The following is a 72,089-nucleotide window of genomic DNA, read 5'->3' on the forward strand; positions in this document are numbered from 1 at the left end:
CATAATTGCTATGATGAGAATATTTAGTGAGACAGAGGAAATTAAAAACTGTAGTTGCAAAGAACCAATCTTTAGACACTGTAATAACAAACATCTGTAATACAATTGCAGGGCCTTGTCTGAAATGAAGTACAGATGTAACCCAAGAAGGATTAGTACATGCACTGAGTTCTGGGACACTCTGGTTTGTGTCTCTGGCATTTTGTAGGTCACATGCTCCCTTTGGAGGTAGTTGTAATAATCATTTTATTTTACAATTACATGTACTTTGGAGCTAGATACTGTGGAACACACGCAGCTGCTGCTGAAAGCAGCAGCGTTGCATCATCTCCGTACCTTTCTGTCCCGGTAATACTACAAAACATGTAATGTGAAGTTTCACCACTTTCATAAAAGACTACAGGTGAAGTTGAATGGAGTGGAACTAGGAACAGAAAAGGGTTATAGCTCAATGGGAAAGCACCTGCTTAGTATGCAGACAGTCTCAGGTTTAGTCCTTAGTATCTCTAGGTAAAAGAAGCCCCCTGGCGTAGAGTGGAAAGCTGCAGTACAGTGGTCTAGGCTGTGCTCATGACCTGAGTTTGATCCAGTTTGGTGTAGTGGTTAAGTGCACAGACTCTTATCTGGGAGAACTGGATTTGATTCCCCACTCCTCCACTTGCAGCTGCTGGAATGGCCTTGGGTCAACCATAGTTATTGCAGGAGTTGTCCTTGAAAGGGCAGCTGCTGTGAGAGACCTCTCATCCCCACTCACCTCACAGGGTGTCTGTTGGAGGGGGAGAAGATATAGGAGATTGTAAGCTGCTCTGAGTCTCTGATTCAGAGAGAAGGGCAGGATATAAATCTACAGTCTTCTTCTTCTTCCCAGCAGAAGCTGGGTTCAGGTAGCTGGCTCAAGGTTGACTCAACCTTCCATCCTTCCAAGGTTGGTAAAATGAGTACCTAGCTTGCTGGGGATGACTGAGGGAGGCAATGGCAAACCACCCCGTTAAAAAGTCTGCCAAGAAAATGTGTTGTGACGTCACCCCATGGATCGGTAACGACTCGGTGCTTGTACAGGGGACTACCTTTGCCTATCTCCAGATAATAAAGGACCTCAAGTAGACTCTGTTGGGAAAGACCTTTCTGTGCCTGAGCATCTGGACTGCCATTGCCAGTGTAAGTGGATCAATGGTGTGGTCTCAGTACAAGGCAGCTTCCTATAACATTGCTTGATGTTTGCATAAATATTGCAGAAAAGGCATGGGGCTACTGTTTTCAGTGGTATACTTGCAACATCCTGACCTGGATGCAGGAATGGCTCACAAGAGTATACTATGCACCCTCAATCCATACTTCACTGTGCAGCAGCAATGAAAGAGAATTCAGAGTCTTTGAGTCTGCACAGGAGATATTTCGTTGTGAACTGGTTCACCCCTCCCTTGTTGCCTGGTCTACAGCTAATACACTGTTACTTCATATAAATGCACAGATGCCTTCCTGGACTGTGTCACTTTAGACTTCTGGTAGGAAATCACACTTTTTGAATACTACATTAAAAAAAAAATCCCCACACAGATGGAAAAGAGAGCCAGGCTGTAACTTCTCTATTACATGTTAAGTTTCCTTTTTTTATCTTCTGCTTCAGGGCAGAAATTAGTGGGAGATATTCTGGCTGCATCTCTCATCTTATTGGTGGATTTCACAGCAAGGATCAAATTTTCAGGCTGTATCCTGGCTAGAGACGTAATACTTTTTTAAGGCACAGGGCAAAACCTGGGGGTTTTTTTTCAGAAAAAATGGAGATTTTGATAAAAAAACCCCCCTGAAATATATGAAATACGTACTTTCCCATTGAACCCAGACTTCCTTTACTGATTTAACAACATGAGCTGTATTATTTATAACTTTGTCAGCATATGAAATTGTGCAATTTGGCATATTTAAAGAATTTAAAAGTTTGAATGGCTTCATTTTCTATGAGAAAAATGGCAAATATAGCCAGTACTTGAGCAAGAGTCCCAAACTGTTGCACCCTATGCTACTTGAATACATTCATCTTTAATTTTTTGCATATGAGAGATGGTAAAAACAAAACAAAACACTGAGGTTAGAAAACAAAAAAAGGAAGTGTATTTTTGAACACAAACTCTCACATAGAGTCAGAAGAGGTAGGAGTGCTAGCTGGGGTGGAATTCTAGCAGGAGCTCCTTTGCATATTAGGCCACACACCCCTAATGTAGCCAATCCTCCAAGAGCTTACAAGGCTCTTTTTTGTAAGCTCTTGGAGGATTGGCTACATCAGGGGTGTGTGGCCTAATATGCAAAGGAGCTCCTGCTGGAATTCCACCCCTGAGTGCTAGCATCTTTGGATATTAAACTAAACTTTATATCATTGAAAACACTGGACTCCTTAATAATGAATAATTGTCATTAAACAAACATTCCAGCATCTTGTCAAAATTACTTTTAAACCGAAAATCTTGAAAATCTTGTATATATCAACACTGTAAGAGGTTTTTCCCCCCATTGCTCCCCCAAATATCTTAGCTTTGTCGTTGGAAACTGAGAAAGTCCTCAACCTTTTTCATTCTGCGCATCTGGAATAAATGAAATACTTTGTAACAGTTTTTCTAACTGAAAAAGAAAATATTTCACAGGAGGTTTTTTTCAGCGCTACCCCAAACCACCCAATTTTCTACTGGAAAATACTAAGAAAGTCAACAGGCCTTTTCATGCTACACATTTTGAATGTGGAAAAAGTAGCCTTAAGAACCATTTTATGCATTCTAAACCAGAAAATATTTCTTAGCAGTTTCTTTTCAGTGTTCCCCCAAATGGGGAAAATGACCTTGGGGGGAAAACTAATTCCCCCACATTTTTTCCCTTCTGAATTTTGTTTTCCCAGACCTGGAATTTTGTTTTCCCTTTTGTTTTCCTGGACCTGCAAACTTCTAATCCTGGCAACCCTGATTAATAATTTTGCGTCCCTTAAACGTGTGATTGTGAACCAGTTCGCATGTCACAAATGTTAGGGGACTTGTGGTTAATTGTGGCTTGCCGTTTTATGTATGTGCAATGAAAAAACAAATTCTACAGTTCTGATGGAGGGCAATCTATAGTTGGGGATGCATTCTGATTACTGCATGAAAGGCCTAATGTTTTTGGTAATGTGCAAAACAGTCTGTAAAAGTGTATAGTACACAGATGTGTCAATTGCCAAAATGGGGTGTACCTTTACAAGTTGTGTCGAGGGGAAATAGCTGTACCTTTAAGGAGAAGTTTGTTAAGGGAGGGGCTGTGGCTCAGTGAAGGAGCATGTGCTTGACATGCAGTAGGTCCCAGGTTCAATCCCTGGTATCTCCAGTCAAAAAATCTGGCAGTAGGCGATGAGAAAGACCTCAGCCTGAGATCCTGGAGAGCTACTGCCAGTCTGAGTAGACAGTACTGACCTTGATGGACTTAAGGTTTGATTCAGTAAAATGTAACTTCATGTATTCACGTTGGTCTAGAAGTCTGATTCTCACCTTAAGGTAGGGTTGCCAAGTCCTACCTCGCTGCCGGTGGGGGGATCCTGGACCTGGTTCAGGAGTCTTCTGCCACATGTGCTTTGTGTGTGAGGCACAGTGATATCCCTTGGAAGTGACATCATCACTTCCAAGTGATGCCATAGCATCAGAGATGTCATGCAATGATGTTCCTGTTTGCGGGTGGAGTTTCCCCTTTTGGCCAGCTGGGGGCTGGCTGATTGGAGCCCCAAAGACTGGGGGATTCCCTGGCCTGACCTGGGGTCTGGCACCCCTACTTTAGGGTGGGTCAGAGGTCTTGTTCAAATTCTTGTGAGGACCATGTATTACGTGGGGACAGTGGAACTGTGCTTTCTTGTAGTGACAGTAGTGGCTTTAATGGTGGCTTTAAAAGTGAGCCCCATGGCACAGAGTGGTAAGCTGCAGTACTGCAGTCCAAGCTCTACTCACAACCCAAGTTTGATCCCAGCGGTTCAGGTAACCGGCTCAAGGTTGACTCAGCCTTCCATCCTTCCGAGATTGGTAAAATGAGTACCCAGCTTGCTGGGAGTAAAGTGTAGATGACTGGGGAAGGCAATAGCAAACCACCCCATAAAAAGCCTGCCAAGAAAACATCGTGATGTGATGTCACCCCATGGTTCGGTAATGACTCGGTGCTTGCGCAGGGGACTACCTTTACCTTTTTTATTTAAAAGTTATGGATCAATTTCATGGGTGGCTTTTAAAATGGCATGCAAATGCATATTGGGGGGGGGGGAATCTATCCATGGCTCAATGGCTATTTGTTAGCCATAGTAGCTAAAAAGAACCTCCATGCACAGCAGCAGTGTAAATTTGGCTACAGCACAACAAACAACAGGGTGCCTTTCATCTCATGCACTCTTTGTGAGTACCTAGAGGCGTCTGCTTGGCCGCCATTGGCATCAATGTGCCAGATCTCATTGCCTCTTGCTCAGATACAGCAAAGCAATACTGATCCCCCCCGCACACCCCATACCAGCAGTGAGACTCTTTATTTGTTACACAACCATGTATCGTATTAAAATGTTTATCAGTATACCGGAGGCAGGCAAGGGACTAAGTTAGGGAATGTGTGAAGCCAAGAGTGAATTCTGTACTACTGAGGATGCACCAACTTATGCACTGACATTTATGCATATTTTATGTACCTGTTTACTCTGCCATTCACCGGGGAAAGTATGGTTGCCACACATTAGTAGCTGCCATGTCACATGGCATCGCTCTAACCTCCTTGCAAACATTTCAAGCAGAGTCTCATTCAAAAGTGAACCTATCACAAACCAGAGGCATCTTATTTGCATACATAAATATGTAAGTTTGGATCCTTCCCACCCCCAGCTCCTCATGTGTTCTTAGAAACAGAACTGCCTAAAGCTAAGTGTGAAGATAAATGTTTAAAAACAAAAGGTAGGCTTGATATTTCATGTTACTTCACAGGCAAGTTTCGGGTATCACGCCTCAAAGTAAACAGGAGATCAGGGGTAAAAAATTTTGCATAAGAAATCGTGTTCTTTTATCTCTCTCACTGCTTGGTCTGCCTAGAATGAGAGAACAGTCAGTGTTTATTGAGGAAGCACATGCGTGGTTCATATTTCCTATAGCAGGGATGGGAGATGCATAAATCCAATAATAAATAAGAACATAAGAGAAGTCATGTTGGATCAGTCCAATGGCCCATCCAGTCCAACACTCTGTGTCACACAGTGGCCAGAAAACCCAGGCACCATCAGGAGGTCCATCAGTGGGACAAGGCACTAGAAGCCCTCCCACTATGACCCCCAAGCACCAAGAATACAGAGCATCACTGCCCCAGACAGAGAGTTCCACAAATACACTGTGGGTAATAGCAAATAAATAAATAATTTTCATATAAATTTATATTATTATTTATTATTTATCATTAATTATAAATTTATAGTTATTTATAAATATATAATTATTTATAAATTTATATTTATATTATTTATTAGCTGTGGCTAATAAATAGATAAATAATATTTATTTCCCTCAGGGTAGCAAAAAAATATTGTTGTACCCATGCGATGTAGAGACCAGAGTAGGCTTAGGGCTTCCTATATCCCTTCCCAATTGCTTACTTATTTTTATTTATATCTCGTTTTTCATTCCAGTGGCTACTATGGTTGCCAGATACCCCTAGCCACTGGTGGGGGATGGGGGATAGTGTTGTTAGATACAGGTTTGAAAACTCCTGGAGATCTGGGGATGGAGCCTGGAGAGGACAAGGAACTCAGTGGGGCACAGTATCATAGGGTCTACCCTCCAAATCATCCATTTTCTCCAGGGGAATTGATCACTATAGTGTGGAGATGAGCTGTAATCCTGGGGGATCCCCAGGTCCCACCTGAAGGATGACATCCCTGCTGGGGACTTTATTACTTTCAATATTCATCTTAACCACATTAAGGCATTACATTTATTTGAAATATGCAGGGGAGCCTATGGTACCCAGAGTCTCAAAAGTTGGAAAAGACCATATGGGTTGCATTCAGACAGGCATTTTGGCCCAAAGCAACTACCTCCACCCTTGGATTTAAAAGGTGTGCTTACACTTGCACATCTGGGCCCTGAGCCACAAGCATATCCACCTTGTTATCCAGTGGTTCTACTCCACCTCAAAGAGCCACTGGGTACTTCCTGGTGGCAAACTGCTGAAGTGCTTCCCGGGTGCTTTTCCAGGCTATCTGAATGGCTGAGGCGAACCATGGAAGCACCTTGCATGCTCGTGAGTTGTGTGACCACTCCTCCAGGTTGTGCACAGCCTGTGCCTCCCTTTGGAAGAGGAGCATGCACCATCTGCTCATGGTGAGGCACCTCAAACTTAAGCTGAGAGCTCACCGCCACGAGCTGCCCATCTGAATCCAGCCATGATGTCCAACACAGGAGAAAAGAGGCGTATGCTTCGATGGAGAATGCCTTTTTGTTCAGTCATGTGGCAGAGAAAGGAAGGGAAGAAGTGGGACACTAGGACCAGAAAACCACTCAGGGGTCAGTAAATTAGGGCTGACATCATCCAAGCATGTCCAAACTGTTTGCAGCGCAGCTTTAGAAAGTTTCCAGCTCTGTTGTTTGGGCAACACTCCAGAGACAGGACCAAGAGCCAGAACTAGGGTTGCCATCCTCCAAGTGGGGCCTGGAGATCTCCTGGAATTACAACTGCTCTCCAGACTACAGAGATCTGTTCCTCTGGAGAAAATGGCTGCTTTGGAGGGTGGACTATACGGCATTATAACCCTGAGTTTCCTCACATCCCCAAACCCCAGGGCCGGATCTAGGAAGGGAAGAGGGGGGTGCTTGCTCCAGGCGCCAACGGAGGGGGAGGCGCTAAATTGGGTATGGAGTCCATTGTATTCTATAGGACCATAAAATATAATGGCCTATAAGGGAGCACCATTTTTTAATTTTGCGCCCCCCCCCCTCTCAAAAAACATGTAGATCCAATCCTGCCAAACCCCACTGTCTCTAGGCTCTACCCCAGAGTTGCCAAATCCAGGTGGTATATTATCCCTGGCAGGGCCGGATTTAGGGGGGGGCAGAGGGGGGTGTTTGCCCCAGACGCCAATGGAGGGGGGCACCAAATTGGGTATGGAGTCCATTGTATTCTATGGGACCATAAGATATAATGGCCCAAAAGGGAGCGCCATTTTTTAATTTTGCCCCCCCCCCCCCCAAAAAAAATGTAGATCCGGAGATCAATCCACCTGGAAAAAATGGCCCCTTTGGAAGGTGAATTCTACGGCATTATATCCCATTGAAACAACTCCCCTACCAAACCCTGCTCTCTTCAGGCTCCACCCTGAAAATATTCAGGTATTTCCCAACCCAGACCTGGCAACTGTACCAGTCAGCCTTAAGATAGTGTGTGTGTGTGTGTGTGTTTGCAATGATTCTGGAGGAAGAAATTAGTAATCACACAAAATGCGTATTGTTGGGAGAGAAGAGCAGGTTTCTCATCATGGTGGTCTCCAGAGAGAGCTGGTCTGCATTGTCTCTCTCAAGGAAAAGGAAATACCAGAGGGTTTTGAGTTGGGTTAATTGTTGGAGACATTCTAGAAACTATTTGCTTAGCAAAATGAATATTTCCTCTGCATTATTATTCTTTTGTGTGCGTGACTGTGTGTTTACACATTTCATCCTTGGTTTCTCAAAGTACGCTCGTCGGTTTTTTCCCCCTCTGCTGGGCACCAAAAAGCTTTGGATTAGTGAGTTTTCATTTTATGTTTTAAAGATGGATGTCTATCTCTTGGTACCAACCACCAGAACAAGTAAAAAGAGATGGAAGTGGGGTTGGATTCTGTGGATCAATTCTGAGTGGTGGCACTTTCCTCTGATGTAAGGAGACTCTCCTCACTGAACAAGGAGTCTTTGGCATCAGAGGAAGACAACTCCTTACAATGGAGGAAAGCACCACCATTACAAGAACTGATCCACAGAATCCAGCCCATGGTTGTGTGTGAATAGTGAGTATCAGGTCTTCAATTCAGCAGGAGCTCACAGGAGCACAGCTCCTGAACCTTTCTGACACCCTCCAGGGCTCAGGGTTCTCTTTTTCTTGCATTGGGTTGCTTTTGGCTGGTGGGGTGGTGGCGGCATATGTTAATTAGTTATGCTAATGAGCTCCACCACCTATTTTTCTACAAAACGACCCTTGGTGAGTATAGATAGAAAAAGAAGTGGAGGAGATTGGATTTATACGCTGCCCTTCACTACCTGAAGGAGTCTCAGAGTGGCTTTCAATCTCCTTTCCCTTCCACTCCTCACACAGACACTCTGTGAGGTGGGTGGGCCTGAGAGAGCTCTTGAGAGAACTGCTCTTGAGAGGAACAGCTCTGTGAGAACTTGTGACTGACTCAAGGTCACATCAGCAGTTGCATGTGGAGGAGAGGGGAATCAAACCCAGTTCTTTCAGATAAGAGTCCATGTACCTAACCACTACACCAAACGGGCCCTGGGTATAGTGGAAACCTGCCCAGCTATTGAAATTTTTGGCTTATCCCTGGTGCTTTCCAAGGGTAGCTGTGTTGGTCTTCCATAGGACAGCTAGATTAGAATCCAGAAACACCTTAGAGATCAAGAAGATTTTTGGAGGATGAGCTTTTGAAGGTTAAAGTTCCCTTCATCAGGGACAAGTTCATCATGGAGAAATCTGAGTCCTTATATCCCCGTCAGAAGGTGAGAGAGGTGTTAGAAAGAAGGATCTCAGGATGGTCTCTAAGGTGCTAATGAACTTGAATCTAACTGTACCTCTGGTGCTTTCATCTTTTGAAGTGACGTGGGTAGCTACCACATGCAATGATTCTGAATAGTGCCATTTCATTTGTGGAGTTCTGTTCCCATTTTCAGCTGACGCTTCTTTTGATGAGTTTTCAGTGCTTGATAAATAATATTTGTAATGCCTTGTTGTTTTTATTTGCCCAAAGTAAGCTGTCTCAATTGTCCTTATAATGGAAAAAATGTTTTTCTTTAAAATATGGAAGATGGGGTATTAATCTCTTGAATACAAAAGAAGTATGCATGCTCTGTCCTATCTGAGTTCAAATCGGAGAAAAGGATGTCCACAGTTCATTCCTAGTGTTCAGATCAGGGCTTTTTTTTGAGCAGGAATACACAGGAACACAGTTCCAGCTGGTTTGGCATTGGGGGTGTGTCCTAATACACAAATGAGTTCATACTGTGTGGGTGATGTCAGGGGTGTGGCCTAATATGCAAATGAGTCCCTGCTGGGCTTTTTCTACAAAAAAAGCTCTGGTTCAGATACACTGTAGATCTATTTCAGTGAAGATGGAAGGACAGAAGAAGAAGAGTTGAATGTATAGACCGCCCTTCACTCAGAGTCTCAGAGTGGCTTAATATTGCCCTGCCTTCCTCTCCCCACAACAGACACGCTGTAAGATAGGTGGGTCTGAGAGAGCTCTGAGAGAACTGTGACTGGCCCAAGGTCACCAAGCTGGCTGCATGTGGAGAGGTGGGGAATCAAACCTAGTTCTTCAGATTAGATTCTGCTGCTCTTAACCACTACAAAAACTGGCATAGTTTTTTTAATACGACCACTAGTTGGTGCCATTTGAGATAATCATTTACAAATCAATATTATCAATATACTTGGGGGCAATCGGTGTGGCTTTGTCTGAAGTTTATTTGAATAAGAAGAAAACTGTTTTAATAGCTCCAGCAGGGATTCATTTCACTGTTTCCTGGTCCCAGTATTCTGCTCGGGGGAACCGACCTGTGTAATTTTATCATGAAACTCAATATGTGGAAAGGAGTTTCTGGATATCGTCTGTACATGCCCTGGAGTATAGGACGTGTCCTCTCCATTTCCTCTACCAAATCCGCAGAGACATATTCTGCACCACCAGAATTCACTTTTGCCCTAGATTTTAGCAATATCCCTCCTTGTGTGTCAAACTTTCAAAATAATTTTCCTGAATCCTTGTAATTATTATTAAGGAATATGCAGGGGTCGTTTTGTAGAAAAATAAGTGGTGGAGCTCATCCAGGGATAAGTTATTGCAGCTGCAATACTATTCTATGGATAAGGAGGTGGAACTCTCAGAAAGGTTCAGGAGCTGTGCTCCTGTGAGCTCCCACTGAATCTGAGGCCTGGGAATGTGTAATTCATGTTTACATAAACACAAAATGGATTTCTAGCATATCATTAAGCATTGTCATAAAAGTAATTTTCAGAGAAGATGGGATCCAAAATGGCCCAATTTCTGTTTACTATTCACTGTGGTAATATTTTTTTTAATTCTTGTTAATATAACGCCATATTTGAGGATTGCCATTAAAATGATAGTCTAAAAGTGGGGAAGATTTTGAATTTCTCTTCCCTCCTGTTTTGAATTGAACATCTTTAAATTTTTTTGCTTCTTTGTAATGCAAATTGTATCCATGTTCTCTTTTTAAAGGCAGTCTATAGTATACAAAATATAGCATACAAAATAATACCCATTATGTGTAAAAATACAATGTAAGTGGAGTATACCAATCATGCAACACACATACACAATACAACTAATCTACAAAATTGCCATGAAAAGTAAAGAACAGCACCAATGGGGAAAAAATAAAAAGAAACAAAACAGGGAATCTTCACATGTGCCAAATAAAAAGTACCGAATTTCTGGTAAGAATGTGTGTCCTAATTGAACATTTCCATGTTTATTAGGCAATTGCCATAGATATTTCCAGAGGCATCCCATTCTTATTGTGTCTTCAAGGGAGGGCGGGGTATAAATATGATAAAATAAATTAAAATAAATAAAATAAATTTGCAGCCGCAGTGCCTCTCTGGAGAGGGGGGAGGTGCAGCAAGGTTAGGGAGCCTAACCACCCCTCTTTTGTCCCAATAAAACACAGACAGATAGCATCTGGTTTAAATGTGGAATAAAACTGGTCACAATTTTTATTTAGGGGGGTGGTGGGGGGTGGGCTCCCTCTGGGAATCCTACCCCCCCAGGGAAAGTGCATGCGCAATACATAGCCTCTCCTCTCCCGGTGTAGTGAACGCCGCGTGGTCACTGTCTGGCTATGCCTGGCAGATGGTCACTGCAATGGCCTCTCCTGCATTACTGCATCCGTAGCAACACCTTCTCGCTGGTCCCCCCCGTTTTCACTTGCTACGTCATGGTGCGACCGAATTGTCCGGCGGTATAACCGGATGGGCAGGCTGGGCCCACCAACTTCGTCAGCCTAAGAGAAGGAAAACTCTAACATCAAACCCGGGCAGATAGAGCTCGTTAATGTAACACCTACCACCTGGAGGACTCACTGCCGGCGTCCCGGCTTACTGGGCCATGGCAGATGACCCCCAGGTGAAAGGGTGGAGCCAGTACCGCGCACACTGCGCTTCACCTAAAAAATTCCTCTGCGCAGGCCTGAAGGGCATATCCACACACACAACCCACAACGCATCAAGTCCTGCAGCGATAGGCAAGGGGCGAAACGGCAGGTGGAAGGTGCCACTGGAAGCCGCAGTCCCGATCCTGCATGTAGGCGGTTCAGGATATTGGTCGCCTGATGCTAACCCGGAGACGAAAGCATCTTTCGGCAGCACCCTGAACGACCAAGCAGCCTTATCTAGGGACAGCACTGCTTGCTCCATACGGAGAGGGGCCTAGAAAAGGTGGCCTAAACAAAGCTCGTCTCCCCCACCCCAGTTGGCTAGCCGCAGTCAACGGGCATCCTTACTTGCGGTCGAAAAATAACAACAAAGAAAAGGCATGCACCTGCCTCACAAAGTGTGCAAAGACTAAAGCTTGCGTGTTGGAACATCAGAACCATGCTTGACACAGTAGGCAGTGGTCGCCCTGAACGACGCTCTGCTCTAGTTGCCCACGAACTTCTCAGGTTGAATATCGACATAGCAGCTCTCAGTGAGGTCCGTTTCCCTGAGGAAGGTAGTCTTCAAGAACACGGTGCTGGCTATACCCTCTACTGGTCGGGTAAGTCAAAGGCTGAGAGCCGCCTTTCTGGCGTTGGCTTCATGGTCAGGAACTCCATTGCCTCCAAACTCGAAAACCTTCCAACAGGTCACTCAGATCGCATCATGTCCATGCGCCTCCCACTTCAAAACAAGCAGCATGCAACACTCTTCAGTGTGTATGCCCCAACCCTTCAAGCAGATCCTGCAGAAAAGAACAAGTTCTATGCTGATCTACGCAACCTCGTACGGAAGACCCCTACAGAGGACAAGGTGATCATCCTTGGCGACTTCAATGCCAGAGTAGGTAAAGACTCGGAAGCCTGGAAAGGAGTACTTGGCAAACACGGCATTGGCAACTGCAATGACAACGGGCGCCTCCTGCTAGAATTCTGCATGGAGCACCAGCTCACCATCACCAACACTATCTTCCAGCAGAAGAACAGTCTGAAGACAACCTGGATGCACCCACGGTCCAAGCATTGGCACCTTATCGACTACATTCTGGTGCGCCAGAGAGACCTTCGAGATGTCTTACACACCCGAGTAATGCCCAGCGCAGAATGTCATACGGATCATCGTCTTGTACGCTGCAATCTCCGTCTTCACTTTAAACCCACACCCAGGAGAGGAGGTATCCCTCGGAGGAAGTTTCAGGTTGGCAGCCTCCAGTCAGCTGAAGTTAAAGCTGCCTTCCAGGCAAAACTCCAGTCAAGAATTGAGGACCTCAGTTGCCCCACAGACCCTTCTCCAGAAGCACTCTGGGAACACCTAAAAACTACCGTCCTGCAGATCTCTGAAGAAGTCCTTGGGTTCTCCACAAGGAAGAACAAGGACTGGTTTGATGAGAACAATCAAGAGATCCAAGAATTACTGGCAAAAAAGAGATCTGCCTACCAAGCACATCTTGCTCAGCCCTCCTGTCCTGGGAAAAAAGCAACCTTTCGCGCTGCATGTAGCAACCTCCAGTGCAAGCTTCGAGACATTCAGAACGAGTGGTGGACCAAGCTTGCAGAGAGAACCCAGCTGTGTGCAGACACTGGTGATTTAAGAGGGTTCTACGAAGCCCTGAAGGCAGTATATGGTCCATCATATCAGGCTCAGAGTCCCTTGCATAGTGCAGACGGCCAAGTGCTCCTCACAGACAAGGCATCCATACTGAACCGGTGGTCGGAGTATTTTCAGGTTCTCTTCAGTGCCAACCGCGTAGTTCAAGATTCAGCAATCTACCTCACCCCACTTCAACCGGTGAAAACAGAGTTGGATGAGATCCCCACCCTAGAAGAGACTGTTAAAGCCATCAAGCAACTGAAAAGTGGCAAGGCAGCGGGAGTTGATGGAATCCCACCAGAGATCTGGAAGCATGGGGGCACAGTACTACATAGCTCACTTCACAAAGTACTTGTCACCTGCTGGGAACAAGGCAAATTACCACAGGACTTTCGCGATGCAATCATCATCACCCTATACAAGAACAAAGGGGAAAAGTCAGACTGCTCCAACTACCGGGGGATAACCCTGCTCTCCATCGCAGGCAAAATCCTTGCCAGAATACTCCTGAACAGACTGGTGCCCACCATTGCAGAAGAACTCCTCCCAGAGAGCCAGTGCGGCTTCAGAGCTAACAGGAGCACCACCGACATGGTATTTGTTCTCAGGCAGCTCCAAGAGAAATGCAGGGAACAGAACAAGGGTCTGTATGTGACTTTTGTCGACCTTACCAAAGCTTTCGATACCGTTAGCAGGAAAGGCCTGTGGCAAATCTTGGAACGTTTAGGATGTCCCCCAAGGTTCCTCAGCATGATCATCCAGCTACACGAAGACCAGCGAGGCCAAGTCAGACACTGCAACGACCTCTCGGAGCCCTTCCCAATAGGCACAGGTGTAAAGCAAGGCTGCGTTCTCGCGCCAACTCTCTTTACGATCTTCTTTAGCATGATGCTTCAAAGAGCTGCAGTAGATCTAGATGAGGACGATGGTGTCTACATCCGCTATCGCACCGATGGCAGCCTGTTCAACCTGAGGCGACTAAAGGCACACTCCAAGACAATGGAAAAACTCATCCGAGAGCTACTGTTTGCTGATGATGCTGCACTCGTCTCCCACTCGGTATCAGCTCTGCAGCATATGACGTCCTGCTTTGCAGAGGCTGCCAAGCTATTCGGCCTAGAAGTTAGTCTGAAGAAGACAGAAGTTCTCCACCAGCCTGCACCCCAGGAAGATTATCACCCTCCCTGCATCACTGTGGGTGAATCAGTTCTGAAGACAGTCCAGCAGTTCAGCTACCTGGGGTGCATCATCTCCTCAGATGCCAAGATCGACAAGGAGATTGACAACAGGCTGGCAAAGGCAAACCGTGCATTTGGCCGACTGCACAAAAGAGTGTGGAGCAACAAGCATCTGAAAAAAGGCACAAAGATCAATGTTTACAAAGCGGTTGTGATGACAACCCTCATCTATGGCTCCGAATCGTGGGTTTTATACCGTCATCACCTGCGACTCCTGGAGCGCTTTCATCAGCGCTGCCTTCGCACCATTCTCAACATCCACTGGAGTGACTTTGTGACCAACACTGAAGTCCTCAAGCGGGCAGAGGTTACAAGCATCGAGGCACTGCTGCTGAAGACGCAGCTGCGCTGGGCAGGGCATATTTCTAGGATGGAAAACCACCGCCTTCCCAAGATTGCCCTGTATGGCGAACTCTCCACCGGCCATCGAAATAGAGGGGCACCAAAGAAGAGGTACAAGGACTCCTTGAAGAAATCCCTTAGCACCTGTCACATCAACCATCACCAGTGGTCTGACCTAGCCTCAGATCGCAAAGCATGGAGGCACACCATCCACCAGGCTGTCTCTTCCTTTGAGAACACACGCATAGCTGGTCTTGAGGACAAAAGGAGATTGAGGAAGAATTGCACTGCTACAGGACCAACCCTAAATCAGACTTTTCCCTGCAGCCGCTGTGGCCGGACCTGCCTGTCCCACATTGGTCTTGTCAGCCACCAGCGAGCCTGCAGCAAACGTGGACTATTGCACCCTTCTTAAATCTTCGTTCGCGAAGCCAAGCCGAGAGAGAGGAATTTTTATTGGTTGCAACAGTAAGTAGCATTGGCACAGTATGGCCTATGGATCCAGCATTAACCAACCCTTCTGCCAGTCAATGCGCTACTGTTGCTCCCCCCCCCCCCCGCACCCCGCAAGCCAGCTGGGTGAGTGGGTGGAAAACCATGGAATGGCAGGTATCTGGGATTCTACCAGAGTGGCCACCACTAGGTGGTTTCCCCTGCCACCACCTGAGCATGAGGGTGACCTGTGGGCAGCCCCCAAGCCAGCCAGTCCCCGAGCACCCTTACCCCATGATACCTTAAGGTGATCCCCATATCCCAGAAATGGCAAGCAGGCTTTCCCATAATGGATCTGACCCCATGCTGTTACCACCAAAAAGCTACAACAAAATACATACAGTTGCTAGATAACATTCACCTCACCCTATCCTAATGATGCAAGTGAAGTTCAAACTATCCCTACAGTACACTATAACTAGCCATAAAAAAGGGAGGGAGAGTGGGTCATCCTTGGTCCACATGGTCCACATGTGGGGCAGGAGTTCCTGGTCCTTAAAAAAAATCCCCCAGAGGTCCATCCCCCTATTGCTCCTGAGCCCCAATTTTGCTGGACGTTGGTCTATCAGGTAAGGGGTGGGCTAGAATTTCCAGCCAGTGCAACTGCCCTTCCCTCTTCAGCCTCTGCAGCACATCCTTATTTATTTATTTTATTTTATTTAAAGAGTGCCCTTCCCACAAAGGAGCTTTCTCCTTGCTAGGCTTTAGTGGCCGGCTGCAGTCTCCCCCGAGCAGTGTTGCAAATGGGGCTTTGTGTTAATTCACAACCCCACTTATAATTGGTATTAGGAAATACAGGGAGGGAAGGCAGCGTGGCGTAGCCCAGTTTTACCAGACATCAGTAGCTAAGCAGGGTTGATACTTGGATAGGAGTCCCAGGTGTGGAATTCTAGCAGGAGCTCCTTTGCATATTAGGCCACACCTCCCTGCTGCAGCCAATCCTCCAAGAGCTTACAAGGCTCTTTTTTGTAAGCTCTTAGAGGATTGGCTACATCAGGAGTGTGTGGCCTAATATGCAAAGGAGCTCCTGCTAGAATTCCACCCCTAAGAAGACCACTAAGGAAGACTATAAGGAAGGCTATGGCAAACTACCTATGCTTTTCACTTGCTTACAAAACTAATCTCTGGGGTTTCCATAAATTGGCTGTGACTTGATGACCCTTACTTGTGTGTACACACAGACATACACACATGCATACATTTCATATATAAATATGTATGTGTGTATCAGGAAATACAAGGAAGTCCATCTTAGTGGGCCATTAACTTTCTATCTCCTTTTAGAGCTGCTATTTGGCATACTAAATGGTACAACTTGTAATTTCCATAATCCAGTGAAAAGACTGACAGGTCCAGACTGTTCATCAGCCATTGATAGTGTGTGGTTATATGGAAGCAAATCTAGTAAATAAGCAAATCATGTGTCTCTGAGTCCTTCCCCTGTAATTTTGCCTAATGACACTATGAAGCAGAACCTCTCCAGTTTCACAAATATTTCCCAGGACTTTAAATAGTACAATCCTAAATAGAGTTACATCCTGAAGCCAGTAACTTCAGCGAAGGGGTGTGTGTGCAGTGCTGGATTAAACCCTGTGGAGACCCCTAGGCAGTCAAAATCTCAGGGCCCCCTCGCAAATTATCTCAGTCAGAGTACCCACCCTGCTACCCACGCCTCCTGCTGCAGGCACCTTCTTAAAAGCCCCTTTTACTAAACTGCGTAGGGGAGACAGAGAGAGAGGCAAACTTGGCGATGACACCAGCAGTAGCTGCACCAGGCAAGTTGGACAAAGAGTGGCTCAGTTGCTGGTTGTGCATGCAGGCTGGGAGGACTGCAAGCAGGGGCAAAACTGGAGGGGAAAGGCAGCCCGGGGCCCCTAAAGACAATCGGGCCCATAGGCCAGTGCCTGCTTGGCCTAATGGTTAATCTGGCCCGGGGGGGGGGTGCTACTCTCTTTAGGATTCCATAATAATTTTGATTGATATTAATCAATGAGAACCACAGCCCTTTATGTGATGTTTCGTATCCCCCATTTGCAGGCTGATAATGTGTGAATGTTCTTCTGGCCTGTTACACAACACACAGTTCTTATTTCACTATCTGCAGTTACATTCGGTTAAGTATGATGTGAACATCCTCTCAATTAACAGAGTACCTTTAGGGCTTTCCTTTGCCAATGCTTTGAGCCTGCTTGTCCATACAGTCATCAGCACCTAATCAACTAATGATGGCAGAAAATGAGGAAGGCCATTCCCAATAAATCCAACGGATAGTAATTTTTCTCTTTTAATGCCCTTCTCTCTTCCCCCCCTTCCTTCTTCCTACGGCACATTGCAGTAAATTAATGTCATTGCGGTTATTACAGTAGCGCTGCCGTGGCAAGTATTCAAGTGACGATCCTCGAATATTTTACCTCAGCATTTATTTGTCCATAAAAATAAAATGGGATTTATCACAGTCCTCTTTGGTTTTGAGGACTTACATGGACAGCAGTTGCCCCCCCAAGTCGGAATAAAGAGGCGGACACAATTAGATTGGTAAAACTATTGTCCACTTTATTAAATAACACAGCAATGGCAAGGGCAACCAAACTGCAGCCAGGTCAGGGCCAGGGGTCTCCTCAGACTGCTCCCCTGCCTTTTCCAGCGGGCAAGAGACCCGCTCCAAAATCCCCGCACTGCAACCGCTCCGCGCGAAACGGCCTCTAAAGGCCTAATCCCCCCCCGGTGCCACAAATACCTCCCCCTAATACACAAGATCTGCATTGCTGTCAGATGGCCATCTAACCTCTGTTTAAAAACCTCCAAGGAAGGAGAGCCCACCACCTCCCAAGGAAGCCTGTTCCACTAAGGAACTGCTCTAATGGTCAGGAAGTTCTTCCTAATGATGAGCCAGAAACTCTTTTGATTTAATTTCAACCCATTGGTTCTGGTCCTACCTTCTGGGGCCACAGAAAACAATTCCACACCATCCTCAATATGACATCCCTTCAAGTACTTGAAGATGGTGATCCTATCACCTCTCAGCCTCCTCCTCTCCAGGCTAAACATGCCCAGCTCTTTCAACCTTTCCTCATAGGACTTGGTCTTCAGGCCCCTCATCATCTTTGTTGCCCTCCTCTGGACTTATTCCAGCTTGTCTACATCCTTCTTAAAATGTGGTGCCCAAAACTGAACACAATACTCCAGGTGAGGTCTTACCAGAGCAGAGTAAAGCAATACCATCACTTCACGTGATCTGGACACTATACTTCTGTTAATACAGCCCAAAATTGCATTTGCCCTTTTAGCCACCACATCACACTATTGATATGTCCACTAAGACCTGCAGATCCATTTCACAGAAGTTGTTCCCTTCGGTTGTGTGCTTTTCTCTATCAGCTGTAAATATGTTTTCCTTATTTTTTCATTAACTTTTGATCTTTTAAATGATCACTTATTCTAGTTTTAGCTGCTTGGATTAGGCTGAGATGGGTAGCTGAGGTGGGTAGTTGGTCTGAAGTAACAGAACAAAGTTTGAGTCCAGTGGCACCTGTAAGACCGACAAAGTTTAATTCTGGGCATAAGCTTTTGTGTACAAGCACATGAAAGTTTATACCCAGAATTAAACTATGTTGATCTCAGAGGTGTCATTGGACTCAAACTTTTGATTAGTCTGCTTTGTCACTATGTTTAACTCGCTGCTTTCAGATGGTCTATGGATGCTGAGAGCTCTCATAATTTGGACATGTCTATGGACATTTCTAATTCTATATAAGGGGAAATAGCTATTTTTAGGGCTGCCATCTTATGTACATATATGGAAGCAATATCTGACATATCTTTCCACCTCAAAATCTGATAAGACTGTGTATGATTTATTAAGCAGAGCTTCAGAATGAATTGTGCATACACAGCAGCCATAGCTGAGTATGACCAGTGTTGCCTACCTCCAGATTATTTATTTATTTATTACCTTAAATTTGGATTCTGCCCCCTCCGCAAGCGGACTCAGCACAGCTAACAATCAGTTCAATAACTTCAAACAATAAATACAATTAAAGCATATTAAAACATTTAAAAAACATTTTATGGTGCTGCAACGCCACTGAGGATGTTCTCCGCAGCTGAGAACGAAACGTCTGGAAGGAAAATTTTTTCCAGTAGAACACGGCACTTGATCCCGAAAGATTCTACAAACCCTAATGATGTTACCAGCCGTGAAAACCTGAATTCTTTGATTTTATGGTGCTGTCAAGCAACAACCTAGGTGGGATCATCCTTTACTAATAGTGAGCCTGTAGTGATCACAGTTTCTCAGTAGTGTAGGGTGGCAGTCCTCTCCTGGTTTAGATCCCAAAGGCCTGTCAAAATAACTCGGTTTTGCAGGCCCTGCAGAATTGAGAGAGGTCCCGCAGGGCCCTTATGGCCTCTGGGAGTGCATTCCACATTTCAGGTGCTGCCACTGAGAAGACCCTGGTCCGTGTAGAGCACAGCTTGACCTCCCTTGGTCCGGGGATGGACAATAGATGTTGTGTCCCTGAACGCAGTGCTCTCTGGGGAACATGCGGAGAAAGGCGGTCCCGAAGATAGACAGGCCCCCGATCATATAGGGCTTTAAAGGTCAATACCAACACCTTGAAACGAATAAAAGGTTAGTTCTCTATAAAAGCCGCCTTGAGAGAGAAGCCATTCACTCACACACACACGAACATGCAGATGAAGTGGCCTTATACTGAACCAGACCCTTGGTCCATCATGGTCAGAATTGTTTACTCTGATTGGCAGAGGCTCTCCAGGGCCTCAGACAGTGGTCTTTCATATCCTCTGCTGGTTGGTCTTTTTAGCTGGAGATGCTGCGGATTGAACCTGGAACCTTCTGCATGCAAAGCGGAGGCTCTTCCACTGAGCCACAACCCCTCCCCATTCAGCCATATATACTCTGACAATTGAACAAAAGATATCTGCTATCAAGATATTCCAAATCACCTATACGTTTTTGTGAATGTCCAAAGGAAAGATAACTGTTGGAGGAAAAAATTAGCGCAGCAAGCCATTTCCAGCGTGGCCATTTAGTGAGGTGTCATCAAACGAATAAAAGATTCCAAGTGATAAAATTAGATAGAGGATACTAATGAGTGTTGGTTCATTTTTTTTTAAGGTAAATAAATGTCTTTTGTGTGAAGGGTTCCAAGCGTAAAAGGATGATCAGCGAAACAATCATTCACTGGTTAGAATTTTCGACAGTGTCCTTAGGAATATTCATATCTTTCAACTCCCAGTAAATTTCAGCAAGTGATTAAAATTTCTGAGCTCTGTAATTAGGTCTCTTCTGAAAGATATGAAGGTAGTTTCTGTACATTAGCTGTGTGTAAGTCTCTCTGGGAGAGTGCAAGGCTAACCAGGCAGGGCTGCCCCTTTTGTGTTGTAGAGTTTTGTTCCCTCCTCTGGTATGTTTGACCTCGTGGCTTTTTAGTCTTGGAGGCTATAGAAAGATGTGAGTGCTGTTGTTAGGGGCCTTTGAATACCCATTTGATCACAATTTGCCAGTTCATAGAAGCTGTACCGGCTACTCTTGAGGATCAAGCTAGATATATCCATGGGAGATTCATGAACCAATTAACTTCAAATAGCAGCTTCAGGGGGTATGGGAGGTGATTTCAGATCAAGGAAGATAGAGGGAGGAGGGATTTTTTAATCCTTCCCCCTTCAGCCGTTTTCATAATCTCAGTCCCCTCACTCTAGGCCTAATACTTGCTGAGGCATGGCACTCTAACTGGAGGTGGGAAGGTGAATCAGCTGTTGCTTCCACATGGAGAACTTCTAAGAAGAAGGTAGGCCCACATGTCAGATCAGGCTGCTGTTATCCATCTACCGTCCAGACAACTATCATGTGTCACCAGTACAAAATAAAAACTAGAAATCTGTGTGCAGCCAATAATTCAGTAGTCTGTTTAATGTGTGTGTGTGTGTGATCTTTTTGATTAAAATGAAAACACTGAAATTATTTTTTCACATTTTTTTATTGTTTTCTGTTAACTGAACATTAGTAGAGTTCCCATTCCCCTTCCCCTAACAGGATTCCCCCGATTTTGGGGCCTCCAACCTGCCATCATGGAACTGGCCAGTGGGGAAACCCTGCACCCAAAGATCACCAGCGTGTCCAGTGTGGATGTGTTGTCTTCATGCCAGGCACATCTTGAGGAGATGCTCTAGTGCTTGGGGAAAACTCTATATAAACTCTGTCTCCAAATGATAGAACATCCCCCACATGACATGCCTGGCATGATGATGTCACTTCCAGGTGATGTCATCACACTGCACACACACCTCATGTGCACAAAGAAAATCAGTAGGAATAGAACCATTGTCCCCCACCAGCAGTCAGGTAAGATCTGGCAACCCTAGACATGAGTGAAAGATGAAAGGAGATCCTGAGGTGATAATGAGTAGGTAGACTGGGTCCACTGATTCAACTATCTGGCAAATATGCCCTGGCCTAGATTCCACCCTGGTGTCCTCATGAGGAAAGAGAGTTGCCAACCTACAGGTAGGGGCCAGAGATCTCTCATAATGACAACTGACCTCCAGACATTTATCACTTATAATAAAACATTATTCCATTTTCCCTGTAGTAAACGGCTGCTTTAGAACATGGACTGTATGGCATCATATGCTACCAAGAACTCTTCGTAATCCCTACCCTCTCAGGCTCCACTCTCATATCTCCAGGTATTTCTGAACCTGGAGTGGGCAACCCAACAGGGACAACATACTAGTATCTGTATGGTGCCTGTTTGTTTTTCTTATGAGACAAAGAGCAGCCTTAATACATTTTTATCATAAAGATTGCTCAGAGGGAAAGAGTTAACTTCCCCTCCAGGTGCCCTGACCTAAAAGCAGGGGTGGTGCCCTGTCCTGGATAGCTCAGGCAAACCCAGTCTCATTAGATCCTGAAAGCTAAGCAGGGTCAACTGTGGTTAGTACTTGGATGGGCGACTTCCTTGAAATGCCCAGTTGGGAGGACAGGGGCAGGGTCTATTCAGCCCACCTCTCTGAATATCCTCCCGGCCCCCAGTAGAGGTTAGTCACCAGGTCAACATGACTTCCAGCTGCAGATGCACACACACAAGAAATATATAAAAATACAGAGAGAGAGAAAGATAGAGATAGAGAAGCAGAGGTGGTTTTTCATTGCCCTTCTCTGCAGAGTCTTCCTTCTGCGTTGAGACCTGGATTAGTTTCTGAGATCTGACTTAACTGCACTATACCACTCTGCCTTCCCTCTTCAGATGTGATATATGCAATACTGACTAAAGAAGGTGGACAGCTTTGTGAGAAACTACTGAGAAGACCACTAAAGAGAGGCAGAAAGTCTTAGATTCAATCCCAAGTATCTCCAGTTAATTGAGGATCAGCTTGCAGGTGATATGAAAGATTTCAGCCTGTGAGCGTGGAGAGTCACTGCCATTTTGAGTAGACAAGACTGATCTAGACAGTTTGATTTGCTGTAAAGCAAATGTAGCCAATTCTCCAAGAGCTTACAGTAGGCCCTGTAAGAAGAGCCCTGTAAGCTCTTGGAGAATCGGCTACATCAGATGGGTCGAGCCAGCACCAGCCCAAGGGCACATGGTGCCCAAGGCAAGCATCCTCCAACACTGGCTTTCCGCCACCACCCCCTTGCAGCGTTGCAATGCAGCGCTGTGCTCCATTGCACCCCCTGAGGGTGCTGAGGTGTGGCGCCCGCTCCTTCCCTTCCTGTCGCCTTCCCACCCCTCACGATCAGAGAGTGCCGTGCCTGGGCCATACCGGCCGCGACATGGCGTGTATTTTATCTTTTGAAGAATGCACTGGAGGTTTCTCTCCCCTCCTTTCCGGAACTGGAAGGTAGGGGGAGCCAAAACTTCTCCAGAGTATCCTGCTTAGCTTTCAGAAAAGATAAGATGCACGCCACGTTGCAGCCAGTAGGGCCCAGGCGCAGCATGCTGTGATCATGCCACGGGGGGTGGGGAAGGGACAGGAAGAGAAGAGAAGGGAAAGGAGGGGTGGGCAGTGGCAGAAGGTAGGCAGGCAGAGGAAGCAGGCAAACTAGGCGCTTCCCTGGGGCACTGGGAGGGGCTTAGCCCAATTTGGCACCCCACCCTCCCGGCGCCCTAGGCAACCACCAAGTTTGCCTAGTGGGCCAGCCGGCCCTGGGTGGAGCCTAATATAAAAAGGAGTTCCTGCTACAAAAAAAGCCCTGGATAAATTAAAGACCACATATGCCTTGACTTTTAATTCAGAATGTCTCAAATAGTTAAAACAATGCTGTTGTAAGAATGATGAGGAGTAAAGATGTATACCATTGGTCTTTTGTAGATATTCAAGAAAAATATTTCACTAAATCATAAAAAAGTACTTTACTCAACAGCATTGAGGAATGGGGGAATTAAGTTTTTTAAAATTCTTTATTTCTTCTGCTACTTGGAAGTATTTTATGATCTCACGTGTAGGCTGCTTATGGGTTCTTGTGCCTGTGATTTCTGCTTAGATATAAGAAAATATTGGATAATGAAGATAGAAAACCAATTTGGGGTGGGGGGAGAACAAATTGCTTAGGATGGAATCGGTATGTAATTACTTGCATTGTTACACTAACTACTATATAAGCAATGTTTTTAACAAGGCCAATTGGTAGCTGGAAGACAGATTCTGCTTAGAGAAAGTGCTTCAATTTACTTATACGATGATAGCTGAAAACTTTGGGGTTGTCTCCCCCCCTTTCCTGCTGCGTTGCAGTCAATTTTCACTGAGCTCACATTCTGAATGTGTGATTAATCATATGAGTGCTGGGCTTGCCAATAAACACCCAAACCTTAAAACTCCTAACAACTTCCTCATTTTGTGTGGTCATTCCAAATAGCTAAACAACCAGAAATTGTCAATGTACGTAGAGATCAATGCTCCAGGGTCTCTACATAAGATTGATTTCACTCTCCGAGGACTTCATCTCGCTCATCAACAAAAACACTTTGTCCTCCCTAAATAATCCAATCGAATGCCATCCCTCCAGTGGAATGGCTTGAGAAAGTGAAACCATTTGGATTAATGTCTGCTCAGACATTAGCCTCAGAGGGTCCCCTATTCCTGCTAACTGCAACTTTATAAATATACCCCAAAGGGTTACGTTTGATCTGCAGATAGGCTAAACAATTAAATGGAGCTTGTGAAATCAAGGAATCTTGCACAAAGAAATGTTTTAAAGGAAGCATGCCTCTGCCTAGGATTACTGAAAAGTTTTCTCTCCACAATTAAGGTATTTTCTACAATGCTAAGAACCACAGACTATTTTTTTAAAAATCATGTATGTTTCTATTACTACTGGTAGTAAAGAAATTTCTTAGATCATGATTGTAATGGGTGTAAAAGTAGCAGGTGGGGGGGGGGAGAGAACATCTATCTATCTATCTATCTATCTATCTATCTATCTATCTATCTATCTATCTATCTATCTATCTATCTATCTATCTATCTATCTATCTATCTATCTATCTATCTATCTATCTACTTAACTTTCTCCTGAGCATCTCAGGACATTCAGAATGAGGTGCTAGTGTTCCATTTTTGCTTAGAGATGGAAGTAGTTACAAACAAAATGATCACCAAATTTCACAAGTATCAAAATTCTGTTGTGAATTTGGAGATCCCTGGCTTTCGAGGAATATGAAAGGAATCAAAAAAGCATTTGGTGTGCATAAAGTGCCATTAAATCGCAGCCAATTTATGGTGACCACATAGGGTTTTCAAGGCAAGAGACATTCAGAGGTGGTGAAGAAGAAGAGGAGGAGGGAGGAGAAGAAGCAGAAGAGGAAGAGGAGATTAGAGTTATACCCCACCAGGGCTTTTATTGTAGCAGGAACTTCTTTGCATATTAGGCTAAACCCCCCTGATGTAGCCAATCCTTCAAGAGTTTACAGTAGGCTTTGTAAAAATGCTTCACAGGGACTCTTGGTAATCGGAGCACCGAGTAAACTGAAGAGTATAGAACTGAAAACCTTGATTCAAATGACAGAACCAGGCTTGATAGGATATGGGAGACATGCCAATGAATTCATTTATTAATCAGTTTGTTAACATTTTTTTTTTAAAAAAAATCTGTTCTACAACCTTAATAAGCTGCAATTTCAGACCTTACAGTCTGAAATACAGTTTAAGATACATACAAGGTTCAACACTTTCAGTTTAACTCTTCAGTAAGACCTCTATATGGCTGTGCTGATGTTGGAGAAATCACTAAGGAATGGTTTTGGTGCAATCAATATAAAAAGATCAGGTGGCTGCTACCTTTTTTTTTTTAAACTCAGTATCAAGTCCCACAGAGTTCAGTGGGGTTTCCTACAAAGTAAGTGTGTCTAGAACTGCAGCTTTAATAGCTCCGAGTGTTACAACGATGGGACTATGTAATCAACAACATGGGAGGAGAAAAAGACTTTTGTTCTTTTGGAACCTAAAAATAGATTGAAAAGGGTCTCACTGAACGCTCTCAAGAGTACATATGGATTTCTCGCTGACATTAGATCCCCTGAATTGAATGTCAGACTCAATGAGAACAGTTTTTTTTTAAAAAAAAATAAAGCTGTACTGTTATCATTATTAGAAGGGCAGGAAGAATGAAATATCATAGTGATCACAGGAAGACCCTGCAAAATGTATTTGTCTATTATCTTGGGGCAAATGCAAGTGTCACATGTTAATATCGCCAAGGTAAAGAATGAAAACATATAGTATTGTGTCCCTAAGGTTAGGTCTATGAAAGGAATAGATGTTATATAGCATGTATGTGCATGAAGAATCCATCAATTTCTCTGCAAGGTAGGAGGGGTATATAAAACATTGAAGGCAGGCCATAAGGCAGTAATTAAAGTTGTCCTTAGGTTCTGTCTTTCTGGATATTAGTGTTGGAAATTTATTGTTGGACACATAGAATGAGGGACATATGGACATTTTCATCCCCTCTTTCCATAACAGATTTATAAAATCTAAATGCAACCAGAATGAAAATTAAGGGGGGATACCCTCCATAGGTTTTCTAATGCTATTAGTAGAAATTCAAGGGAGAGCTATGCATTTATCTATTCTATTCTAATTTTTAGCCCACCCTTCCCATAGAACGTAAGAGCCCAGTGGCGCAGTGTTAAAGCTGCAGTACTGCAGTCCTAAACTCTGCTCACGACCTGAGTTCGGTCCCCGGCAGAAGCTGGGTTCAGGTAGCTGGCTTGAGGTTGACTCAGCCTTCCATCCTTCTGAGGTTGGTAAAATGAGTACCCAGCTTGCTGGGGGGAAAGTGTAGATGACTGGGGAAGGCAATGGCAAACCACCCCGTAAAAAGTCTGCCGTGAAAACATTGGGCGTTTTCGCACTGACCTTCAAGTGGCGCGACCACCCTCTTCACACCGGAGGATCTGCCTGGATTTTGCACAAGAAGCGCCGGCGCACCCAAAAGAGCCGGCTACTTCCGTCGCGAAACCCGCTCAAACGTTTTCCTGCTTCTTGGCGGTTTCCGTTTGAGCGGGTTTCGCGACGGAAGTAGCCGGCTCTTTTGGGTGCGCCGGCGCTTCTTGTGCGAAATCCGGGCAGATCCTCCGGTGTGAAGAGGGTGGTCGCGCTACTTGAAGGTCAGTGCGAAAACGCCCATTGTGAAAGCAACGTCACCCCAGAGTCGGAAACAACCGGTCTTGCACAGGGAACCTTTCCTTTCCTCCCATAGAACAGGTTCAGGGCAGGTTACATCATAAAAGACAATCAATAGTTAAAAACTAATTAAAATATACAAGATCTAAAATTACAGATTAACAGTAAAGACTAAAATGAAAATTCAGGAGGGAAGATGGCATGGTATAACCTGATCTTTTCAGACTGTGGAAAATAAGCAGGGTCCGTACTTGGCTGGGAGACCACTGATGCCATCTCTGCAGAGGAGGGCAATGGAAAGCCACCTCTGATTCAAACTGCATTGACAGCCCCTTGCTGAGGTCACCATAAGTTGATTGCAGCTTGATGGCACTTATGAGAATTCAGAGGCATGCTAGATGAGACCCTCAGAGGCAGTCACAGAAATTCTCAGACTGTGGGCAAAAGTCCAGGATGGTCTACCAGAATCTCTGTCACCCCCACTCTCTTGGCCCCCACACCAGAACCAAGCAATGTGTGGCCCTCACTCCATGCAAGGTGGCCAAGAGATGCCCCCACCATCTGAAGTTAGTTACCTGAGTTCAGGATGGACTTCTGCTTCTTTTCCCTCCTCTGTTGGGACAGCATGGCTGTAAGCAGTCAGGGGCCCTCCCCAGCATGAGGCCCTGGGCAACTGTCCCAGTTGGTCATTGGTTAAGATTATCCCCTGGAATACAGGAAAATCTATGAATGGATCTTTCCACTGTATTGGAAAAGGAGCAGCAACCACACAGGGCCCCTGGTCTGGATTGGATCATGGTGTGAGAAGGCGTTTAACATAAGAACATAAGAGAAGCCATGTTGGATCAGGTCAATGGCCCATCCAGTCCAACACTCTGTGTCACACAGTGGCCAAAAACCCCAAGAAACCCTTTCCTCTTGGGTGGTGTCCGTGGAAATGACCTCACTAGCTCTGTTGTTATAGATGTGGACTCTAGCTTATCTGTTTAGTGATGTGTTTAAATGATTTTAATATATTATTTCTATGTTTTATTATGTCTGTTGTTACCCACCTTGGGTCCTGACTATGCTAAGGAAACGGCAAGATATATAAGTAAACAGGGCTTTTTTTGGTAGCAGGAAATCCTTTGCATATTAGGCCACACACCCCTGATGTAGCCAATCCTCCAAGAGCTTACAGGGCTCTTCTTACAGGGCGTATTGTAAGCTTCAGGAGGATTAATATGCAAAGGAGTTCCTGCTACCAAAAAAACCCCTGTATGTAACTTTAATCAGTAAAGAAATAAAGTCTTTAAAATGAGTGAACTTTTTGCTGTCAATACATGAGTCAGACAAGCAGTAGCAGTTGTAACAGTTTTCCAGCTGAGGTCTTTGTGATCCTAAAAAGTTTCTGTCCTGTTGCCCTCTTTTCACTCCTTAGTCTTGGCTTGAGGACACGAGGCGCGTATGTTTAAAAGGGTGTGCTCTTAAGCAAACACTGTAACGCTTTTATAGTAAGGTAATCTTTATGAATATTTCATCACTGGTTAACTTATATTGCCTACTCTAACCTGCATGTAAACAAAAATTGGAGCATTAAAAGGTATGCGTTCCAATGTGGGGGACCAAACTAGCGGAACAATGCTTGAGTCTTGCTATGTAGTGAGAGCTGATTGTTCTGCTGCTGCTGCGGCACCAGGGCCCTTTACAGTTTTATTGGAGATGCATTTTGTAATGGACCTTGCAATAAGTTGGTATGGCAAACCGCAGCGTCTCCTAATCGTTTCATAGCTCGGAATAAAGTCTTTGTGCATTGTCCCTTAATCTAAAGTGCTGTTTGAAAACTTAACCTGAAATGTTCTGAACAGCTGACACCAACTGTTAGTTCTCAGAGTACTCCCACAATATCATAAAAAAAGATGGGGGGTATATAAAGTCAGAAAACTAGTGGCGACTAGAGTGAGTCTTAAAGGTCGGGGGGGGCAAACAGTGGTCTCCATTTCAAACCTCATGTCCACCATAAGCACAGATTTTGGTTTGAGTCTCAGAATGCTTCCCTCTCCTCTAAGAATCTGTATGTAAGTCTTAGAAGTTTGTATGCAGAAGGTTCCCAAGTTCAGTCTCCAGTTAGAAGGTTCCAGGTTGGCATAAATGGAAAAAACAAAATGGAGCAGAGGTTTTTGAGTCTTGATGAGGGCTATTAGCCGCAGCGTATTGCTGGACCTTTCTGTCTGGGGCAGTGATGCTCTGTATTCTTGATGCTTGTGGGGGAACAGTGGGAGGGCTTCTAGTGTCCTGGTCCCACTAATGAACCGCCTGATGCCACCTGAGAGTTCTTGGCCACTGTGTGATACAGTGTTGGACTGGATGAGTCATTGGCATGATCCAATATGGCTTCTCTTATGTTCTTCAGAATTCAGTAGTATCCCTTGTGGCAGGCTCAATTGGAATCACATGCTATGCAAGCTTGGCTTCTAAGTGTGACCATCATGGACCATCAGGGGAGAGTGACCATCAGGGGTGGAATTCTAGCAGGAGCTCCTTTGCATATTAGGCCACATACCCCTGATGTAGCCAATCCTCCAAGAGCTTACACAAAAAAGCCTTGAAAGCTCTTGGAGGATTGGCTACATCAGAGGTGTGTGACTTAATATGCAAAGGAGCTCTTGCTAGAATTCCACCCCTCATGACCATCATGCAGATACATAGATATGCCTTGACTTGGATGGCCCAATCTTATCTGATCTGGGAAGCTAAGCAGGGTCAGTCCTGGTTAGTTCTTGGATTGGATACCACCAATGAAGTGCAGGGATGCTGTGCAGAGGGAAGCATGGCAAACCACCTCTGAACATTGTTGCCTTGGAAACTCTTTGGAGTTACCACATGTCACCTGTGACTTAAAGGCATTTTCTATCATGGATTTGCATCCCCCTCAGTATGCTAATCTGCCCATATAGGGTCACAAATTGTATGCAACTATGTCTGAACCAGGACTTGTGCATTGTTGTCATAGTGCAATGAATAAATAGATACAACATTGACTTAATAGATATCCTTAATAGAACTCAGCTATACCATGTAGCATAACAATACCTGAAGATCTTGATGTCTACTTTCTTTGCCAAAAGAAAGAGCACTTGCTTTTTGGACCCATGCCCATCATGGCTGGTAAAAGCTTGCAGTGGAATGTGGGGGCCCCCTCGTGGACACTGTAAATCCATCCCTGAGTTCAGGGGTCTTCCTGGGAAATTAAAAGAGACAGTGGCCAGCAGACCACTCTTAAAGACGGCATCTTTAGATCCCAATGATCTAGTACCACCCTATGTCAAACTTGTCATTCCTGGATAAGGTGGTTGAGAGAGTGGTAGCAGAGTTTTCTGGATGACACTTTAGTCCTCAACTCCTTCCAATCTGGCTTCTGTCCTGGCCATAAGACAGAGATAGTGCTGGTTGCTCTCACAGATGACCTGTGTAGACAGCTGGATCAAGGAGGGTCAGCGCCACTGATACTACTTCATTTGTCAGCGGCATTTGACAAGATCAGCCATGATATGTTGACCCACCGCTTCACTGATGTTTGGATCTAGGGGATCCAGACTTGCAACGGTTTGTCTCCTTCCTCCAAGATCAGGGACAGAGGGTGGCACTAGGAAAGAGGGTCTCACCAGGATACTCTCTGGTATGTGATGTCCCTCAAGAGGCAATCCTCTCCCCAATGTTATTTAACATCTTTATCTGCCCCCTCACCCAACTAGCTCTGAGTTTTAAGCTTCGGCATCATCAGTACACTGATGACACTTCGCTGTATTGGTTGATGAGTGGCCAAACTGCCATGGGTCAGTCAGGAGAGAAGGACTCCTCAGGAGGAGAGGAGTCTGTAACAGAAGAGGAGTCCTGGGAAACCAGCTCTGAAGCAGCAGAAACCAGCAAGTACAAAGATGAGCTGCAGGTTTGTCAGAATTCAGCCTACAGCTGATGCAGAGCCACCAGCACCTTCCAGCCCTGTTCCAACATATGAAACCCTGGTGGTCATTACCAGCCCTCCAGTTTCATCCACACCCTTTGAATGCTGGAAATGGAGCTCTAGGAGAGAAGACAAAGCACATGTCTCCTGGCTGGCCCAATGCTAGCTGCTTGCTGATGAGTAACTGCAGGGTTACTACCAAGAGGGTGGCTGCAAGTAAGACCTTGCAGCAGATGCCTATGAAAGCCAGTAAAAGAGTCTGCTAGATGTGGAAACAACTAGACACTACTTGGTGGACTCTGTGACTACAGTCCCTGATTCTTCTCCACTCTAGTAACTTTCAGACCAGCTTTGGACTTGAATATTGGACCTACTTGCTCTTTTATATGACCTTGGACTGCTAGACCTTGTTTCCTAAACCATGCTCTGAACTGGATTCTGCTCTCTGGTAGCTGGCCTTCTGGACTGAATCTTGACTTTGAACTTTGACTTGGCTAGCTCCTAGACTCTGACGTGGCTGAATGCTGCCCCAGACAAATTGGGCAGGGGTTTAGCAGCTGTGGTTGGTTGGTTAAAACACAACTGGTAAGTTGAAACTAAATCAATTGAAGATGGAGGTCCTGTGGCTACGCAGGAGGGGTGCAGGACTGGGAAGCCAACTCCTAGCTCTTGATGGTGTGCTGTTAACACCCGGATTGACCATCAGGAGTCTGGGTGTGATCCTAGACCCTAGACCCTTTCAATGGAGGCTTGGGTCACAAATGTAATCAAACTGGCATTTTGCCATCTATGCCAGGTTAAACAGTTAGTTCCCTTCCTGTCCCCCATTGACCTAGCCACAGTGATCCAGGCAATGGTCACCTCCAGATTAGACTACTGTAATTTGCTGTATGCAGGGATACCCTTGAGACTGACCCAAGGCTTGCAATTGATTGAGAATGCAGCTGTGTGAATGCTTACTGGAACACCTTTCAGAGTACATATTCAGCTACTGCTTCATGAGCCGCACTAGCTCCAGATTGAAGACCACATTAGGTCCAAGGTACTGGTGCTAACCTTCAAAGCCCTAAATGGTCTGGGACCAGCAAACCTTCAGGATCGCCTCTCCTAGCATATCCCTCAAAGAGTGTTACACTCTCACAATCAAAATCTGCTGGTGATCCCCTGGCTCAAAGAGTGTCTGGCTGTCCTCATCCAGAGGTGGAACACTTTTCCAGGTGAAATCCAGGCCCTGTGGGATCTAATGCAGTTCCATAGGGCCCATAAAACAGAGTTTTTCTGTCAGGCTTATGGTTGGTGACAGTGATGGGTTCCACCTTCAATTGGCTTTCTCCTCTCTCCCCTTCTTCCCTTTCTTCCTCAGAACTGGCAGATTATACATTACTCCCTCCTGTGAATTTATGCCATCTTTGTTGGTTTATATCTATTATATCTATTTTTCTTTGTTATTGTTGGTTTATGTCTATTATGTACTCATTTTATTATTTATTATCAGGCATTTTATTGTATTTATTGTATTTATTTTGTTTTATGTACTAGGAATATTAATGTCTGAATTGTTTAAATGTTTTAAATAATGATATTACTTGTTTGAGCCTGGACTCAGGGGAGAATGGGATATAAATCCAATAAATCAAATCAAAGAAAACCTGCTTTTTAAAAAAGAAAGTCATGTATGTCCTTGCATTTGCAGTACTCCATGCAATTTTATTTGAGCAAGAGAACAACAGTGAATTTCCAGAATGAATTTAATCACCAAGACAAGGTGATACTGTGGCTCAGTCACTAAGTATCTGCTTCGAACACAGATAGTCCCAGGTTCCACCCCACCCCACCCCCCAGTGTTTTGTATTGTGTTTTACTGGGCTCTTGTTACTTGAGCTTGAGACAGGCACCTTGCAAACCAGGATCCTGAAGCCTGGAAGAACTGGCCAATCAGGATGGTAAAGGGGAGTCGTGGTTAACCATGGGCAGGTTATTTATTTATTTATCTATCAGATTTATATCCCGCCCTCCCCCAACAGGCTCAGAGCGGCTAACAACAGTTTAAAAACATTAGCAGTTTACAAACATATTGAAATTAGATCTATAAAAACATTTCCATATATATTAAAAATCCAAGATGGCAAGCTTCTGTTTCCCATTATATTAATTCAGTGAGATTGTCTATGCTGAAGGTAATAGCCACCCTCCCCTAACCATTAAAGGCGAGTTTGAAAAGTTCAGTCTTACAGGCCCTGCAGAACAGTGGCAGGTCCCACAGGGCCCTGATGTTTTCAGGGAGGGTGTTCCACAAAGTGGGGGCTGTTACCGAGAACGCTCTGGCTCTAGTGCTGGTCAATTGAGCTTCTTTCAGTCCAGGGATCCTGAGGAGATTTTGAGATCCTGAACGTAGTGCTCTCTGGGGTACATATGGGGAAAGGTGGTCCCAAAGGTAGACAGGTCCCAGGCCCATATAGGGCTTTAAATGTTATAACCAGCACCTTGAAGTGAATCCGGAATGCCACAGGCAACCAATGTAACGCTTTCAGTACAGGTTGAACGTGCTCCTGTATAGGTAGCTCCATTAACAACTGGCTGCACCAGTTGCAGCCTCCAAAGTTGAGTCAAGGGCAACCCCATGTAGAGGGCATTACAGTAGTCTATTCTTGAGGTGACCATTGCATGGATCACTGTTGCCAAGTCGTCGCGCTCCAGGTATGGAACCAACTGCCTTATCTGCCTAAGATGGTAGAATGCAGATTTGGCAGTGGCTGCTACTTGGGCCTCCATTGCCAGCGAAGGCTCCAGGAGCACCCCCAAGCTCTTGACCTTTGACGCTGGCACTAATAGTGTCCCATCAAAGGCTGGCAAGGGGATTTCCCTACCCAGGCCACTGCGACTCAGGCACAGGACCTCTGTCCTCGCTGGGTTCAGTTTCAGTCAACTCTGCCTGAGCCATTTCACTACGGCTTGCAACGCCAGGTCCAGATCTTCCAGGGCGCAGCTGGACTGGCCCTCCAACAATAGATAGAGCTGGGTGTCATCCACATACTGGTGACAACCCAGCCCGTATCTCTGGACAATCTGGGCAAGGGGGTGCATGTAGATGTTAAACAACATTGGGGAGAGGACTGCCCCCTGAGGGACCCCACATACAAGAAGAAGAAGAAGAAGATATTGGATTTATATCCCGCCCTCCACTCCGAAGAGTCTCAGAGCGGCTCACAATCTCCTTTACCTTCCTCCCCCACAACAGACACCCTGTGAGGTGGGTGGGGCTGGAGAGGGCTCTCACAGCAGCTGCCCTTTCAAGGACAACCTCTGCCAGAGCTATGGCTGACCCAAGACCATGCTAGCAGGTGCAAGTGGAGGAGTGGGGAATCAAACCCGGTTCTCCCAGATAAAGAGTCCGCACACTTAACCACTACACCAAACCAGCTCTGCCTCTGGGACAACTGCTCCCCTATAGCCACCCTTTGTCCCCGGCCTTGGAAAAAAGAGGTAAGCCATTGAAGGGCAGACCCCTGAATCCCCACATCGGTGAGGCGGTGGAACAGAAGCTGGTGGTCGACTGTGTCAAACGCAGCCAACAGATCTAACAACAACAGCACTGCTGAGCCACCCCGATCCAGATGTCTCAAGAGATCATCCATGAGGGTGACCAGTACCATCTCCGTCCCATGGCCTGGCCAGAAGCCGGACTGAAATGGCTCTAAGATGGAAGCGTCATCCAAAAATCCCTGGAACTGTACTGCCACTGCCCTCTCAATGACTTTAGAAAGGGCAAGTTTGACACCGGCCGGTAGTTTGCCAATACAGCCAGGTCTGAAGATGGCTTTTTGAGGAGAGGGCGTACCACCTTAAGGGTCATGGGAAAGGTTCCTTCAATCAGGGACCTGTTGATAATCACCTGCAACGGGGCTTGCAATTCCGTCCAGCAAGCACGTATCAACCAGGACAGACATGGGTCCAGATCGCAGGTAGTGGGACATACAGTACAAAGGACCTTGTCGACTTCCTCCAAGCTGAGTGGAGTGAAATGGTCCAGGATCAAACCAGAAGACACACTTGGGGCCTCGAGTTCACTCACTGTGTCAAGATTGGCGGGGAGATCACAGCGGAGCAGCAGGACCTTATCTGTGAAAAAATCTGCAAAAGCCTCACAGCCGATTTCCAATTCCTTATCGTTTGGTCTGCTCTGTGGCAAGTTTGTAAGCATCCGAATTGTTCTAAATAATTGGGCCAGGCAAGAATTCGCAGATGCAATCTGGGTTGCAAAGTAAGCCCTCTTTGCAGCCTTAACTGCCATCTAATAGGACTATAAGATGTTCTTGTTGCTTCATCGTGGGCGCGCTGCCATCACCTCTCTAGTCGTCTTAGTTGCCGTTTCATCAGCCGCAACTCCGGGGTGTATCATGGTGCAAGCCATGAACGGCAATGAAGAGGGCTCAGGGGAGTGATCTCGTCGATGGTTGCGGAGAGTTGTTGATGCCACATCTCCACTAGTTCATCCAGCGAGTCATCAGTTTTGCCTGTGTTCCTCTGTGACTGTTTCTTCTTGCATTAAAGGGTGATTACAGACTGGCACTTTGGATCGACTCTGAGATCAACCCAAAAAATCCTTCCACACATAAACATCTGCCATCTGTCCCTGTCCCGAACTCACCCCGACCTCCGGCCTCCACTGGCCAGAAGCTACCACTTCTGAAGTGGTAGTGAATTTCTGAGCCAAAAGCCAGTCGCCCTGTCAGTGTCTGGAAGCGGCAGGGTGGATGCGAGGCGACTTGACTGTGTGAAAGCACCAAGTCGCCCCAAGTCGCTTCTGCCTTTTTTCTCCCTCAAAAACTGTTGGGAGCGTTTGAGTGAATGAATGCTTAACTTATTGGAGGAAGAAAGAGTGGTCTGGCTTCTGAGGCACCTTCGCGTCTGGAGGTGCCCGGCCGCCTGGCAGACGAGATGCAGGCGCTTCACTGGGGAGGCTCCGGGATGGCTCTTTTTGAGCTGACCCAATTCAGAATGCCTCCCAACCACCTCAGACTGCCAGTCTGTTATCACCCAAAGTGTTCTTGGTTGAGTCAAAGCTGACTGAACTCATTTTATTTCACCCAGCATCTCTAGCTAAAGGGATCAGATGGTAGACGATGTGAAGAACCACTGAGAGTTTGGAGAGCTGCTGCGACTCGAAGTAGACAACATTGACCTTGATAAACCCAGTAGTCTAATTTAGTACAAACTGTCTTCATGGTTGAAATTTTCTTTTAAATGTGTAAAAAAATAATACTGGGATTAATTTTTTTCAAAGTCTGACAAAAAACATTGGAAGCCATTCTTTATTCCTTGCTTCTGCTGCCTGCAAGTATAGAGTTTATTTGAGCTATAGGTTTTTAAATAGAACACCTTTTTTTAAAAAAAAAAAAAAAATCACATATTGGAATGTTGTAACAAAAGAAGGAGGCGGCAAATTGATTCTTACTTACAGGGCCATTACTCCATTTGGCAAAAAACCCCAAAATCATGAGATCTTTTCACATCCTTCCTGGCCAACCCTTAAAAAAAACCCACCCCAAACTGAGCAATATTATGATTTTTTTTCTTTTATTGTGGGGCTTGGCTTTGTAGTCATCTTTTGTGTCCGGTCTTTTAAGCACAGGGGTTTTTCTGCCTTTTTTTTTTTTTTTTTACTGACAAGCCCACAATTTCAGAAAAGAAAGCTAGCATTAATTAAGACAGTGCCAGCTGTAATTTTCTTGGGAAGTAAATTTCTGCACAACTAAAGGTTACAGAGACCTTTTCACTGTCAAAATTTACTACATCCTGTGAATGTTAATGTTTCTAATGAAGACATGTTCTCTGTCCCTGAACTTAAAAGTACCCAGAGAAGAAGGCAAAGAGGGGAGAGACAGGGAGGGGGAAACTGTGCTTGACGAATGTATCTGGAGTTTCTGCATAAATGCAGGGTTATGCCTGCCGGTGCATACTGTAATTATAGTGTTTGGATAGCCTTGTTTTCTAAACAACGAATATTCCTATAAATTGGCAATTTTACATGACGAGTCGGCGTACAGTCAGCGCCTTATGCCACCAATAAAGGCAGTCGTATAGCAAGCATTTAACCTGTTAGGCTGGGGAATGTTCGAAGCTGGGTTTGCTGCAGGAATGCTAATGGAGGAGAGGGAACTTCCTCCAGACACTCTGTATGCATCAAACGGGAGAGCACAGGGTAATTTGTATTTCTAATGATAAAAATTTCTTGGCATTTTACCTTAAATCATTGGCTGTTTGACTCAAACTTCCAGCTGCGCTTTCCAGCGTAGTTGGAAAGGTATTCTTGGGAATGGGAGGGGGGAGGAGTTAGACATCGTTCTGCTCTTGAGAAAAGAATTGCTTTTGCTGTCATAGTGAAAGAATATCTTTGTTTGGAACTACCCAATTTCACAAGATGAGCTTATGAGACACACGGAACTCTTCTTTGGGCTCAAAGAAGTCATGCTGAATTTCAGTCATCTTCCAACATCTCCCTTGTTACTTCTTGGCTCTTTCGCCCAAACAGAAACCTGCGTGTTCACCTTGACGTTGTTTTAGTGGAAAGCACTGTCAAGTTACAGCCAAATATTTTCAAGGCCAGAGATGAAGAGTGATAGTTTGTCATTGCATAAGAACCCTGGATTTCTTTGGTGGTCTCCCATCCAAATACTAATCAGCATCAACCCTGCTTAGATTCCAAGATCTAATGTCAGGTAGCCTGAGCCATCCCGGTCAGGACAAGGATGGAAACAGAGGATGACTTTTGGTGAATTTCCATGGAAGGTAGTTTGCCATTGCCTGCTTCCACGTAGCAAACTGGGACTTCCCTGGTGGTCTCCCATCCAATACCCAGGGCCAACCCTACTTACCTCCCAAGACAGGGCTAGCCTGAACTATCCAGGTCAGGGTGAAATGTTGTTTTAGGCAAAAAATGTAGTAGATATTTCTAATCACAGGTATGGTTCTAAGCCCCAGTCTGCTCTCTGTTTTAGCCATTTGATTGTAGTTTAGTCTTTTCGTTCTTATCATCTTTAGACTGAATGATTCTCCACATCAAGGCTTAACACCATTATTTCATCCAGAAACATCTTTTTCCGCTTTATGAAACTCTTTTGAACATCCACCCTGAAGAAGAGCAGGAAGTTAAAGGCCAAGGCCTCAAAGGGAGGATTATCAGAAGTGCTGCCAGTTCTACACACCGGACCAGCTAGAGAGGCACAGATCAGGAGTCTCAATGTGTGAATGAGAAAACCATGCTGGGAGGAAGGGCTTAATTTTGTTAATCACTGGGGAACTTTCTGGGACAAGCCAAACCTGTACAAAAGAGACAGACTTCACTTGAAACAAAAAGGAACCAGGCTGTTGGCAATTAATATCCAGGGCTTTTTTTGTAGCAGGAACTTAGGCTTCCCAATCCCCAGATCCCAGCGGGGGATCCCCCGGTTTTACAGGCTTCCCCCTGCCCCCAGCCAGCTGGCCGACGGGGAAAGCCCCACCCCCACAGACACCATGCAGCTCTAGATCTTGGGCAGGTTTAGAAACCTGCAAACAGGTCCGTTTCAAAATAAGTGTGTGTCTGTGTGCCTTTAAAGTTGAGCAGGAAGTACTTCATGGGAAGGGTCAGCAACACAGTCCCTCGGTTTGTTTTACTTTCATTTCAGAGCAACTAAGAGTGTGTGTGTGTGCGAGAGAAAGCGAGAGCAGCGTAGCCCCTGTTCTTTTCAGATATCGTTGTGGAGGAACCAGACCCAGTAAGTGTGTGTGTGTGTGTGTGTGAGAGAGAGAGGGTTGCCAATCCCCAGGTTTGGAGGCCCTCTCCCTCGCTTTGGGGTCATCAGAAAGTAGCAGGGGGGGAGGGAAATGTCTACTGGGCAATTATTCCCTATGGAGAATGATTCCCATAGGGAATAATGGGAAACTGATCTGCAGGTATCGGGGGCTCTGGGGAGGCTGTCTTTTGAGATAGAGGTACCAAATTTTCAGTATAGCATCTAGTGCTTCTCTCCAAAATGCCCCCCCCAAATTTCAAAACGAGTGGACCAGGGGGTCCAATTCTATGAGCCCCAAAAGAAGGTGCCCCTATCCTTCATTATTTCCTATGGAAGGAAGGCATTTTAAAAGGTGTGCTGTCCCTTTAAATATGATGGCCAGAACTCCCTTGGAGTTCAGTTATGGTTGTCACACCCTTGCTCCTGGCTCTGCCCCAATGTCTCCTGGCTCCACCCCCAAAGTCTCTGGCTCCACCCCCAAAGTCCTCAGATATTTCTTGAATTGGACTTGGCACCCCTACAGGAACTTCTTTGCATATTAGACCATACACCCCTGATGTAGTCAATCCTCGTGTAGCCTACAGGAGGCCCTGTACTAAGAGCCCTGTAAGCTCTTGAAGGATTGGCTACATCAGGGATGTGTAGCGTATAATGCAAAGGAGTTCCTGCTACAAAGAAAGCCCTTCTAATATCACTATGGTGGCAGAGCAACTTTTAAACTAATCCTGGGGGGAAGGCTAACAGGAGCTGAGGAGTCTCTGGTTTGGGAAAAGCCAGTCCAAAGGGATGGCCATGTAAACACTCAGAGTAATATTGATAGGAAAGTAATAGAACTTGGTAGGGCACAGTGGCAACAGAAGGCCATGGGTGGTGACTAAAGGGCTGAGGGAGGTGAGGGTAACTGAAGAAGGAAACACATTATAGGTGTCTATGTGCCAATGCTAGAAGTCTCTGAACTAAGATGGGGGAGCTGGAGTTCAATGACAATTTAGATATGTTAGGTATCTTGGAAACATGGTGGAATAGGAAAAATCTATGGGATACAGTCATTCCTGGGTATAAGCACTATAGCCAGGAAGGAAAAGACAGGTTGTTGTTGGTGTTGCATTGTACATCACAGAGGTCATAGAATTAAATAAGTTAGAAAATATCAGGGGAAAACTCCCCAAAAGAAGCAATATGGGTGGAAATATTGGCCCCTAAGGGTTACTTAAAAGTGTGGGGGCCCTATCACCCACTTGATCAAACCCTTGAGTCTGATCATGAGATGGAGAAGAAAATAAGGAAGGCAACTAAAGTAGGTAATGTTATTGTACTAGGAGATTTCAACTACCCTCACATTGACCGGGGAAACATGTGCTAGAGTCATGCTGCAGAAATGAGATTCCTAGACATCATGAATGACTGTGCACTGGTCATAAAGCCAACCAGAGGGATAGTGATCTTGGACTTGGTTCTGAGTGGGTCTCAAGTCCTGATAAGCATTATAGAGGTTGTTACACCAATTGGAATTAGTGACCACAATGCTATTAAGTTCAGCATTCAGGCCAATGGAAAGTTACCCCTAAAGTCCAAAATTGTAACATTTGATTTCAAAAGAGAGAACTTTACAAAAATGAAGCTGAAGGGAAAGCACAAGAGAGTCAAATCCCTAGAGGATTCTTGGAAGCTATTTAAAACCACACTAACTGAAGCCCAAATAAAATGCATTCCATACATTAGGAAATGCACTGCCAAGTTGAAAAGAAGGCCTGTGTGGTTAACAATACAAGTCAAAGAAGCTATAAAAAGTAAAAAGGCTTCTTTTAAAAAGTGGAAGGTCTGTCCCAATGAATTGAACAGGAGGGGCCACAGGCTCTGGCAATAGAAATGTCAGTCGATTATTGGGCATTTAAGAGATTTTGAGAAACATGTTGCTAAAAGTATCAAGACAAACAGTAAACATTTTAAAAGGTATATCTGGAGCAGGAAGCTAGGCAGAGAAGCAGTGGAACCTTTGGATGTCAAAGGAAGAAAGGATTGCTAAAGGAAGATGGGGAGACAGCAGAGAAGCTTAATGATTTTTTTTTGTTTCTGTGGAAAATGTGGGACACACAGCCTCTATTTTCAGGAAGGGAGTCTGAAGAATGGAGCTAAATTGAGGTGACCAGAGTTGAAGTTCTAGATCTACCATTAAAAACTGAAAAGTCTCCAAGTCCTGATGGCATACATCCAAGCATTCTTAAGGAATTCAGGCATGAGACAGTTGATCTACTAGCCTATATATATATATATATGTAACCTACCACTAGATTCAGCCGCTGTACCAGAAGACTGGAGAGTAAAAAATATTACACCAATTAAGGGGTCCAGAGGGGAACCAGGAAATTACTGGCCAGTCAGCCTAATGTCTGTCCCAGGCAAATTAGTAGAAACTGTAATCAAAGGTAGAATCGTCAGGCACATAGAGGGACAGAGCCTGCTGAAGGAAAATCAGCATGGCTTCTACAAGGGGAAGTCCTGCCTCACCAACCTTTTGGAGTTCTTTGAGAAAGTGAACAAGTATATAGACAATGGTAACCCAGTAGACATTATATTCCTGGACTTTCAAAAGTCTTTTGATGACATATCTCACCAAATACTCCTGAGTAAATTTAAAGAGTATGGGATAAGAGGACAGGTTCAATGACAGGAAGCAAAGAGTAGGAATCAATTGGCAGTTCTCGCAATAGAGGGAAGTAAGTAGTGGGCTCCCATAAGGATCGGTACTGGAGCCGGAACTACTTAATTTATTCATCAGTGATTTGGAATTAGGGGTGAGTACAGTAGCAGCCAAGTCTGCAGATGGCACAAAATTATTCAGGATGGTGAAAACCAAGACTGAGTGTGAAGACCTCCACAAATGATGAGTGGATGACAATGCGGCAATGAAGATCAGTGTTGTAAGTGTTAAGGTGATGCATACTGGGACAAAAAAACCCCTAACTTCAAGTATAGGATAATGGGGTCTGAACTTGCTGACCCAGTGTGCTGCAGTGGAGAAAAAGGCAAACTGTGTTAGGGATTATTAAGAAAAGGATAAAATGGCTGATATTATAAGGTATAGAACCATGATGCAACCTCATTTGGAATACTGTGCACAGTTCTGGTCACTGTATCTCCAAAAGGAAAAGTACAAAGGAGGGCAACGAAGATGATTAGAGGGTTGGAGTATCTTCCCTATGAGGAGAGGCTGAAGAGTCTGGGACTTTTCAGTTTAGAAGAGACAACTAAGGGGGAGACATGATAGAGGCTTTTAAAATTATGCATGAAGTGAAGAGTGCTGACAAAGAGAAATTTTTCTCCTTCACCCAAAATACTAGACTTCAAGGGTATATAATGAAACTGATGGGCAGTAGTTTCAGGATGGACAAATGAAATACTGCTTTACACAGAGAGGGATTAAAGATGTGGAATGCGCTGCCAGAGGAGGTAGTGATGGTCACAGGGGTAAACTGCTTTAAGTGGGGATTAGATAGATTCATGGAGGACAGGTCTATCAATGGCTACTAGTCATGGTGACTGAGGGACACCTCTACATTCAGACACAAAATCTCTGAATCCAGACCAAGGAAGCAACATCAGGGGAATGCCTAGGCCTCTATACCCTGTTGTTGGCTGTCCAGAGAAACTGGTTGGCCACTGTGTGAGACAGAATGATGGACGAGAAGGATCATCAGTATGATCCAGCAGGGCTCTTCTTATGTTCTTAAGAGCTATGTGTTACTAAAAAGTTTGCATGTTGCATTGTGAAAATAACATAGGAAAGCCTATTATCCCTGTGAATTTTGTTTCAATGAATCACTATGACTAGCTGGGATTTTTTTTTTTTCTTGACTCACAAAAAAGATAAATAGGGAGAACAGCTGATCATTGCAAAAATTTTCCTTTGGAGTTATTTTCAGATGCCCAGTTTCTCTCTTATTGTAACTACCATTTTAGTATCATAAAGAATACTATTTATTTTATTTTATTTTATTTTATTTTATTTATATCCTGCCCTCCCCACTGAAGACAGGCTCAGAGCGGCTCACAGGTTAGGGTCAAAAAATGACCAAACAAGATAAAACATTGATAATACATAAAACATAAAAACATTAAAATATCAGTTAAAACAATATAACAACAGATGCTAGTACAATTATTCATAATGCATTGCTATAGTCTTTGTGCCTTAATCCACTGAGAGGTCATAGGAATTAGGATTCATCTGTTCCATTTCTGGAACAGGACCAGGCAATTCAAAACTCCAAAATCTAGGGAGATATCAGAATGAGGATGATTTTAGAGCATTCCTACAATACAATTCCTACAATGGAATTGAGAAATTATGCATATCCATAATTTAAAATATTCCAGACTGAGCACAGTAAACATATACTATGACTTCTGAAACAGGAATGCAGGTTTAGTGACCCACTTAGGAAAAAAACCTCATATGGACTTCTTGTCAATCAAATTGGGTACCACGACTTCCATAAATCATTACTATGCCTGTTTCTAATAAACAAAGATACACAGTATTAGAATGACCTTGTCCACAGTCAGGCCAATTTATCATCTGGATTTGTAAATTTATTTTTAGGATATTTTCAGGGATGGCTTGTCCTGAGAAGAGGCAATAACTACAAGATCTACCTATGATTGTGTGAGTTTCTGAATCATCCACCACAGCTGGTCAGGTAGGACAGGGGTGGCCAACGGTAGCTCCTCAGATGTTTTTTGCCTACAACTCCCATCAGCCCCAGCCATTGGCCATGCTGGCTGGGGCTGATGGAAGTTGTAGGCAAAAAAACATCTGGAGAGCTACTGTTGGCCACCCCTGAGGTAGAACTGTCCTGTCTAATGAGAACCATGATATGGCTATGCTGTTTCATTGTGTTTGACATTCAGATGTATTTCTGTTGAATTCAGTCCTCCACTTTGATCAGTTGGTTTTCCTGATTTGTTTGTTTTGTGTATGCAGCGTTGTATAGTTTACACAATGTATATGGTATTTATAGTACAATATATGTTGTGGCTTGAATTCCATGGCAAATATCCTTTGATTGGGGTTGCCAAGTCCCCCCGCGACCTTTTCATGTGTGTGTAGGAATGATGTCAGTTGCAAGTGATATCATCATGCCAGTGATGTCGTGCACCGACTGCTCTAGGAGCTTTCGGGAAAACTCTATGGTTTTCCCAGACGCTCTAGCAATTTGGGAGGAAATCTCTGCCTCTCAAATTGCTAGAGCATCTGGGAAAACCATAGAGTTTTTCCAGAAGCTGCTAGAGTATCTGGTGCACGATGTCGCCGGCATGATGATGTCACTTGTGAGTGATGTCATTGTGCCAGCAACATCAGGAGAGGATCCCCCCACCAGCCCACTGTGGGCCAGCAGGTTGGGGCCTCCAGGGTGGGAGAACCTCTGCCCCGCCCGGGAATTTAGCAGCCCTATCTTTGATGGAAGGGATTTATATAAATGGAACAGAACTTCCTGTCTCCTCCCACTGCAGCCCAATGGACTTCCTGTTGGATATGCAGGTGGTAAAGGTGGCCAGGAGTACCTTTTCCCACCTTCAGCTGGTGAGTCACCTGAAGCCTTTCCTGGACAAAGAAAAAAAAAAGATCTTGCCACTAGTACTTGCCCTGGTAGCATCTAGATTATACTACTGCAATGCACTTTATGTGGGGCTGCCCTTGAAGAGTGTCTGACAGTTACAATTACTACAGAATGCTGCAGGTAGGAAGTTGACTAGAGTGGGTCATAGAGACCATATCCCTCCAGTCTTGTTCCATCTACAAAGCCTTCCAATTTGCTTTTAGGCCCAAGTCAAGCTACTTTGACCTTTGAAGCCCTGAATGGCTTGGGACCAGCATACTTTAAGGACCACCTACTTCCATCTAACTGACCACTGCAGTCATCTTTAGAGGCCTTGTTTGAGTTCACCTGACATCTGAGGATAGGAAGTAGCAACAACACCTTCTCAGTCATGGCACCAAAATTGATGGAATTCCTTTCTCAGAGAGTTGCATCTCTGAGATCCAGTTTGGTATAGTGGTTAAGTGTGAGGACTCTGATGTGGAAGAATTGGGTTTGATTCCCAACTCCTCCATGTGCACCTGCTGGAATGACCTTGGGTCAGTCATAACTCTCTCAGAGTTGTTCCTCTCAAGAGTAGTTTCTGTCAGAGCTCTCTCAGCCCCACCTACCTCACAGGGTGTCTGTTGTGGGGAGGGGAAGGGAAAGGAGATTGTAAACTGCTCTGAGACTCTGAGTGAAGGGTGATATATACTGCAAATTCAATCTCCTCCTCCTCCTTCATCATCTGTCCCACTCTGTTGTTTTCTGCCTGCAGGAGAACACCTTTCAGCTTGTTTGGCATTCCCTTACTGCACCTTCATCCCATGTATGTGCTTTAATAGTTAAATCATTGCAATGTTTTTGATTGTGCATCACTTTGGGAAGCTTTATTTGAGTGGCAAAGCATGATAAAATATGTTCAATAAACAAAAATCAACCTAAACTGATCCTCAAAATGTTACTCCTTGGGGATAAGGTACCTCTTGGGAATAAGGTTGGCAGGTCTTACCTGGCTGTTGGTGAGGGATGGTTCTTGTGCATGCTTTGTGTGCATGGTGCAATGACATCACCCAGAAGTGATGCCATTGTGCTGGGCATATCACACAAGGGACACTATAGCATTTGGGTAAAAAATTCTATGGTGCAATAGAGTTTTTATCAAAATGTTAGAGCATTCCCACGTGATGTGCCTGGTGTGATGATGTCACTTCTGGGTGATGTCATCATGCTGGGCATGTTGGGCACTGACAGAGCTATTTGGGGGCAGGGATCCCCTGCCGGCCAGCTCCATGCAGGTGGGTTGGGGGCCCCAAAACCAGGGGAACCACCGCCCCCAGCAGCAGGCTGGGAACACTACCTGAGAGAAATATGAGGGGGGAATCAACAAAAATTGCCCATTAGCCATTTTTTTCCATGGGATATTACTCTTATGTTTAAAATACCTAGAATATTTCATTTTTTTTAAAAAAAAAATTCAAAACAAGCTTTATTTGATCTTAGATGCATAACAATGCCAGAAAAAAGAATGCAATAATACAAGCAGAGAAGAACCAATGTATTTGCCCCCCCAGTCGGAAAGAAGAGGCAGACACAATTGTTGGGTTTAAAACCGGGCCGCTTTATTAAAATTAACAAATATAACTGGCAGGGGGAGAGAAAACAGACCAGACAAGCCCTGGGGTCAACACCTGGACCCCGCCTTGTCCAAAGGGCGAGCCACCCTGCCCCCAGCACAAACCCGCCGTAATCGGGTTGTAACTGAGCGGCCAGGCCTCTAGCCATCACCAACCGGGCTGGAACAATCCCCATGGAAAGATCCACCCAGGTGAGGCTCCCTGTGTTCTGCATCACCGTACTGAGCCGTTTAGCCCATCTACGGTTCCTGCAGACCACCGCACCAAAGGTGCTAGGCCATAGGTGCTCCCCTGGAAAACCCTGTGGCCAAACCTAATCCAGCCTGCGACCAAACTAGAACACAACTAAACCTAACCTACTAGGCAGTACAAGGTAGGCGAAAAACACCCCCGCATAGGCCAATCGTGCGGGGGTGAAAAAATTCCTACCTGGCCCCAAAAGGCGACCGGTATACACCTGTACTGCCAATGGGAAGGGTGGGCGGGCAGAGAGCCAAAACGAACTGCATGTTGAGGCGGGAGCCGGGGCTTAAATAGCCCCGCCTCCGCGCCCAGCCAAAACACCCGTATGTCGGGTGATCCTTCTGCCCCTCCTTCCTTCCGGAGGAGCAAAGACGGCCCCCAGCCTATGGCCTGCGAGCAGGCTCGGCTGGGAAGGGGCCGAACCTTGCCCCCCCAGTCGGAAAGAAGAGGCAGACACAATTGTTGGGTTTAAAACCGGGCCGCTTTATTAAAATTAACAAATATAACTGGCAGGGGGAGAGAAAACAGACCAGACAAGCCCTGGGGTCAACACCTGGACCCCGCCTTGTCCAAAGGGCGAGCCACCCTGCCCCCAGCACAAACCCGCCGTAATCGGGTTGTAACTGAGCGGCCAGGCCTCTAGCCATCACCAACCGGGCTGGAACAATCCCCATGGAAAGATCCACCCAGGTGAGGCTCCCTGTGTTCTGCATCACCGTACTGAGCCGTTTAGCCCATCTACGGTTCCTGCAGACCACCGCACCAAAGGTGCTAGGCCATAGGTGCTCCCCTGGAAAACCCTGTGGCCAAACCTAATCCAGCCACCGCCAATGCCAAGCCTCTGCTTAGGCATTAGCGCCCCACCGGGTGGCCTGGAGCCAACCGCACCCCCTGCCGGATCTCGTCCACAAAGGCCCGGTTACCCAAATTAGATAAATGAACACCATCCGGCCGGTACAGGTCGACTGGCGAAATGGCGGCAAGATTGCCGACCAGACCAAAACGATCCCGGGCCACCTCCGCTGAATTTCGCGGAGGTCAGCCAACACCTGCTGGGAGGGAGCTTTCCCACGCAGCCGCCCCAAGTCGTTCCCTCCCAATCTCTACGCGGCCGTATTGTCCTTGCGCTTAGTGCGCTCTATCCCCCCAGGTGAAAGGGAACACCACCAAGTCTTTCATGGCGATCTAGCTGACCATACCAGGACCAGCCAAGAAGGACAAGCCCTGGGGTCACACCCTGACCCCGCCTTGTCCAAAGGGCGAACACCCTGCCCCCAGCACAAGCCCGCCCAGTTCGGGTTGTTGCTGAGCGGCCAGGCCCCGTGCCATTCACCACCTGTGCTAGCGTCAATCCCCCATGGAAAGATACGCTCCGGTGAGGCTGTTCAGTGAACTGTAGTCCCAGCACTGAGCCGTGTAGCCCATCTGCTGTTCATACAGACCACCTGCACACTTGGTGCTAGGCCATAGGTGTTCCCCTGAAACCGCCCCAACGAAAGACACAGATGTGCGGAGAAGGTGCCCCGCCTCTCTCCGCACTACGGCCAACCCCGGCCCCCAGCGACCCAGCCCTTCCCCAACTGCCCCGTCGCTGAAACCCAGCTGGGTGCCTGTTGGAGACCACATGGCTTGAGGGGCCGCCTGGAACGCCCCGCTGTGCGCGCAGATGAGAACACGCTGCCTCTGACTACGAGCCACAGCACCTGGAAAAACAGAAAATATTGTCAGAACGAGTCATGGCCAGGAGGGAATGACAACCTTCGCCCTCCAAAATGCCCACTAGGCAACCAACGGACGCCCCTGGCTCAAATGGTTGCCGCCCTCCGCAGGCCAACCAATGTTGACATCCCGTCCTGGGGCGCTCGCCTATCAGTGTCAATAATTAGACTGCACAACTAACTAGCCAATGCATAGCGCCCAACGGGCCATCCACAAGGCCGCATGAAGCAGCGCGGTCCCGAAGGGGAACAGCATAACCCGTGCCACAGGACCACCCAATTAACATGTGGACCAGCGGTGCTCCCAAATGCCCAGAATTGGGACGCTGCTTTGCCATATGCCCTTCTACTATTAGGTCTTCTCAACCAACCCATGGGCTTTACCAATAAAGGCAACACCACCAGTTGGCCCCCAATAGTCCTCGACTCCAACCTCTCTCTCTGCAACACGCAGGATTGCCTAATATGAGCCGTCGAAAATGGCCAGTAATCCTGCAACACCACGGCCCCATGCGGCTCCTAAATAGGAAAGCCGCTCTACTATGATCCCCTCTGGTACTGGGTGCCAACGCCAGCTGGAGTGCCTACCAGCTTCAGCTTCCCAAATTGCCAGAAATCCGGGAGAAATCACGTTGGCCGCGAGTCAACTTCCGGGGCGGGCTGCCGAAAGCACCACAGCTATTGGCAATGTAGAGCGTTCACCGCCCCATTGCAGCCTCTGGGTACGTGCCCGACCATGAACCAAGTGTTCCCCCGGAGGTAAAGTATAAATAACTTAACCGTGTTCGTCACCTACGCGACTTAGAGGTCAAGGGGTTGCTAACATGTGCTACCGCCATTTTAAAGCCGCAGTCAAGCCGCAAACCGGTCGGCGAGTAGCTCACCCCAAAGCCAAACTGCCACTAGAATTGGAAAAAATTCCAAATTGGCGGGACCGTACTGAACCCACTGTCTAACGCAGGTGCCCCTGTCATCCCAAATACACCTAAAAGAGGCCCCGCCAGGTGCCCCCACCTTCATGCAGAGTTAAGGTGACCAACCACCTACTGTAATTAAAGCAGCGACACCCTGCGTTGCCCCCTAAACGCAGCCAACCGGCCCCTAAAGTCAGCAAGCACTTTCACCGACCGCCGAAATGGCCGCTGGTGGGTATCAAGCTCAATACCTAAGAAACAAAAGCACCGTACTGGGCCCTTCAGTATTCCCATATACCAAAGATACCCCCAGCTTGATGGCCACCTCATGAAAGTGTATCAGAGCCAGGCACATCACCATGTACTTGCTGGACCGTAAGAGGCAGGCGCCCCGATGGTGCGCCGTGTCATTAAACCCAGTCCTATCCTATAACGGCCACTCCACCAAGGAGCCAAAGCGCTTGAATACAGCTCAGGAGACTGAGCACCCCATCAGGAGGGCCCGATCCATGTAGATTTGTTCTCAAAACAAAAAACCTGAGGAACTCATAATCCTAGGAATGCACGGCAAGAGGCGAAATGCCGCCTAATGGCATACTGCCAATGCTGCCCCAACACACCATCCACACAGCCCTAAACCGGCTGGTCAATGGAAGTGTACTTCAAACAAACATAATTCCATAAGTCACCGACACCCCACTGGGGTAGGACCGGTGAAGAATGAGGCGATATTCCCCTGGCGCTTTATTAGGCACCACCCCCGGGGGAAATACGCGCAATGTGGGTACAGGCGGCGTACCAAAGTGGGTCCTAAGACCCTGCCTTCCTGGTGCTCTTACCCTAACTACGTGGTCAAGACTCGTCTTTAACCACTGAAGATTGGCCCTAGACCCTTGATCAGGGCTCAGACACCCCAAAGAGAAACACCTTGGGCAGATACTGGCCATCAGCTGCACATGTGCACTTGCTCATTAATCAATTGAGTACCCTCAGTCAAATGGGGCAGGGCCCCCCTTTTCAAGGGGCTGCTGATTGCCACCATCTCCCCAATGGTGCGCCTGCCGCCAAGGCCACGGCTTTGACCTAATACAGTTGGAGGAGGCGTCTCCATCCTCTCCTCCCACAACAGACGCCCTGCAACGTGGGTAGGCTGGGAGAGCTAACAAAGAAGCTACCCTTTCAAAAGGAGGAAGATACAGGACCCATATCCGCCCTCCACTCCGGAGAGTCCCAGAGCGGCTCACAGTCTCCAGTACCTCCCTCTCCCCCAACAGGCACCCCGCGAGGTGGGTGGGGCTAGAGAGGGCTCCCATGGCAGCCGCCCTATCCAGGCCAGCTCCTGCCAGAGCTATGCAAAAGGTGCAAAAAGTGGAGTAGTGAATGAAACCTGGCTCTCCCAAAGTGGGAAGTCTCCAGGACATACCTGGAGGCCAGCAACCCTAACTGCAAGCCTCTGCATAACAGCTCCGGTATTCCTTGGTGGTCTCCCATCCGAGTATTGACCTGAGCAGACCCTGTATAACCTCCATGATCTAACAAGATCACCTAACCTGGGCAATTCAGGTGAAATGATAATAGTCCGCACCTTGACCACTACACCAAACTGGCTCCAAAGGAGACCTTGAACATACAGAATATGAAGCTACCTTATACGGAATCAGACCCCCGGTTACACCAGGGTCAGCACTGACCGCACCGACTGCAACAACTCCCATGGACTCAGCTGAAGTTTAAAGCCTATCCATCTGGACCCGCCGGGAGGGGGAAGGAAAAAAGAGGGGAGGGGGGGGCCACCCGGTCTCACCTCGTGCACCCCCGCCCAAGCTCCCCTCAATTCTTAACAGAACTGAGTTGCCATTCATGTGCTACTTAAAAGCTATTTAAAGCTGTCCAGCGCTGCCAGAGCCATCCCGAACTGCTCCTTGCAGCCCCGACCAGGCAGCTCTGAGAAGGGAGGCCCGCGCCGCACCGACTAGCAGCTCACGCGCACAAGCCTCGGCCCCAGGGTATGATTCTGGTGAGAGCTCCCAATGCCGCCCAAAGGCAGGATAAGAATATAAGAGAAGCCGTGTTGGATCGGGCCAACGGCCCATCAAGTCCAACACTCTGTGTACAGAAGAACATAAGAGAAGCCAAGTTAGATCAGGCCAATGGCCCATCCAGTCCAACACTCTGTGTAACAGAAGAACACAAGAGAAGCCCTGTTGGTTCAGGCCAACAGCCCGTCAAGTCCAACACACTGTGTCACCGAAGAACACAAGAGAAGCCATGCTAGATCAGGCCAATGGCCCATCCAGTCCAACACTCTGTGTCACAGAAGACCATAAGAGAAACCCTGTTGGTTCAGGCCAACGGCCCATCAAGCCCAACACTCCGTGTCACAGAAGAACACAAGAAAAGCAATGTTGGATCAGGCCAGCGGCCCATCCAGTCCAACACTCTGCATCACATAAAAACATAAGAGAAGCCATGTTAGATCAGGCCAATGGCCCATCCAGTCCAACAATCTGTGTCACAGAAGAACATAAGAGAAGCCACGTTAGATCAGGCCAATGGCCCATCCAGTCCAACACTCTGTGTCACAGAAGAACATAAGAGAAGCCATGTTAGATCAGGCCAATGGCCCATCCAGTCCAACACTCCGTGTCACAGAAGAACACAAGAGAAGCCCTGTTGGTTCAGGCCAACGGCCCAACAAGTCCAACACTCTGTGTCACCCAGTGGCAAAAGATTTCATATACACACCTACACTGTGGCCAATAGCCACCACTGGGCCTAAGCTCTATCTAAACCCCTCTGAACAGTGGCCATACCCGCGGCCGCCACCACATCCTGTGGCAGTAAATTCCATATGTTGATCACCCATTTGGATGCCCTAAAACGGCCGCCGCGTGCGCACCGCCCCTTAGAAGGGGCGCTGCGCTCTAAGCCCGGTACCGAGGGGCGAAGAAACAGGAGGCCAGCGCTCGTCTCCCGCAGCTAATGCTCACTAAATTAGCCCCTGAATGAGCAAAGGGCCCCAGCGCCAACGAAATGGCCGCCGCTAGCGCTTGCCTTCTGTGGCCTCCCAACCCATAGAATGCCGCCGCTGCCAACAGCCGCCAGCAACCCCCCGGGCCGCCCCTTCACCCGACGAAAGGGCCGCCCGACTCCCGCTTGCGCAAACCGCCGCCTCAAGCGTCCCAGCAGCCGCACGCGTCTCGTCCAGCCAGCTCTGCAGCCGCCGCACGCGCTCCGCGTTTCACCCAGCCAGCGCTGTAGCCGCCGCTCGCGCTCCGCGGGACTTCGCCGGCCAAGGTACAGTCCCCTGACGACTCAGGCCTCGTCTTTCGATCCACGATGCCCGCACGTGGCTCTCCAACCAGAGAGCCAAAACGAACTGCATGTTGAGGCGGGAGCCGGGGCTTAAATAGCCCCGCCTCCGCGCCCAGCCAAAACACCCGTATGTCGGGTGATCCTTCTGCCCCTCCTTCCTTCCGGAGGAGCAAAGACGGCCCCCAGCCTATGGCCTGCGAGCAGGCTCGGCTGGGAAGGGGCCGAACCATATATAAAAAAACAACAATAATTGAGCAAACATAAAAGTATAGTCATCTTAAATGGGTAGGGGAAGAATATTAGCATTAAAATTAATATGAAAGCCTATAGAAGAAAAAAGGAAAAGGGAGAGAATATACATATATATGCATACCCATTAATCTAACTAAGGTACCATAAGTATGATTAAAAACATAATGATGATGATGATGATGATGATGATAGAGAGGAGGAGGTGGAGAACGAGAAGAAGAAGAACCTAGAATATTTCATGATGATCTACTTGGTACCCAACAAACTTTGACAAAATGTATATGTATTACAGGAGAGAAATCCATCCAGAAGGCCAGCTGTGTTAGTCTGAAGCAATAGAACAAAGTTAAAACCAACAAAGTTTAATTCAACGCATCAGCTTTTGTGTGCACACACACTTCCTCAGATACATTGAAATGGAAATTGAGAGAGAGAGAGAATGTCTCTACATAGGTGAACAGCAAATTAGCATACAACATAATGAAGATGTTTTGGCATATACCAGGGGTGGCCAACGGTAGCTCTCCAGATGTTTTTGCCTACAACTCCCATCAGTTGCAGCCATTGACCATGCTGGCTGGGGCTGATGGGAGTTGTAGGCAAAAAACATCTGGAGAGCTACTGTTGGCCACCCCTGACAAGGCCAAAGAGCTATAAGGAAACAAAAAAATGTGTGTGCATCTTAAGTGCCCTCAAGTTGCTTCCAGCTTATGGAGACCCTATGAATTAATGACCTTTAAAACATCCTATTCTTAACAACCTGCTCAGATGTTGCAAGCTGATGGCCATGGCTTCCTTAACTGAAAAGGTACCAAAAGAAAATGTGGATTTGAGTTTGCACCAGGGAGAAGCAGACTCTAGGAGTCAAAACAACAGAGGTGAGACAACTGCAATCATCTTTATGCAAGAGAGGAGGAAGATTTCTTTGCGATTCATGTCATTGTCTTCTTACAGCTGCAGGAGAGTTTGAATATCACTTCCATGGTTCCTTGCCATACATTTGATTTATACATCAGCTGCAGTAATGAGTGCTGGCTTTTCATTCTGCCCATCAGCATTAGGGAATAGAATGGAGCACTGGGATAAAAAAAAGTAGGAAATCAATGTCTCAGTAAATATCTATATGGACACCGGGATAATCTATTAAAAGCCATGACTATCCTATACCAATAGAGATATCAGATCTCATTACCCTGCCAATCCCTTCCCCTAACATGTAAATTGCATTTCATTTGGACTCTCTCCCTCCTATTCTATGCACAACCATGGCTACACTTCCAGGGAGCTGAAAAGCACATTTAAAAAAAACCTGTTCCCCCTTCCCCCTGTGCATTTTGCTTACATGATCAGCTGATCTAAATAAGTACTTGAGATCTGTGGACAAACCATCCCTGTTGATTAGGGCTGGGATTCTTGTGTAGAACAACCTGGTGGAGCTCCATTGTCTTGCCACATGGCAAAAGTAGACTTTTAAAAAGAAGAAAAAGAAGAGAATGGATTTATACCTCACCCTTCACTCAGCTTCTCAATAGTGGCTTACAATCTCCTTCCCTTCCTTTCCCCACCACAGACATTCTGTGAGGTAGGTGGGGCTGAGAGAGCTCTTTCAAAAACTGCTCTTGAGAGAACAGCTCTGAGAGAACAGTGACTGACACAAGGACACCCTGCAGCTGCATTGGGTGGAGTGGGGAATCAAACCCAGTTCTCCCATATTAGAGTCTGCTGCTCTTAACCACTATGTTACTGGTGCATTGAAAAAAGGCTGGCTAAGGAGACTCAGATCTCTTTGACAGGCAATGCTACTCTTGGAATCCTTGGGAGAATACCAGCAGTGGGTTTCATGTCAGACCTGGGCTATCTGTTGAAACCAGTAGCCCTTTTTCAGATGTTATAACCACACATGTTGGGAGCATATCAATTGCACATACAGGGAGCACGCGCTACCCTGTCTCTTCTCAATATGTAAAGTTACCAGGAATGATGAACCTCTGCTCATGCTTCCTTGGTACACGTAAACATGGATCTTTGGGGGGGGGAGAGTATTTTTTGCATTTATATGTGCACGTCTGTGTGCATATGTGGGTGCATGTATGTGTGCACCTGGAAGTCATGGTGTCCTCTGATGATGAACCCCTACTAGGTGCCTGGAGAATATTCAGGGAGGCAGCTGAATACATCTTGCCCCTGGCTCCTGACTCCTGGTATTTTAAGGAGATCTCCCATCCAAGTACTTGCCAGAAGAGTCAACCCTACTTAACTTCCAAGATCTGACAAGGTCAGCCTTGCCTGGGCTATCCAGGTCAGGACACATAAACATGAACCTTGAAACTTAAGAAGCACACACGCTTGGTAAATATTCATGTTGCCTCTGTTCATACATGGCCATGCACAGGGTTTGTGGGGGTTTTTTTGAGCAGGAACGCACAGGAATGCAGTTCTGGCTAGCTTGGCATCAGGGGGTGTGACCTAATATGCAAATGAATTCCTGCTGGGCTTTTTGTACAAAAAAGCCCTATGTGAAATGGTGACGTCACGGGGTGTGGCCTAGGATGCAAATGAGTTCCTGCTGTTTTTTTTCCCTACCCAAAAAGCCCTGGCCATGCATATTGGAAGGCTCTAAGGCTGTTTCTACACTCAGGGTTGATTCTGATTTCATGAGCATTGAATCCACCTGCAGAAAACTCCTGTTCAAAAGTCTTCTTGTAAAGTGAGGAGCAAGTCTGGGGTGAAACCGCTTTTGGTGCCAATTCAAGAAAATGAGTGTAGATGACTTAAGATAATGCAAAGCAAGACAGAAGCGACTATGGTATGCAATGTAGATGAACATTTTAAATGCCCGCCGAGAGAGGATTTTCTGTCAAGTGTAGAAATGGCCTAGGTGTGTTTGGTAGGCTGCCAGTGTGCATGACTCTACCACCTGAAAAGGTCTAGAGCAGGGGTGGCCAAAGGTAGCTCTCCAGATGTTTTTTTTGCCTACAACTCCCATCAGCCCCAGCCAGCATGGCCAATGGCTGCGGCTGATGGGAGTTGTAGGCAAAAAACATCTGGAGAGGTACCTTTGGCCACCCCTGGTCTAGAGGCAGCCTGAGAAATGGTCCAACAGTCATAACTGCTGGTTGTATTGATTTATCCCACTTTTCTTCCATGGAACTTCATCAGATGCATCTGATGAAGAGAGCTGTGTTTCTAGAAAGCTTATGCTACAACAAAATGTGTTAGTCTTAAAGGTGCTACTGGACTCTTTAATATTTTGCAACAACAGGCTAACATGGCTAGCTCCTCCGGATCTAGTACCAAGATGTTATACAAATCCCTTATGCTTTGTAAAATAAACTCCTTTTCTGTTTTCTTGCACATATAATTCCCGAAATTATATACATTTCCCCACATCATAAGCCAAATAATCAGCATTGTTTGATAGCAAATAACAATCATTGCACACATAAATTGCATATAAACACGAACTGGTCTATCATACAGCTGAATGTAGAAAACAACAGCAAAAAGCAGAGCACTGAAACTATTGAAAAGGGAAGGAAGGAAGGAAGGAAGGAAGGAAGGAAGGAAGGAAGGAAGGAAGGAAGGAAGGAAGGAAGGAAGGAAGGAAGGAAGGAAGGAAGGAAGGAAGGAAGGAGGGGGGAGGGAGAGAGAGAGAGTGTTGGTTGGTTTTTATACCTCACTTTTCACTACCTCAAAGTGATTTACATTTACAATTGCCTTCCCATCCTCTAAAGAAGCATGCATGCACACAAATGCTTACACCTTCAATAAAACTTTGTTGCTCTTAAAGGTGCCACTGGACTCAAACTTTGTTCTCCCCACAACAGTCAGCTTGTGAGGTAGGTGGAGTGAGAGAGTTCTGAGAGAACATGTTGGGCCCAAATTAAGGTTACCAGCCTCCAGGTGGGGCCTGGAGATCTCCCACTTTTACAACTGATCTCCAGCTGACAGAGATCAACTCCCCTGGAGATAATGGCTGCTTTGAAGGGTGGACTCTATGACTTTGTACTATGCTGAGGCTCCTCCCCTTCCCAAACACTGCCCTCTACTGGATCCAAAGTCTCCAGGTATTTTCTAACACATACCTGGAAGCCCTATGTTGAGATCCCTCTCCGCCCCAAACCCCGCCCTCTCCCAGATCCACCCACAAGGTCTCCAGATATTTTGCAACCCAGATCTGGCAACCCTAAGCAGGCTTCATGTGGAGGAGTGGAGAATCAAATCTGGTTTTCCAGATTAGAATCCACTGCTCTTAAACACTACATCAGGGGTGGCCAATGGTAGCTCTCCAGATGTTTTTTGCCTACAATTCCCATCAACCCCAGCCATTGGCCATGCTGGCTTGATTCCCAACTCCTCCACTTGCGGCTGCTGGAATGGCCTTGGGTCAGCCATAGCTCTTGCAGGAGTTGTCCTTGAAATGGCAGCTGCTTGTAAGAGCACTCTCAGCTCCACCTACCTCACAGGATGTCTGTTGTGGGGGGGGGATGTAAAAGGAGATTGTGACTTAACATAAGAACATAAGAGAAGCCATGTTGGATCAGGCCAATGGCCTATCCATCCCAACACTCTGTGTCACACAGTGGCCAAACCTCCCCCCCGCCAAGTGCCATCAGAAGGTTCACAAGTGGGTCTAGAAACCCTTCCACTTTGCCCCCCCTCAAGCACCAAGAATACAGAGCATCACTGCCCCAGACAGATCCAATAATATACTGTAGCTAATAGCCACTGATGGACCTCTGCTCCATATTTTTATCCAATCCCCTCTTGAAGCTGTCTATGCTTGTAGCCGCCACCACCTCCTGTGGCAGTGAATTCCATATGTTAATCAACCTTTTATCCGTTCTAACCCGACTGCTCAGCAATTTAATTGAATGCCCACGAGTTCTTGTATTGTGAGAAAGAGAGAAAAGTACTTCTTTCTCTACTTTCTCCATCCCATACATAATCTTGTAAACTTCTGTCATGTCACCCCGCGGTCGATGTTTCTCCAAACTAAAGAGCTCCAAGCGTTTTAACTTTTCTTCATAGGGAAAGTGTTCCAAACCTTTAATCATTCTAGTTGCCATTTTCTGGACTTTTTCCAGTGCTATAATATCCTTTTTGAGGTGTGGTGACCAAAATTGTACACAGTATTCCAGATGTGACCGCACCATTGATTTATACAGGGGCATTATGGTACTGGCTGATATGTTTTCAATTCCCTACCTAATAATTCCCAGCATGGCGTTGGCTTTTTTTATTGCAAACACACACTGTCTTGACATTTTCAGTGAGTTATCTACCACGACCTCAAGCTCTCTCTCTTGGTCAGTCTCTGCCAGTTCACACCCCATCAACTTGTATTTGTAGCTGGGATTTTTAGCCCCAATGTGCATTACTTTGCACTTGGCCACATTGAACCTCATCTGCCACATTGACGCCCACTCACCCAGCCCCAACTGCTCTGAGACTTTGAGATTCTGAGTATAGGGTAGGATATAAATCCAATATTATCATCTTCTTCTTGCCAGCAATTGGAAGTTTACCCACTGGAAGTTTACACCTGCTGGGAGAAACTGTGAGAGGACTTGTGCTGCAGAATTCCAAAGCGACCTCTGTTTATCCAGTTTGGGATGAATATCTGAAGAATTTCTAAGGAAGTAAGGATTAACGTTGGGGTTTGGGTGGGGGGAACATTCAAGGGTATTCACTACATATCCCCACGACAACTAAAGCCAGCAGAACATGCATGGAAGTTATACCAAACCAATCCAATTGCAATTCATAAGTAACATGAAAAAGTGATATAGAAGGTCAGCAGAACAAAGAATTCCTTAGGGCATGTGCGAAAAGGGCACTGTTGAGAGAGTTGCAGAAATCAGATGAAAGGGCAACATTGGACAGCCTCAGCAAGTTGTGCCTGAAGAGTAAAAAAAAAAGTAGTATGGAAATTTAGCCTAAGTTTCCAAAAGTTTTGATGTGTAATTAAATGGATGATGGCTTAAGTGGTGGTCATCTTGGTCTTACCCTCACAAATCTGCAGCATTTCTGCCGGCTGAGTTTGGTTATGGGTGGCATAAGGATGGTTTTGAATTGATGCTCCCTGCTGTTTTGACCCAGAAATCTCCATTCAGAGTTTTCATTTCCCTTTTGCAAATTATACATATGATTCTTTTCTTTGTGCCATTTTCCCATTACCCGGCACCAAATGTTTCCCATAAAAAGTTCCCCATTTTTCAATGTTACTTGTGTCTCAAGCAGAGCCAATTTAGATAAGACGCTGCTTCTGAGTTCACTCTGTAGATACACTTCCAGGGCTTTTTTTTAGCAGGAACACACAGGAATGCAGTTCTGGCTGGCTTGGCATCAAGGGGTGTGGCCTAATATGCAAATGATTCTGGTGGGTTTTTTCCTACAAAAAAGCCCTGTGTGAAACAATGGTGATATCAGCCGGTATGGCCTAATATGTAACTTAGTTCCTGCTAGGCTTTTTAAAACAAAAAAGTCCTGCACACTTCCATTTTGTTCAGTCTTGGAATGCCTTTTAAGAGCACTGTGGGAGCCCAGTTCTGGTCATAATTACCACAGTGCAGGAGGTGGAGAAGCTCCTGCCTTTCTCCGCACCATAGTTCCAACCCACACTCATAGTTCCAACCCACACTGGTGCCAGGTGGTGCCGACAAGAATCTGGCCCCTACAACTCTCTTAAATTCCAGGACACTACAAAATGGATGTGCATCTCTGGAGTGAAATTGGGGATGATGTCTCTTCCTATGTGATGTCAATGCAAATGAGAAGCACAGGCGATTTAAGACTACGTTCCTCTGCAGAATCCTCCTTAGTGGTCACAATCCAAGTACCTACACTGCTCAACTTCTGAGCAGGGATGCCAGCCAATTACAGCTCATCTCCAGACTACAGAAATCCACTGTGTCTTAATGGCACTTTCCACCACTACATCAATTTCATCTGCCCCTCAAATTTTGTACATCCAACCCAAATCATGGCTATGCATGGAATAACATATTCCAAATGCATGAATGTTCTGCATGCAGAGTGCAGGTACCCTCTGCTGCATGATCCAGACATGATGCTCTTCAGGGGTGGAATTCTAGCAGGAGCTCCTTTGCATATTAGGCCCCACACTCCTGATGTAGCTAATCCTCCAAGAGTTTACAAAAAAGAGCCTTGTAAGCTCTAGGAGGATTGGCTACATCAGGGGTGTGTGGCCTAATATGCAAAGGAGCTCCTGCTAGAATTCTACCCCTGATGCTCTTCATTCAGTTTGAATCATCAGTTCTTAACAGTGTGTACAAATAAGTAAACTTCTCCTATGGAAACCAGGGATCTTGAGGAGCTGGAACTTTGCATAATGGATAAATGATAGTTGCGATGTGCTAAACACTGAAAACATGGCCACACCTTTCTCTCCACGAGAGAGGCATAGGTATCTGCAGACCTCTCTTGATCTTGTTTCCTCTGAGCCAAGTGGCTGGGCATCGCTTGTCTCCTTTAGCTCCTTCTCTGTGTCCTCATCTATTTTATTTATTTCAATATATTTATGTTAGGAAGGGACCGCACACTGTGATGTAAAACCTTGTTCTCGAAAAGTCCCTTACCAAACACCAATCCCAGTGCAACACTTGCCTTCAATGAATGTAATTATATGCATATGCCATACTTCCCACATGGCTGAAATTTGTTCATCAATTACTTCCTGCTTGGTAATGCGGCAGCTGGAAGTAGGCTCGGATGGCAGTTAAATTTGTGGCTATCAGCCACTTTATCAAAGGACGATACCTACGGGGAGTCTATTGCCTTTTGCGGTAACTGCGTGCGAAGACCCTTTAATGTATCGGAGAGAGCGGAAGGCCTACAGTGGAGAGCTTTCAGAAACAGTCTTTCTGCGCATCTTGTCCACTACTTAGATGCCATTAATGGAGCAAGACGGACAGTTTTATGGGACAAACGAAAGATCCTTTTTAATAGGTTTTGATAATGTTACTGTCCTGATATATAAAAAAGAAGGGAGGTGTAAAATCTATTCACTGCATTTCTTGGTTATGAGAGAGAGGGCAAAGGTAAATAATGTCTATCTGTCAAGTAACATTTTTATTCTACTTTCCCCCAAGAGATTTAAACTGTGTACACAGTTCTCCTTTATCTCATTTGATCTGCTTTCCAAACCCTATTAGGTAGATTAGTCCAAGAGTGTGTGAATATTCCAAGATCATCTAGTGAGCTTCAGGCAGTGTTGGGATTTGAACTCAGTCTCCTTGACTATCTTAATCCAGCATGTTTTTGCGACAAAATAGGTATGAGAAAGATAGTGTCCATTCATATGCTATACTGGGATGCTGTTTGAAGTCCTAGGGGTTTTCATGGAGTCTGTATTTGTGTTAAGTATATAACATGTGAGTTAAGGGATGTTATGCAATATCCTATATGTAGTGCGGTGCAATGCAGAAATAGAGCCAGTTTGGTGTAGTGGTTAAGAGCAGTGGACTCTAATCTGGAGAACCAGGTTTGATTCCCCACTCCTCCTCCACATGAAGCCAGCTGTGTGACCTTGGGCCAGTCACAGTTCTCTCAGAGCTCTCTCAGCCCCACCAACTTCACAGGGTGTCTGTTGTGGGGAGAGGGAGGGAAGAAGATTGTAAGCCACTCTGAGTGAAAGGCATTGTATAAATCCAATTCTTCTTCTTCTCCTCCTCCTTCTCCTCCTCCTTCTTCTTCTCCTTCTCCTCCTCTTTCTGAACCATCCCCTCTACTCTATGAAGAAACAGAGAAAGGAAATCAGTATAAGATACCCCAACTTCCTTTTATGAAGTGTAGAGTACATTGCCATTTGCTCCAGTGATGAGTACTGAATTCTAATTCTGAAAATATTCTACACACTAACTGCATTTTGATAACAGAATTCATTGGTGAGATTCAAAATGTATTTATTTAATCCATTTATAACCCAGTTTTCTCCCCAGCAAGGCCCCAAGGTTGCTTGCAATGTTCTACCCTTGTAATATATCATCATATATTTGCATCTAAGATCTGTGTTGTGTGAAGCACTGAGAGATTTTGGGGATGTGGAGTGTTTTAATGTGTGGAATGTGAGGAAATGGTTTATTTAGATAAAATTTTGTTTCTCTTTGAGTTTCAAAACCAAACTTTACTCAAAACACTAGGTCAACAATAAATGTCATCTGAGATCCAATGTTGTGTCAAGATTAGAGTGCTGGACTCAGACTGGAGAAATTTGGATTCATTGTTGTGAATCTCACTAGGTGACCTTGGTCAATCTCTCAGTCTAACCTACTTTCCAGGGTTTCTGTGACAATAAAAGGCAGGCATGTATGTCACTCTTTGATTCATGGAAGAAGGGTGGGATTTTTAAAAAATCAAAGAAACCTACTGTAAGTTCCACAAGGCATCCGCATGGTCTAAATTAAAATTTCTGATTCTGTCTTAACAAGGAACACCTTTTATCTCTGATTCATTCGGAAGAAGCAATAATATTTTAATAGTTACATTCTTTATATAAAACCAGGATTCAGTTTTCACGTTATTTAAGCGCACTGACTGACTAAATGAGTTTTTCATTTTTGTGAATCCCAAATCAAAAATTTATTCCCCAGAGTTAAGGCGAGCCCACATGTTAAATTTGAAAAGATATCTGTCAAGTGATAGTTAACGGTCTCCCATTAACTGTTTAACATGATAAAAGAGCCTATGATCCATGATTGATAATCATATGGGTGGGATCCATCCTCTCTGCTGCCTCCAGCAGGCTTGTGAAGAGATGGAGATATGCGGAGCTGCCCACAAGCACCCCATTCTGGGAGAAGCTGAGCCTGCCACTGCCTGCTGAGCCACATGTGGCTCTGTCTCTCTCTCCGGCCATGTTTTGGGGAGGCAAAACAAGGTCTTTCATTGGGCTATGTGAGAACACACATCCATGAAATGCAGGTGATGGCACTGTCCTGTTCTGTGTCAATATGCAGAAAGTAGCCTACTGAATGGGTGATGTCACTTCCGGTGACATCAGGGGGTGTTGCCTAATATGCAAATCAGTTCCCGCTGGGCTTTTTCTACAAAAAAGCTCTGACAGTTTCCATAACCTGAGTATCAGTACACAAAATCTAGCAACTTGATAAATTGCTGGATTTTTAATCTTAGTATTATCTGAGATTGTGTTTTTAATTATTCCTTTAATTATTCTTATTATGTAGCACCACAAAAAGCTGTATTCATATTGTCTTTTACACTGTCAAACTGTATTGCAATGCTTTTCTTGGTATGCCATTAAAGGTTACTGGAACTGGAACTGAATAAGTGATCTTGGGATTCTTATCAGATAAAAGGCAATCGAGCCTGGCTTTATTTGTGTAACCTGGAATCTTATCCAGCAATGGTGTAATAATCTCCAAATGTGCCTCCTTATAATATGGGCAACTAAAGAACATGTGTTGCATGAATTCAACCTCCCTTAACGGGCATGTACATAGCCTTTCTGGGCAGAGGTTTTTCTTATACCTGCCTTCAAGAACTGCAAAGGGGAGTGCAGAACTCCTTGCCAAGGTGAACACCCTTCTAAAACTGTTTACTTGATGAGGATTGAATGCACTTTGGAAAGGATGCAATGTTGAGAGTTGCTGTTCTCTATGGAATGTTTCTAGGATTTTCACATTCACTTTTTTTTCTACCTGGGGTTCCCTAAATACTAGAGAACACTGCCTTGTCCAGTGGATGGCCCCCTTTTGCTACTTTCATCATCTAAATGGGGGTCTGCCACTTTACAATTAAGCTAGCATGACATCTGCTCTCCAATAAGGAGGTCTCTGATCATATTTTATCAGTCTGGAAATTCATGACTTGTAGTCTCTGTCACTAAAAATGTTCTTTTAAGACCATGTCCCGGAAACCTTTTTCCAGTTTGGTGTAGTGGTTAAGTGTGTGGACTCTTATCTGGGAGAACCAGGTTTGATTCCCCACTCCTTCACTTGCACCTGCTGGAATGGCCTTGGGTCAGCCATAGCTTTGGCAGAAGCTGTCCTTGAAAGGGCAGCTGCTGTGAGAGCCCTCTCAGCCCCATCCACCTCATAGGGTGTCTGTTGTGGGGGGAGGAAGATAAAGGAGATTGTGAGCCGCTCTGAGTGGAGGGCGAAATATAAATCCAATTTCTCTTTCTTTCTTTCTTTCTTTCTTTCTTTCTTTCTTTCTTTCTTTCTTTCTTTCTTTCTTTCTTTCTTTCTTTCTTTCTTTCTTTCTCTCTTTCTCTCTTTCTCTCTCTCTTTCTCTCTCTCTCTCCCACTCTCTTCAGTTATCCCTTCAACCTACTAGTCAATAAAACACAATTGCCAATAGAAAGCATTTCTTCAAAGAAAAGCCTGGTGGGGACTAGGTCGTCTTTTGTAGCAGGAACTCCTTTGCATAGTAGGCTGCACAGCCCTGATGTAGCCAATCCTCCTGGAATTTACAGTAGGCCCTGTACTAAGAGCCCTGTAAGTTCTTGGAGGATTGGCTACATCAGGGGTGTGTGGCCTAATATGCAAAGGAGTTCCTGCTACAAAAAAACCTGTGGGGAACAATCCAACTTCACAACTGGTTCTGGAGTGTTTAAACAAAACACTACCTTAAACATGGAGATGTTTATGAAGGAAAACACAGAACAGTCATCAGAAGCATTTCATAATGTAAATCAGAAAACCTCTTACCCGTTCCATAGTTGCCCATACTCTTCAGTCCCAGATGGTTTTCTTGTTAACCACATGGCTCATGAAAAGTCATCTCACTTGATTAACAGATGCTGCCAGTTGCCTCTGCCAGCGAGAGGCACAGTTAGCCACACAAATGGAATCTAATCCCCAGTCTAAATTCTAGTCTGCCATCTAATATAATTGAAGAAGAAGAAGAAGACTGTAGATTTATACCCTGCCTTCTCTCTGACTCAGGGTCTCAGAGCAGTTTACAATCTCCTTTATCTTCTTCCCCCACAACAGACACCCTGTGAGGTGGGTGGGACTGAGAGCTCTCTCACAGAAGCCAAGGGCAACTCTTGCAAGAGCTATGGCTGACCCAAAGCCATTCCAGCAGCTGCAAGTGGAGGAGTGGGGAATCAAACCTGGTTCTCCCAGATAAGAGTTCGCATACTTAACCATTACACTGAACTTGATAGATAATATTATGTCGTGGCAAGCTGTGAATTTGGTGATGTTCCCTGATTGAACTGTTTAGTTGTTTTCACTTGAGTCTGTGCTGTAGTTTGATTTCACTTCCTGTTCTGGTTGTTGGTGGATAGATTCTGTTCAAGCAGAGGCCAGAAAAGGCCCTGCTATTGTTCCAGTCAAACTTTCAATCCTTTTTGTAAGGTTTGCCCAAGTTCAATCACGAGGCTCCTTCGGCTGGTTCAAAAGAAGCTTTAATGATGAGACTCGAAGCAAACATTAATTACATGCATTCACAAGACCAGGTCTTGCCAGACTGAAGTGAATTGGTAGATCCTTAACACTCATAAGTTACAACACAATGGCCATCCTTTTTCCGAGCCCGCCAAAGTCTTTTGAATTGATATAAAGTCCTTTCCCGGGCCTCAGTGTTACCTTCCATCAAGGTCACATTCCACGTACTCTTCCCATTTCAGTTGGTTCCTATCAGTGGTGGTCAGTATTTCTCTGGATGCGTGAGAAAGGGCCATGATATTTCCCAACCCAGAGCTGGTGACCAGTATGCACTCTAAGCCAGGACCGGATCTACATGTTTTTTGAGGGGGGGGGATTAAAAAATGGTGCCCCCTTATGGGCCATTCTGTCTTATGGTCCCATATAATACAATGGACACCATACCCAATTTGGCACCCCCCCTCCATCGGTGGCCGGGGCAAGCACCCCCCTCTGCCCCCCCTAGATCCAGCCCTGCTCTAAGCTGAGTTAGTGTGAGCTAGCTCACAGGGGGTTTTTTGGGCTCAGCTTAGAGGGAACACTGGTCACCAGCTCTGGGTTGGGAAAGATCTGAAAATTTTGGGGGCGGAGCCTGAGGAGGGCAGGGTTTTTGTCTTCGCTCAGGAAAAATGTCCCCAGAGCAAACTAATTTAAGCAGTAGCTCACGACTAATGCAAGTGGCTCACAATGTAGAATTTTTTCTCACAAGAGTCCACAGTTTAGATGGAGTATTGCTGGTGACCTTCCAATTATGGTTAACCTATACCAGGGTTTCACAGTTTCAGACATGATAAAAAGAAAGGAAAGCAAATGCAAGCTTGAGAACTCTCAATTGCTGGACCATGGTTTTGCATTTGGACACAACGACATCTGAAGCAGGCCTTTGGAAGGAGAATGCGGAGTCTTAGTTTAAATAATAGGATTGCCAGCCTCCAAGTGGGATTTGGTGATTCCCCAGGAATTAGAGCCCATCTCCAGACTACAGTGACCAGTTCTCCTGAGAAAATGGATACTTTAGATTCGACTCTGTGTAGGGTTGCCAGGTTCTACCTTGTCTCCTGCGAGGGGCTCCTGGGTCCTTCTCAGGATCTTCTCCTGTGTGTGCTTTGCAGTTGCAGTGCAATGATATCACCCAGAAGTGACATCATAGCATTGCTGACATCAGGGTAATGCTCTAGTTTTTGTGGGGGTTTCCCTTCAAAAACATAGTTTGCCCAAAACTAGAGTGTCACCCCCCATCATAGGTGATGTGAGGATGTCGCTTCCAGGAGATGTCATCGCACTGGGGATGTCGCCCATGATGTCTCTGTGTGAGGTGGGGGTTCAAGGGATTGAAACCCTGAAAAGTAGGGAAACCCCTGCTGGGACCTAAGGGTTGGGAACCCTACTCTGTGGTATTGTGCTCGATTGAGGTTCCTGTCATCCCAAGGCTCCATCACCAAATCTTCAGGAAGTTCCCAGCTTGGTTCATGCAACCCTACCCCCCATTGCCTGCTCGTGGTCAGGGGTGACCTAGCACTCCTGCTATATAACAACATGGGAGGGAAGCCAGCATGGTATACCCAGGGCTTTTTTTTTTTTTGTAGCAGGAGCTCCTTCACATATTAGGCCACACACCGCTGATGTAGCCAATCCTTCAAGAACTTACAGTAGACCCTATAAGAACAGCCCTGTAAACTCTTGGAGGATTGGCTACTAGGGATGTGCATTTGGTTTGGCCGAACCAAATAAATCCCCAGATATCCCCTGATTCGGAAGTATTCTGTGCCGAATACTTCCGAATCCATTTCCCCTGCATTATACAGGAGCCGTATATGGTTGCCCTGAATACCGCCGAATCAGGAAAGGAGGTTTTACAGCCTCAGGGAAGCTGCTTGCCTCCTTTTCCACCTTTAGAAGCCTTTTCCCGCCTCTCCCATAGCCTCCCTGGGATCAGGGAGGAAGGGAAGGGGGAGAGGAGTCCCAGCAGCCAATCCAAAGCATCCATTTGCAAAATGCATTACAAATGCATGCATCTTTGCAGGGCTGTTCTGTTGCTGATGGCTAGGCTAATCCCAAAGGGGTATCCTTTCTTGCATCAGGTTGCTTTTGGCGGGGGGGGGGGGGGCAGTGGCATACGCTAATAAGTTATGCTAATGAGTTCCACCACCTATTTTTCTACAAAATGACCCCTGACTGTAAGCATGTATGTAAAGGTTCCAACTCTGTTACTTACCTCTTCAGCTCTTTCTCCTTCCTCAATAGCTAAGGAGTATAGGCCAAAAGGAGGGCAGCATCTTTCATAGACAGCCCCATTTCCCTAAGAAATATTCTGTTTCTTAGACAGGTATGATCGAATGCAGAAGTTGCATTTCTGTTACCAGCCTGGGCCATTCTGTTGTCATTTCTTTGCCAAGTGGGGGAGGGAATCACAAAACCTCTCAAAAAGCTGCAGCAGAAGTCCAGCGCTATAGCCTGTCTCCGTAGTGTGACAAGCCAATGGGAGTAAATTATACCAATGTGATCCAACCTGAGCAGGCTCTTTCCCTCTCACCCACTTCTGGGCCCAATTTGAGATGTTGGTATTGATTTACAAAGCCCACCATGAGGCAAGGCTGTGTCATCTGAAGGACTTTTTCTCCTTCTGGGAGCAGCAGCTGCAGTTCCAAGCACCTGTTCCCCTTTCCTTGCCACAGTCCCCTGCATAGTGTCATGGGAGACTGTGGGAAAAAAGGCTTCTCAGGAAAACAGGAAAGACCTAGGAGCCCCTTCCCAGGAGCGATCATGTAGAGCGTTGCCTGCACAATGCAATCATGTCTTCAGCAGAGCCTCAGCAAACAAAAACCCAGGGTGTAGAAAACAAATAGCTATGCTTTGCGTATGTACACCACTTTTTAAGTTCTTATAGTTCTGATATATTTCCATAATAATAATCAGGGGTGGAATTCTAGCAGGAGCTCCTTTGCATATTAGATGACACCCCCTGATGTAGCCAATCCTCCAAGAGCTTACAAAAAAGAGCTTTGTAAGCTCCTGGAGGATTGGCTACATCAGGGAGTATGGCCTAATATGCAAAGGAGCTCCTGCTAGAATTCCACCCCTGATAATGATTGCAACAACCCTGTAGGGTGATGGAAAGTGCTGTGAAGTCACAGCCAACTTGTGGTGACCCCAGGTTTCAAGGCAAGAGGTGAAGAAAGGGGGTTCACCATTGCTTGCCTCTGGATAACAACCCTGAGACTTCCTTGGGGGTCTCCCATCCAAGAGACTAACCAGGATTGACCTTCTTCCCTTCTGAGATCTGACCAGATTTGGCAACCCTGAGCCATCCAGGTCAGGTAGGGTTGCCAGATCTGTATTGGAAAATACCATGAGCCTTTGGGGGTGGATTTGGGAGTCAGTTACAAGCTCTCGCAGAGCTGTTCTTCTCAAGTAGGGTTGCCAGTCCCCAGGTGGGGCAGGGGATCCCCCGGTTTGGAGGCCCTCCCCCCGCTTCAGGGTTGTCAGAAAGCGGGGGGAGGGGAGGGAAATGTCTTCTGGGAACTCTATTATTCCCTATGGAGATTTATTCCCATAGAAAATCATGGAGAATTGATCCGCGTTATCTGGGGCTCTGGGGGGGCTGTTTTTTGGGGGTAGAGGCACCGAATTTTCAGTATAGCATCTAGTGCCTCTCCCCAAAATACCCCCCAAGTTTCAAAAATATTGGACCAGGGGGTCCAATTCTATGAGCCCCAAAAGAAGGTGCCCCTATCTTTCATTATTTCCTATGGAAGGAAGGAATTGAAAAGGTGTGCCGTCCCTTTAAATGTGATGGCCAGAACTCCCTTTGGAGTTCAATTTTGCTTGTCACAGCCTTGATCTTGGCTCCACCCCAATGTCTCCTGGCTCCATCCCCAAAGTCTCCTGGCTCCACCCCCAAGGTCCCCAGATATTTCTTGAATTGGACTTGGCAACCCTACTCTCAAGAGCAGTTTCTCTCAGCTCCAACTACCTCACAGGCTGTCTGTTGTGGAGAGGAGAAAGGAAAGGAGATTGTAAGCTGCTCTGAGACTCCTTTGGGTAGTGAAGGTTGGGATATAAATCCAATCTCCTCCTCCCCTCCCCCTCCTCCTCTTCTTCTTCTTTGGTGCAGAATGGTGTAGTGTTTGAGTGGTGGACTCTAATCTGGAGAACCAGGTCCAGGGTGGTTTGTTGTTGCCTTCCCCAGTCATCTACACTTTCCCCCCAGCAAGCCGGGTACTCAATTTACCGACCTCGGAAGGATGGAAGGCTAAGTCAACCTTGAGCCAGCTATCTGAACACAGCTTCTGCTGGGATCGAACTCAGGTTGTGAGGAGAGAGCTCAGACTACAGTACTGCAGCTTTACCACTCTGCCCAACAGGGCTCTTTTTAGAAAGGTGGACTATAAATAAATAAATGTAAATAAATAGGTTGTGAAAAGCAGGCCAGGAAGAGCTGAGACTTCAAACTTCACATACCACTCCTTCTAAAAGCTCTGAAAGCTCCATAGGCCAGAGGAAGGATTCAGACTTTGCTGAAAAGGACAGGATACAGAACAATGGTTTGCATATAGCAGATCCAAGGTTCAGTACCTTCTTTCTCTAGTTAAAGATCTAAGTGAGAAGGCATTGACTGAACTAGATGGAACATAAATAGCCTGTGACTTTCTATCACCACCTTCTCCATATATGGATGATATTAACATGAATATACTTTACAAGGTTGTTGTAAGGAAGTTGTTGTAAGGAACTCATTTGCATATTAGGCCACAACCCCTGACATCACAGGGCTTTTTTGGAGGAAAACCCCAGCAGAAACTCATTTGCATATTAGGCCACACACCCCTGATGCCAAGTCTGCCAGAACTGCATTGCTGTGTGTTCCTGCTCAAAAAAAGCTCTGGTTGCAAGGCTTAGTAAGCTAATAGATAAGAAGTTTCCTGTGTGCTTTGAAAAAGCGCCACATAAAGGATGATAGGGCCCGCACCTGTTTAGCCATAACTTAAAACAAACACACAATAAAATTTGAACCAGTGGGGCAAAAAAACAAACAAACCAAAAAACCCTGAATGAATGGCCTTGAGTTTCCAGAGAAAATACAACCCCTTTGCATAGACCTCGGACAGTATAAGCTGTTTGTTGGGACACAAATGGAGCAGCAAGCTACAAATCTCTCCCATTTGATGATGGAACAATTGTCATACATTCTGTTCTTTTTGTCTCCAATGATAGTATCTGCAGTACTATTCAGAGACAGGAAATGTGTGTCTGTCACAGTACCTGTCTAAAAATAACAATACCCTCTAGCTCCAGAGGCTCCCTTTACAGAGTTTTATTAGTATAATGAATGAATGCCCAGCAGTGCACCCAGAAAACAATTTGGAACTCTGAATTTTAAAAGCTGTCATTATTAACTATGAAAAAGAACCACCTGCCAGCTGCCGGCAGTGTTTTGTTAAAAGATTGCAAAGGATGGATGGATGGATGGATGGATGGATGGATGGATGGATGGATGGATGGATGGGTGGATGGATGGATGGATGGATGGATGGATGGATGGATGGATGGATGGGTGGATGGATGGATGGATGGAGAGTTGAAACTTGGTTGGTTTGTTAATAGATAGATTGATGGTTGACAGATGGAAAGGCAGGCAGGGAGATCGACAGACAGATGGATTGATTGATTGATTGATCTTTGGTATTTTGTTAATAGGGAGCCCTGTGGCACAGAGTGGTAAAGCAATGTTCCCTCTAAGCTGCAGAGTCTTGTGAGCAAAAATTCTACTTTGTGAGCTACTGGTATTAAAATTGTGAGCTACTGGCATTAAAGCTGTGAGCTACTACATAAATTATTGTGCTCTGGGGTCAATTTTCCTGAGCTAAGGCAAAAATGTGTGAGCTGGAGGCTAAAAATCTGTGAACTAGTTCACACTAACTCAACTTAGAGGGAACGCTTTTGGTAAGCTGCAGTACTTGCAGTCCAACATCTACTCATGACCTGAGTGATCCCGGCAGAAGTTGGGTTCAGGCCCCATCCTCTTTGCATTATTAAGCTGCACCTTGCCAGAGGCTGAGCACATTTCAGAGAGCTCTGAGAGAGATAAGAAGTGCTATAAGGTGAGGTTTGGCTTTCTAAACAGCTGGGGGAGTTGCTGAGAATTTCTGAGTTTGTGGTTGCTGGGGAACTGCTGTTAGTTTGGTTTGAGTGGGCTGAAAGTGACTGTTGCTGATTGATTAGGAGTGGCTGTGTTCCTGGGGCAGACTGAGGCCCCCACCCTGTTGCATTATTAAGCTGCACCTTGCCAGAGGCGCAAGCCTTTGGCGTGAGCCGAAGGTGAGAGCTAAAGGGCTCTTGGCCTGGGGGCTGTGTAAGGACCAGAAACCCAGATCCCTATTTTCCTTGTGTTCCCAATAAGGTAAGTAGACCCTCCAGAAGGAGAGCCACATAAACATTTAATTTAAATTTAATTTAAAAGGGGACTGTATATTTTAAAAAAGTTATCATGAAGGTAGAATGCCAGCAGGGGGGTGTCACATAATAATAATAATGTATGACTATCTGCCCACAGGACAGAAGTCTTGGGTGTGTGCTCGATGCAAGGAGCTCCTGATCCTCAGGGAATGAGTTTGTACTCTTGAGACCAAGGTGACTGACCTGGAGAAGCAGAGACAGTCAGTTAGGCACTCAGAGAAGACTCTCGGGGATGTATTAGATGAGCCGCACTCTGAACATGGCAGCCCTGTTGCTGCCAGGGAGCATGAGGGTCGAGAGGGAACAGGGCACTGTGCTGAGGATAAGGGGAATGTGTCCTCAGAAGGGACCTCTTCTTCAGTTGGTATCCTTTCGCACCAAGGAACCATCCCTGGCCAGGGAGAGAGTGGGTGGGTCTTGATAGTTGGTGATTCGATCCTTAGGCAAGTAGACAGCTGGGTGGCAAAACCGCTTATTGACTGTATGGTGACTTGCCTGCCTGGCGTGAAGGTAGCGGACATTACGTGTGTTGTAGATAGGCTGACAGTGCTGGGGAGGAGCCAGTGGTCGTGGTGCATGTTAGCACCAATGATGTGGGGAAATGCAGTCATGAGGTCCTGGAGGAAAAATTTAGGCTGCTAGGCCGGAGACTTAAGGCCAGGACCTCCAAGGTAGCCTTCTTAGAAGTGCTACCTGTTCCACGTGCAGGGCTGGAGAGACAGGCACAAATTAGAAATCTCAATGTGTGGATGAGACGATGGAGTAGGGCGGAAGGGTTTAAGTTTGTTAGGCGCTGGGATGCTTTCTGGAACAAGCGGGAGCTGTACAAAAGAGTCTCCACTTGTCCCCAGATGGAACCAAGCTGCTGGCACTTAAAATCAAAAAGGTGGCAGAGCAGTTTTTAAACTAAATCTTGGGGGAAAGCTGACAGGAGATGAAATGTCTCTGGTTCAGGCGCACTCATCTCAAAGAGATGAAGGGTTAGCTGTTACTTTTCTACCGGGTAATGGATCAGAGTTGTCCACGGAGAGCCAGTTTGGTGTAGTGGTTAAGTGTGTGGACTCTTATCTGGGAGAACTGGGTTTGATTCCCCACTCCTCCAC

The sequence above is a fragment of the Heteronotia binoei genome, chromosome 14, assembly GCF_032191835.1.
Source record: "Heteronotia binoei isolate CCM8104 ecotype False Entrance Well chromosome 14, APGP_CSIRO_Hbin_v1, whole genome shotgun sequence".
NCBI lineage: Eukaryota > Metazoa > Chordata > Lepidosauria > Squamata > Gekkonidae > Heteronotia > Heteronotia binoei.